Consider the following 72089-nt stretch of genomic DNA (forward strand, 5'->3'; position numbering starts at 1 on the left):
CAAACTCTTGGTTTCAGCTCAGGTTGTGATCTCACGGTGGTGTGGGACCCCGCGTTGGGCTCCCGGCTCAGCGCGGAGTCTGCTTAAGATTCTCTTTCCCTCTCCCTCTGACCCTCCCACTCCTACTCTCTTTCTCAAATAAATAAATAAATAAATCTTAAAAAAAAAAAAAAAAAAACGGTGGAAGATGTGAGTTCTGTCCGCCCAAGATGGAAATGCCACAATTTCAAGCCCAATACAGCTACACTGCTAATGCACTACTTGATTCAACCATTGCTGAATGATGTAACTCCTAGAACACATCTCCTTTAATGTGAGTGCAGCTTTTATTGGAAGGCATTGAGGTAGGGGGGACTTGCTAAACTAATATTGATTTGAATTATGTAATTTGCCACGCATTGTGCTAAGTGGCAGATATTCCCTAATCACCCAACCGTTCAGAATATTGCTATAAATATTATAAACCCATTTTGCAGATGAGAAAGCTGAAGCTTAGGTCGTAAGCAACTTTCACCAAGACCAAACAATGAGTTACAGGTAGAGCCAGGCAGGCCTGTCTAAATCCAGAGTTACTGTTCTTTTCCACTAGTCAAGGCTGCTCATCTTTCTTTTTGTTTGCATCAAGGCAAAATTATTGCCAAACTTCTCAAATGCATCACAATTTTCATCCATGATGAAGTAAAGTGTTTTCTCTACAAGAATGCCAGAAGTGTTGTATGTAGCACCTAACTAAGCTAGCTAAGTAACAAGAACAATTTTATGTTCCAGTATTGGCACCTACATTTAGAATTACAGCTGTGCTTCTGAATTGAATTGAATTACATAGAAATTGACTGGAATAGGGCTGACTTGCTAATTTTTGAATATAAAAAATTTGGAATTAAAGAATTAAACTTTTAATTTTATAAATTAAAGAAATTCTTTGAAGAGGAAATAAGAGGCAGGGCTGATATGTTTTCTTGAAAAAAAGAAAAAGCAAACACAGAAAGAAAGTCACCATTTCCAAACAGAGACCGAGCAGGGAATTAAATTTAAGCTCAAGGTCTTCAGTGATTCTTTCTAACTATAAGACCACTCTCCAGAGAATAATCTGGAGGGCTCTCCACTCAGAGCAAATCTCTTCGGAGACAGCTCTGCATCTTTCTGCTTAGCTTCTTCCCTTTCTAAAAATGTCTCAGCTTGTCTTTGAAATATTTGTGACATTAAAATGCAATTCTGTCTTTCCTCTTTCCTTTTCTCTGAACAGTAGTCCATAATTACTCCCTCTACCACCACCCAGAAAACCCTAGAATGTCTGCATGTATAATGTATCATGCATGTGCCCAACAGAATATGTTTTTTCTGTGTAGAGAAAGCCTTGAAAATCTGACAAAGTCTTCAAGTTTCTGTAACAGAATTTTAAGCACAGAATCTTTTTTTCTGCATTTAATATTGACCCCAGGCATCTTCTGTGGCTTTAAAGTCTACAAAATTATTATTCAATTTACATTCTTAGGGTTACATGAGTGCCAGTTCCTCTCAGGCATTGTGCTTGGCTTGTCCTGGGATACTTGAGTTGCCTTAACCCCATTTCTCTTGCAAACTTAGTCAAGACATATAAAGTTCAAGATTTTTATTGGCCTCTTGGAAGTTATGTTTCACAGGGTACCTCATCCCTGCTCTGGAGTTCTAGGGTTACATAGTCACCCGCATCATTGACAGAAGCAACTTAGCTTAGGATGTTATGCCACTTGGGAAAACTCCAGATAGAGGAGAATTTATCACAATAATAATATAGTATGAAGTTATTTGCAAAGAAATATATTACCAGATAAATACCCAGCATGGATAGCAGGGTGGATTAGTCCTGCATCCCATTTAAAGAAAGAAAACTACTTTGTAATAGGAAAATTATTTTTATATCTCTGATCTCACCTGCTGCATTTCCCTTCCATTCTGCTGATAATTTCATACACTTTTATGAAGAGCAATTCCAGACTCCATTATTGTTCCAAGCTCTGACATTCTCATAGAAAATGAAAAACTGCCGTAACCTTCCCTCCTGCTCATAAAGTCTTAGAAAAGGTGGATCAGACCACAGAATCTTCTGACTTAGGGTAAATTTTTTATTCTTTTACATAAATCCCCCAGGCAGGAATAAGGAAGAAGTATTTCAAACCCAATTCCAAATATTTCCCTTGGAATTGCTCCCTGAGAAGAATGGAGCAGCTGCCAATTAGCATATCTGTAGATCTCCTGAACGAACTCAGTAATATTTTCATTAATAAGTTGACTGAACAGTGCCCCAGCTGTCACCTGGGTACATACCCCAACAGGAGAATAAAAATAAATAAATAAATAAAAAGGGAAAGAAGGCCAAATGATTATTATTTCTTAAAATGCCTTTGTAAGGCATGGAGTCACAGAGCTAAAAGGGCCTGTAAAATCCAGTTGGTCTACCTTCGCTCTCTCTTCTTACAGGTGAAGGAACTAAGGCCCAAGGAGGTTAGGAGAGGTGTACGAGGTCCTGTGTGACATCGTGACAGAGCCCGCACTAGTGCTCAAGTATCTTGACCACTGATCTAGGTTTCTTCTCACACCGATAAAAGTAATCTCTAATATGCTATTCCATTATTTTCATGGTTTATAGATTTGACGTAGTGAGTTGTTTTTTCTCAAGAGCTTAGTTATGCCTGTTGATCACATATCATTGTTCTTTCAGATAGCCACTGAAACAACGGTAACGTCACTAAAATAGAAATGCCGTTGTCCCATTTCCTTTCTTTTTTTTTTTTCTTCATTTTTATCTAAAATGTGTTTATTGGGATGGTTTCCCACTCATCTTGATACGGGGGGCTTTTAGTGCTGCTTCTGTGTGAAGGAGCGTCCTTCTCGAAGCCTCGCTTTTCCTTCTTTCCTTCTGTAGGCTGGCAGCCGATGGTCAAGCAGCCACCACACAAAACTGCTAATGGGCCTGGCTCCTGACAGTGGTGGTTTTATAGGCTTGTGGGCGTTTCACATCCACCAAGTAGAAATTGGTGTACTGTACTAGGTACTTCTTCTTGTGTTTCCTCTTCTGTTCTGGAGTGAGGGGGGGAGGGGAGATCCGCTGTGAGAAGGGTGTTCTCTTGGGGAGGTCATCACTGCCAGAAAGAGAGGGGTCCCATTTTCTTGATGAGGAAATGCTGACATCACAATCATAAGGCTTAGTCTGTACTCTATCCCAAATTTGCCCACTAAGGAAATGAAATGACATATTGGACCATAATAGCAATAGTTTTCATTGCTTCGTGTTGCTCTCTGATTATCTCATGGAAGCAGCATGTTTCTTCTTTTATCATGTTTTCATTTTTGTGCGTTATCCTTGACCTGTAACAGGCATTCTTTTCCTATTAGAATAAATTGAATTCTTATACAAGACTTCCTTGCTGAGCAACAAAAATAAAGACTCCTATTCAAGAATGTTCAAAAGTCTTTTGAATGTATGAACATCAGAATAGATAGGAAGGGGCAGACACAGTGCCATGAAAGTCTTCAGGGTCGCCATGACAGTTCAGCAGCTTCTCCATCAAGCCTCACAGCAGCCCAATTTGGAGAGCCCATTTCAGATGAACGAGGGAAAAAATAAAACGAAGATGGCTAAATGAAAGAAAAACTAATTGAGACAAGTCATACTGTTTTACACTACCATTGAAAGCCTTTGCAAGGAAAAAGAAAGGGCTGGCAGCCAAATTAATGTATGATGCACCCCAACCTAAGTCAAAAATAACCTTTTACCCCCAGATATGTTCCATACCCAGAGTTGCCCAGGGCACATTGAGTGGCCATTGCTCCCTACCTCCAGAGAGCCTGTGACAAGAGGGAGAAGCCAACCAACCACAGTACTCTCCTGACTCTGTCAAGTACCCTCAAAAATAGTACCAGCTTTAAATACCGGTATTCCTGGAACATCTGAAACTCAGGTTGGGATCAAAATAGGCCATTACCAGAGGTGGCTCAGTTGGTGGAGCATGCAACTCTTGATCTCAGGGGTTTGAGTTCAAGCCCCATGTTGGGTGTGGAAATTACTTAAAAATAAAATCTTATTTAAAAAAACTTAAATGAATCAATCAATCAATCAATTTGCTCATACTAGAAGGAAACATCAATTTGGTCTCCAGGTTTAAAAGTAAAGGGGGTGGGGCACCTGGGCATCTCAGTTGGTTGAGTGTCCAACTCTTGGTTTCAGTGCAGTAGTGGTCTTGGGTGGGGGGTCATGAGGCTCTGCACTTAGCGTGGAGTCTGCTAGAGATTCTTTCCCCTTCTTTCTCCTTCTGCTCCTCCCCCCTGCCCACCCCACTTATGTGGGCTCTTTCTCTCTCTCTAAAATAAATGAATAAATAAAATCTTTTTTTAAAAAACAGAGGGGGTTATGTCAGGGAGTGTCTTAGCTCAGCCTGCTATAACAAAAATAGCTTGGACTGTGTGGCTTATAAACAGAAAATCGCTTCTCGAAGTCCTAAAGCCTGGAAGTCCAAGATCATGATGCCAGCAAGGGTCAGGTTCTGGTGAGACTCTTCCAGGATATGGACTGCTGACCTCTCCTTCTATCCTCACATGGCCAAGAGCAGAAAGGGGAAGCAATGACTCTTATAAGGGCGCTAAACTCCCTGTTCATAAGGGCTTCACCCTTGTGACCTCCTTGAATCCCAATTATTTCCCAAACGCTCCACCTCCTGATAATATCACATAGAGAGGGGGGTAGGGTTTCAACATATGAATTTGGGGGGAGTGTTCACTCAATTATGCCTATGTAATATGAAGATTAAAGTACTTCAAATGGACTTAACCTTCTTAGTCATAGTCACTTGAGTTCTTTGGGCAAAAGGGAAACCTCAGGAAATAAATTATTACTCTTTGGGAAGAAAATATACTATTTAGTATTTCTTTGGATTTCACTGTCTCATTCCATGCTGTTTACTTTAGTTTTATAACATGGCCAGACACATCCTTATTAGCCACTTCAATCTTATGAGACTTCAGACATTGCCCATCATCTGCTCCAATTGGAAATGCTCGTACTTGTACTTGTCAATGTAGACAGAACTCTGCCAATAAAAGCTTTTCCCTCTCCTTTATTTAATGCATTTGCACCTCTAGGATAGAAACTCTAAAGTATTCTATGAATACCATAGAAAAATAATAAAATTAAAATATGATATGGCTAATATCATATTATCAAAACCTAGAAAAAGGAAATACGTTGTACCAAATTTCAACCATTTTACCATGATCTGTATTTAAATTTTTAAAAAATGATATCTGTGAATTCTAGTAGTTTCCAAATTACCCTTTGATGACAGACTTCAGAGACTGAATCAATTGGATTTTAGTAGCAGTAGGGAGTGGGATGCTGTGTTAATAGGAACAGTAAAGTGGTCCCTTCCTTTAACAACATCCTCTCCTTTTAACTTCGTGCCAAATAAACACAACTCCTGGAACGAAGATTTAATAGGAAAAAAAGGGAAATTTTCCCAACAAATAATAACAGCAGCACTTAAAGCACACGAGGAATTAAGGTACATCTCTGCCACCAGATTAGTAATGAATAAATAGGGCCCACTAACTTTTACTGTGCTTGCAGTAAAACAGACCACACAGGACTTCTCTTGTGGAATCTGAAAGAAGTGCTTTAAAATCCTTACATGGCTTTGGCACCTGTAATGACTTAGGATGTTCAGGGATGTCTAAAGGAAAAGGAACTCAGCATTTTCTTATACATATGTTAAAAATAATTTCTTGACTGTTAGCTACTGTGACCCAGAGGACAGCTTCAGGCCCAAACACCAGGGGTATTATTCTCTACTCACTTATTATCCACATTAGCTTTTTTTTAATGTGACTCATCAATTACCCCTATATAAATTCATCCTCCAGCCCTGATGATTGATATAAGTGTTCCCCATCCATGATAACATAATTTACAGTACTAACTTCCCTTCATCTACAATTCTGCATAGGTTTTTTTTTGACTCGTACAAAGATCCCACATCACTTTAATTTTTCATATTGAATTCATTTCAAGAGCTGCACCCCGGGATCCCCTCACATGACATCTCATTTTCAGGACAATCTGTAAACACTATGGCAATCTGTAAGCCAACCTGATAGGAGGTTATGTTTGTAGAGACCCCAAGGAACTGCCAGTGCTGAAGGGAGAATCTTAGCATGTTACTGCCCCCACATTTGTGACAGCTCCTGCTAACGGCTGTGTTCTGAGGGATGCTGGGGTAGAGCTGACTCGGATTCAGTGAAAATCACTCTTGGGTAGAGGCTTGGATAGCTGTACAACCTTTAATTCTCCAGGAACAAGGCAGGGATCAGGATGGTTATACAGAAGCAGAAACACCCCACTTTCCCCTCCCCCACCCCCAAAACCCCACTAGCATGGTACTGTACTGTGTCCTGTGCTATGATGGAAATCTGACAGTAGAGAATTTACTGTGACAGACCCACAGATTCTGTGCATGGGCCACTTTTTTTCCCCCTATAGTTCCACTCAAAACCTGCTAGTTTTAAAAACAGCCATGTCTTTACAGATTGTAATCTGGACCTAGGACCTATGTCACGGGAAACCCCACTGAAATCACTGGGAAGCATGTATATATGACATATTTAAGTGGCCATGAAACAGTTAAACAGCAAAAGCCTGTCAAGGCAGCCAGTGAACAGCTTTTAACCAAAGGCTGCTGATGTCATGGGGGGGTCGTTGATAGAAAAACACAGGAAGCAACTATAAAGTAAATGACTTCTGAGTGGTGGGGGAGACAATTTTTTAACTAGTGCTCAGCCTGAAGTTTGTTCTATTTCTCACCCCTAAAAGCCAATAGAATCTTCAAAACCTCTGCATCACTACTACAAAGGAAAGATATTTTTATCTAGGCAGCTATGGAAGCACTCTACAATTAGCAAACGGGAAGCTAATCACATTTCCAGCATTAACATGAATCCATATAGTAAAAGATAGGAAGTAAATAGCTACAGCCATGAACATCAGTACATAAGGAGTTTGCACTTCAAATACTAAAACAAATACTAATACAACACTTTGCCGTGGCAGATTGAGAGACTAAGAATTCACAATGCATATATCAGCCCTGACACAGGTAGATTGTTTCTGTATTGGTCACTGTAAAATGGAATGCATCAACATGGGGCATGCATGGATCAATGGGACGCCCGGGGATCAACACACACACACACACACACACACACACACACACACACACACGGCTGGACCTGACCCAGGGCAGAGATGCTTTCCTAGCTCTGTCTGCTGCTTCTCATGGATTTGGTGACAATAAACCAAGAGATAACATAAAACTACAGTATCATTATTTCCAATTATAATAGGGTTTGTTTCATCTATAGCTGGGCTTACATTCATGATTTAGTAAGCACATCTAATTCATTCTATTATGAGCACTTAATTGTCCTTAATTATTGTAATCTTTACAAAGACTCTTTATAAATACTTTAAATAACTCCGTTTGATCATTTTTAAAGAGCGGAAACTCTACTAAAATGTCCCAAATTAGGTTTTCAATCAAGACCTTTATATCCAGGTAAGCATGTTAAACAAAACGATGTCTGTTCTAGGTCTAGCCCTGTGTGACTATATCTTATTTTATACCTTTATATGGAAGACATACTATTATTTAACATATTACAAATGGATAAGCTATGTTGTCTGACCAACCGGAATCTTCAAAATTGACTGTTTGAACTTAAAGAAATATGACATTATCTAAGCCTGTTGCTCTTACTCACCAATGAGAGCTGCTAAGTTACCAGTTGTAGAAACAGGGCCCAAATGCATAATTCAATTTCCTCTCCAACAGAAGGAAATCTTCTCTGAAAAGAAAATGCTTTCTCTACTTTTTAAAAACTTTTTATGTAGAAATATTATCAAACTTATACAAGTATTACAAAAATAGAACAAAGAACTTCTGTATTCACCTAGATTCAGTTTTATCACATTTGTTACCTTTCTACCTCCCTCCTTCTCTTTCTCTCCTGAACTATTTGACAAGGAGTTGCACATACCACACCCCTGTATCACAGTACAATTACAAAATCACAAAACTTAACATTGATGCAATACTATTTTCTAACATGGTAATCATATTTAAATTTCATCAATTTCCTCAATAAATCCTTGTAGCAAATTTTTCTTTGACCCAGGTCCTAATATGGGATCATAATTTGCATTTGGTTGCATGTCTCTTTGGTCTTCTCCAATCTGAAAGAGTTCGTTGGCCATTCTTCATCTTTCATGACACTGATACTTTTGAAGAGCACATACCACTTGTTATGTATATGGCCCCTACATGTGGATTTATAGGATGTGTCCTTGTGATCAAATTCAGATTATGCCCTTTCTTTATGCAAGAAGTCAAAGTGCATACTGACAACATAAGTGACATTTTCTTCTCAGTGTATCACATCAGGAGGCACACAGCACTGGTTAAGATGGTGCTACCCAAGTTTCTCCAATAATATGTTAAGAGTCTCCTCTGACTTTCTCCATTCATTTTCAGTTCAATAACAACTCCATCCCATTCTCCAAGGTGCGAAGAACACATTATTAAAAATATTTCTCCTATATCCAAACAGTAAATAAGTTGAAATCATCCTTTATGCTTTGATTAAAAATCATTCACGCTCACCAAGGAATTGTTGAAAAGGAAAAGCAAAGCTGGGGGCATCATGTTGCAGGATTTCAAGCTATACTACAAAGCTGTGATCACCAAGACAGCATGGTACTGGCACAAAAACAGACACATAGACCAATGGAACAGAATAGAGAACCCAGAAATGGACCCTCGGCTCTTTGGGTAACTAATCTTTAACAAAGCAGGAAAAAACATCCAATGGAAAAAAGACAGTCTCTTCAATAAATGGTGCTGGGGAAATTGGACAGCTATATGCAAAAGAATGAAACTTGACCACTCTCTCACACCATACACAAAGATAAACTCCAAATGGATGGAAGACCTCAATGTGAGACAGGAATCCACCAAAATCATGAAGGAGAACATACGCTGCAACCGCTTTGCTATCGGCCACAGCAACTTTTTTCATGACACATCTCCAAAGGCAAGAGAAACAAAAGATAAAATGAACTTGTGGGACTTCATCAAGATCAAAAGCTTCTGCACAGCCAAGGAAACCGTCAAAAAAACTAAGAGGCAGCCCACGGAATGGGAGAAGATATCTGCAAATGACACTACAGATAAGACTAGTATCCAAGATCTACAAAGAACTTCTCAAACTCAATACACGGGAAACAAATAATCAAATCAACAAATGGGCAGAAGATATGAACAGACATTTTTCCAATGAAGACACACAAATGGCTAACACACACATGAAAAAATGTTCAAAATCATTAGCCATCAGGGAAATTCAAATCAAAACCACATTGAGATACCACCTTATGCCAGTTAGAATGGCAAAAATTGACAAGGCAGGAAACAACAAATGTTGGAGAGGATGTGGAGAAAGGGGATCCCTCTTACACTGTTGGTGGGAATGCAAGTTGGTATAGCCACTTTGGAAAACAGTGTGGAGGTCCCTTAAAAAGTTAAAAATTGAGGTACCCTATGATCCAGCCATTGCACTACTGGGTATTTACCCCAAAGATACAGACGTAGTGAAGAGAAGGGCCATATGCACCCCAATGTTCATAGCAGCATTGTCCACAATAGCTAAATCGTGGAAGGAGCGAAGATGCCTTTCAACAGATGACTGGATTAAGAAGATGTGGTCCATATATACAATGGAATATTACTCAGCCATCAGAAAGAACGATTTCACAACATTTGCAGCAACATGGATGGGACTGGAGGAGATTATGCTAAGTGAAATAAGTCAAGCAGAGAAAGATAATTATCATATGGTTTCACTCATTTATGGAACATAAGAAATAGGAAGATCATTAGGAGAAGGAAGGGAAGAATGAAGGGGGGGTAAACAGAAGGGGGAATGAACCATGAGAGACTGTGGACTCTGGGAAACAAACTGAGGGCTTCAGAGGGGAGGGGGGTGGGGGAATGGGATAGGCCGGTGATTGGTATTAAGAAGGGCACATATTGCATGGTGCACTGGGTGTTATATGCAACTAATGAATCATCGAACTTTATATCGGAAACCGGGGATGTACTGCATGGTGACTAACATAATATAATAAAAAAACATGAAAAAAAAAAAACAACTAAGGATATACTGCATGGTGACTAATATAACATAATAAAAAATTATTAATAAAAAAATCATTCATGCTACGTACTGTTTTACCTGTATTTGTTTTAAAATCTTAAATTTACAATAGAGAATTGAAAAACTTTGCCTGGTGTTAAGAAAATTTCTGGCTTCAAAAAGCAAATAGAAGAGAAATTTAGGAGGAAGGAAGACTTCTCTTACCTCAGTCTTATTAAATGTCTGCCTAACTCTAATGTAAACATAATACTTTAGGGTCCTAAATATCAGGCTCTTAGTGAGAAAGAAAAATGGCATTAGTAGTCATTTCATTTCCACATTCCTTAATTCAGTTTTTATTTCTTCTTTATGTCTATCTTACTTTCCTTTCTATCCCTGTATTTCCATCATTCCTTCCTGCCTTGGATAATCATTCAAACTATTGTCTTTCTGTGCTCCAAACTCCTGATGGTTAGATGCCAGAAAGCAGAGATATTTCTCAAAAATCAGTGCCCTCTCTTTCTCCTTCACTTCTACCCTTGACCTGACATACAACCTTAGGAACTAGATAGTTGGATGGACACACACACACACGTCATCCAATTCATTATTTCACTATTCACCTAAATTTTTATACTCAAATTGATAAATGTGTATTTTCTGTTCCAATTTAGAAGATTCTAACATAGCAGGGTGTCCGTTGCCAGCTGGAAGACTTCCAGAGAATCAGCTGAGAATCTCTTCATTCCTTGTTACTGGGCAAGCCTATTAACTTTCCAACCTCCCTTTATTTGACCAACCCTACAAGGTCCAGAGAACTTTGGAATATTTGGGAGAGATCGAATGAAACAGAATATGTGAAGGCGCACTATAAAATATTAAAAAACTAAACAACCATAAACTATTGTTTTCATGATCCTTTTCAACAAAAGATTTTTCTTTGAGCTTGCTTAAAGCCCTGATTTAATATCCATGCTTATGCACTGGTTCTGAGGTATTAATTAAAAGGAAAAACGTGTCTCAATTGGAATGATAAAATTTCAAGATACAACAAGGACACTGAGTTTGCTCTATGTATATCCCGGGAGCCCTACAACTGAAAATGAGGATTTGGTTAGCTCAGTGATTCTATTTAAAGGAGGAGAAGAGAAAGAAGGAAATGGAGAAGAACAATTTATATATCTGTATCCGTTTATCTATCTTCATTTATATCCATACCTATATCTAACTCTCTCTCTCTCTCTCTCTCTCTCTATATATATATATATACACACACACATATATATACACATATATACATATACACACATACACACACACATATGTATATGTATATAGTGGGGGAGGAAGGGAAAGAAAGGGAGAGAGAGAGCATCTTGTTTACTAAATCTCTCTCAAAGAAGAAAGAGGAGGAGGAGAGGGGAAAAAGAGGAGAAAGAGAAAGTATAAGACCTGTAAGACTATCCCTCTGTCATACAGTTCTGACTAAAAACTCTGAGGACTTCTCATACAATGGACTCAACTCTACCACTACTTCAATAGTATACATGATGACCCAGTGTCTTTTGATGAATGTGAAGCATTAAGTTGCTTGTTTTTCTTCCCTAAAGAAAGAGCCAAATGCATTGCCTGGGCTTTGCTTTCCTTAATGCCACTATTGTGCAGGGATTCGCTCAGCAAGCTAGGGGAATAGCATGTGGATATTGAATACAAAGAGGCAGCCGGTTCCAAATGCAGCCTCTAAAAGAGGAGGCTGTCCCCGTACCCTGCGTGGGATAGAATGAAACTGTGTTTTGTCCAAAATTAAAAAGCCTGACCTGCGGGTCCTTCGAGGAGAAAAAGATTTCCTACGAAGGTGACATCTGGATTCTCTCTCTGCTTCTGCTACCGCTGCTGTTTTTACCACCATTTTCTATATTCCCATTTTTTCACTGCAACTGTCAAATTTGAAGTTTGAAAATATTTTATCCAGCCCTCTTGTACGAAATACTTTGGATGAGGGAGAAGCTTATGATTTCCCAAGCAGATATATTTTAAAAGGGCTAAAAGGCCCCACTATTTCTTCCAGAAATTTTAATAAGCATATAGAAGTAGCCAGCTGGCTAATCCTGGGAATATCCCTCCTCCCTGTTCATTTTATAGAAAGATCCTGTGGTCAGGAAATATAAAGCTTTCAACACATTGACCACAGCTAGGATTATAGCCTCATCTGGTAGAGCGTTTTCCCACTGTCTTTTTCTGGGTGTTGGCAATCTCCCGCCACCCTCTCACGGGTGTCCAAGTCACCTTCACCTTTCACTCACCGGGGAGAACTTCAAGACTGACTGCACTAATGAGGTACTCTGGAATTGAGACATTACATGGAAATCCATCAGTGTGATTAAACTTAGCATGCACACTGTGTGTGCTTGGTACTTTCAAAGAGCCTGGCTATTAAATGGCTTCATATTTTTATACCTTTTGGCACCCTCATAAAAGGACTTAAGGAAACAGAATTTTTCCTCCACTGCTACAGATGGACTAAGGCAAATCTATACGAAGAAGCTATAAAATAATTTGAAACCTCTCAGGTTCATTGACAAATCATTAGCTCTACAGAATATTTTTAAATGTATAAAAACATATATTAATAAGGTTACATGTGTAGGTAAAGGCAGACATGTGGTGGGAAACCTATTACATTGCAAATAAAGTAAAACCTCATTAATTCAGAGTCACTTAAATCAGAATTTCTGCCCTAACAAAGGTCTGGCTGAGAGAAGTTTGCCTTTACCATATCAATGGAGAAAAGACTTGCTGAACAAATTGCTAGTGTAAATAAAGATTATAGGGAGAGTATATAAACTGTTTAAGAGAATACACTGTTTTCAGTATCCTCCAGCACTTGGGGAGCACCCATTTACATACAAATAATTGAGAGTATAATTACAAGGCAATTTTATGTATTAATCAAAGTTAGGACTCTAAGGACTTCTAAAAGGAAGATTTAATTATTGCAGGTCCACTTCTTCTATATACTCAAAAGAGGTAATACTGCATCCTTTTAAAATATTCTATGGTTCAAACTTCTCACAAATGTACGCACATCTTTGTCCAGTTGATGTAAATTAGTAAACTATTAAAATATATATCATGCCATTATACATTCATATGCTAGTTTTATTGTTTTTGCATTTTAAGTACTATAAGAAAGTCTGTGTGCATTTCTGTGGTATGTATGGATATAGGCTTGCATTAAGTATGGCAGTATGGAATGACAGAAAGATCTTCAAACTTATGTGCTCTGCCACTTTCCTGCAAGGTGAGCTTGAAATTCTCAACCTGAGCTTAGGTTTCCTACCTGTAAAACCAAGAGAGGGGCTTTAGTACTGATCTTACATCTCGAACTTGTTGCAAGGATCCAATTAAATGTTGTTACTTAAATTAATGAAAATATTTCATAAAGTGAAATGCAAATATAGTTATTTTATCTACATAACGGATACTTATCTTTGATTTAGAAAGAAATGTTGATAGGCGTACCATAATAGAATATCCAGATATAAATTTCAAATTCATTATTACCTGAAAAATATACTATATGTCCTGGCTTGGGGCGAAACTATAGTAAAGGAAATTGAAGCAAACACCTACTCATCCTATTTACCACCTACAGTGCAGTATTAGGAATTGAAACCGTAGGTGTTTTAGCAATTTGTAGAAATCTTTTAGATTTTAAAAATCTGAGATTCCTTACGTAGGTAAGTGAAAATCTCCCAAGTGGACAGAATTTGGGACACACAAGATGGGCGAATCCCAAGAGCAGATAAAACAGCATACCCCAACCCAGAGTCTTTGCAGCCTGGTTCATCTACTGGAACTACTGGAATGTAGCCAAGACCTAGCACAATGTCTAGCACATAGGAGGCACTCAACAATAACCTGGTGTACGACGATGTCTCTTGGCCAGCTATCAGCTAATCCTAGAGAGATTCACAAATGCAGGATCGACATACCTGTCTTCAAGGACAAAAGACTACAGATTTTACAAGGTAAAAGACCAGATCTATCTTGTTACTGATGTATCCCCAAATCCTACAACTTAGTAACTGCGTAATGAGAATCTGTTAGATGAATTAGTAACTACTATACGCCATATTTTATGTAAGTTGATTAAGACATGGTCTTTACACCTGAAGTTTATAATATAAGGCGGCCAGAGAGAGATTTTTATAATGAGACAATGCGGTAAGTGGCATATTTTGAAGAAAGTGCTCTGGGAACATAAAGCATTGATTTGCTATCTTAGTTGTGTCCTAGAATCACCTGGGGATCTTTTGAAGCCATACCAGTGTCTCAGATCAAATACATTAGAGGATGGAGCTTGGACATTAGTATTTTTAAAAACTGTCTCTGGGTGACTTGAACGTGCAGCCAAGGTTGAGAACCATGGGGAGAGAAGTTAAAGAGTATAACAGGAGGTAAAGGAGTTAGGAAAGAAATTTTTCTCAGAGGAGGTGATATTTATACCAGGCCTGTTTGTCACTATGATCCATCAAGCCCAGAAAAATGCTAAGATTTCTTCTGCTTCCGAATTTCTAGCAGTGTCTCCTCTCCAGGGACTATGAAAACCAGGAACTCCCATACACTGCTTTTCCAGACAATGTGAAGTTCTAAATCCCAAGGACTAAAGGGGCAACAGAGGGTCTAAAAGTCCTAAATAGAATTTGCTAGAGAGTAAGACTCAATATCTCAATCTGCAACAAGGCTGAAAGAAAAGGGAGGACAGGGAACGGAACTTGAGATTCTCAAGTGGATGAATTGCCTGATGTTGCCTAACTTCTTCACTTTGGGAGTTCTTTATATGTGGTCATACTCAACGGTGTGTAGTTTTATGATTTAATGAGGGCTGGTATGATCTGAGAAGTCAAGGTATTAACTTTGTCATAAGTTTCAATGATGTTCACACTCAATGTTAACTTATACTCGCTCTTATTTAAAACTGAACAATGTCATCCACCATATTAGGAAGAAAAACAACGGAGTTCTTTATCTTATTATCCTGACCCTCCAATCCCAATTATGTTGGAGGAACAATTTTCACTCTCTTCTTACAATTAATGTCAAAATTTGCAATGCCAAAAGAACATCCATTATAAATGATCCGTTTTTCAAAATACTGTACTTCAGTCATATCGGATCAGAATATTTTTTAAGCCTCTTCTTCAAAACTGCTAAAATATATGAAGAAAAAAATCTAACAAATCTTATGTAGAATAAAAACCAAAGCCCTAAGACCTTCTATAGAGGAAAAATCACTTCGGAACTCATTGTGGAGCTACACGCATAAGGTTGGATAGGCCATTCCCTAAGCATCTGTAAAATGAAGTGTTGAGGTTGATGATGTTAGAAGAATCATTGCCATGCTAACATCCCATCCTACTTTAAATATAACATATTGACAACAGTTTCCAAAGGCATCCAAGGCAGGCAAGAAAATATCCTGAGGAAAGAAAAAGCCAAGCCTCCCTCTAGCATTTTCAACCTTTGTTTACTGATTTGAACATTAAAAAAGAAAAATCACTCAAAGTTTGACTCATCATCAACATCGTTGGACGAGTCTTTTATGTGTCACTCTAAGTATCTCAGCACCAAGGCAGTTCTACCCTGACCAGGTTATGAAGAATCTTGGAAGAATATATACATATATATATGTATGTATATATATATAACTTTTGATGAGTATAGGCAGCCCAAATGGACTTAACTGGTTGCAAGAAACTTTCCTACACACCTATTACTCATCTAAATGGAAGAGCTGTAGCCCCTGTGCCCTATTGCTCTGCATAAGTATGGCTGTGTGCGGATAAAGTGAAGGGGTTGCTAGGCAGTAGAAAGTAACATACAAAAGGTACAGATATCGTTATGTTTTAAGTCTCATCATGCTTATTCGAAGACTGTAAATCAATGAGTAAAAAGGATACTGAGTGGAATGACAGGACAGGAGTTCCGAAAGGCAGTCATAATCTTAAGCTCACCACCAATGGATCCAACAAGTGCGTTCAACTCACTTGTACGTTTACAGACCTAGCAGAGCCTGAAAGAATTCATGACCACTACTGCCTCTGTAAACTCAAAAAAAGGTGCTTCTGAGGGAGCATAAACTCCTCCCTTCATCCCTCTATATTTCATATGCCCTTCTCTCACATTAATGAGATTTTAGATATTACTTACAGGATCCCTAAAACCCTTGCTATGTGACCTTTGTGGCCAGGGGCTCAAGGACCCAAAGCTTTATCAAGGAACAAGTTGGACAGAAAAGGAATTTAACATGTGTTTGATCAACATCATGAATTAAATTATTAAACTAACCCAGGGTATGAATCATGGCAGGTCCAAAAGAGAATTAAAATCACTCAAATCTTCCCCATAGCTCGGAAGGGCCACAAAGGACCTAAGTGATTATAAGGTTAGAAATGACATTTTCAAGTTCCCATCTGGAGGCATGTTTGTTTCTTGCTGTGTAAGTTTGCTCCCGAGTTCTTCAATGGTCTGTTTTGAAAGGGTGAGACTGACTGAAACAAATGCCTCTGTCTTAAGGACTTAAAAAAAAATCACTGAAAACAATGTAGGGATATAAATGTCTGTGCCCACAGCCAAGATAAAAAATGCAAAGTCTGGGCCACCTTGCCTTTAATTTTCTAACTGCTGTTTTGTAAGGCTGTGTCATGCTTCTCAGTTCAAACACGCTTTGGCTCTTTATTATTCATGGACCTTTTTCTCAGTCAGTGGTGTTGAATAATAAAACAGCCCAGGATCAAATGGGCCAATTCTCCACGCCTGACACCAACTGCTACTGTTCGCTGGGCTCTGCCAAGCGTTGCCTCTGATAATGAGTGGGATTTGGTTAAACAGTAAATTAATGAATAATGAAATATCCAGGTTGATCAGTTAGAGAGCACGCTTGCTTTGCCCTGGGCTAAATGCTTGGGGCAGAAATTACTCTCAACCAGCACTTGCCTGGCTGCTGGTCTGGATAACTATTTTACAGCCTATTGCTTGACAGAATGCTGGGGAGGGGTGAAACCAGTGGGGGAGAGAAAAGGAAGAAGGACAGAGTTATTAACAGCAAAAAAAAAAAAAAAAAGACAGAGAGAGAGAGGAAGAATAACCTAGTTATCACCTTGTAGGTTTCTAAACTGCGTGTGTAAGAACAAAGTCACAAATATGATCTGCAGAAGTCGGAGTTCCAAAATTCCCAACACGTGTTTAACATCAAGGAGAAATGGTGAATGAAAACAGTCTTCTGTGTGTGCCTATGCACATATGTGATTAAATGTAGAACAATTCAACTACAAACTCATGTTTCTGTGTGTGCATAAGAGTGATGACATGCACAGAAGCCATCCAGTGTCCAGCGGACAGGAAAACTCTATTCTCATTTTAAAGTTTCATGCTCTCGTTCTTAAACACACACCCTTCTACAAATTTTAGAACATTAAAAATGTTTCCAAATGACCTCCACTTAAAAAAGTTTCCCTGCAGAGGTGCCTGGGTGGCTCAGTCGGTTAAGCATCACCCCTCAGCTCAGGTTATGATCCCAGGGTCCTGGGATCGAGCCTGTGTCAGGCTCTTTGCTCCACTGGGAGCCTGCTTCTCCCTCTCCCACTCCCCCTGCTTGTGTTCCCTCCTTCACCGTCTCTCTGTCAAATGAATAAATGGAATTTTTAAAAAAAATTTAAAAAGTTTCACTACAACAGAGATTCCTGGAGATACATATAATATATACAATATATAATAGTCCATATATAATTTGGTCTATAATATAGTCACTTTTCAACTTTAACTTCACTGGAGAGTTTTAAATCGTTATATAGGGGGCACCTGGGTGGCTTAGTCGGCTGAGCATCTGACTCTTGGTTTCACCTCAGGTCATGATCTCATGGGTTGTGGGATCAAATCCTCGCTCAGCAGGTAGTCTGCTTGAAAGATTCTCTCCCCCTGCCCCCTTTCCCCACTCCCCCCACGACCCCACTCACACTCTCTCTCTCAAAATAAATAAATTAATCTTTAAAAAAAAGTTATATAGTTTCATGCATGGATGTATAACAGGTTTGCTCATTCATATGGGGGCGTTCATATGTCCATTACAAGAAACCACCTTTGCATCACCAAAAGCCCACAACAGAGTGCCAAGAGGACAACACATACTAAGAAAACATGTTTTTTCACCCCTGACATCTGTTTGGGAGATAAATTTCTCTAATTATCCCTAAAATATCTTATTCTTTCAGAACTTTGAACCTTTCAAATGGCCTCAAGATTGGTGGATTTCACAGTTTTACACACCAAAAGCTGAAATACTTTTCAATCAATTAACATGTCAAGTTGTTTGGTTTTGACTTGATGATAGTTGTTCTTAGGTGGAAGAGAAAGAAGAGCCTTCACAAAAGTGGTGAGAGGGAGCATGTATTCAGGAACCTAATTTAACAGTCTTCACAACTGGAAGGAAACTCAATACAAGGCTGGAGAGAGGTAGACATTATTTTCTTTTTGTGGTAGAGTTGACAAACAATAGGATTATTTTTAAAAATTTTACACAGGCTAATAAACAAAGAAGCAATATGAATTACCTGTAATTTCAGTGTACGTAGTTACTATGCTCAATTCCTCAGGTCCTATTGAGCAGCAAGGCCTAGTGGCTGGTATTCCCCTGGTTTCATCCTGCAAAATAGTGTCATAGACAAAGTTTTTACCTCTCCACACTGGCAACCAAACCCCTCTCCCCAAGAAAAAATAAAATGCTCTAATTGTCTTTATTACTTTCAGACATTGGCCACCAAACACAGATGTTCACTATTGAGAATTAAAGGAAGGGTAAAAGGTCACAGGGACCCAGATCAGCTAGATCCTTCTTTGGATTATTTGGCCCCATTGTCTTGAATGGTCCTTATTTTTGAAAAAGAAAAGAATATTTAGATTGAACATAAAAGTGAATGAATCACTCAGTGGGCCCGTTTTGTTGGTAGGGCTCATGCCTGTGCCCCCTGCTTCCTAAAGCCAGCAAAAGGGAAAGTGTGTGAAACAATGCATTATAAAGAATAAAGCGTGGTTCTGCTTCAACCCTTAGAAGTTTCCTATCTTTAGGAATCTCTGGCCAAAAGAATTTGGTCTTGAAAACAAGAGCCCTAAAACCTAAGACATGAAAAAAAAAATCTTTCCAACACATGGGACTCTCATGGCAGAGAAAATTCACACTGGTAAATGTTTCACTGTGGCTGTTTTTCGTTTAGTCCGGGTCTTGGGGACTTCCCATATTGTGAAGTGTGTGTGTGTGTGTGTGTGTGTGTGTGTGTGTGTAAATAACCCTAACTACAATAACCCCTCCCCCCAAAAAAGGTCTGTCACCTAGTTTTCTGGTAAAATCATTTATAAAGGAAAATAACATATGCACAAAATTCATCCTGGTCCTACATTAATACCTTGATCTCAAAGTTAGTGCTGGCACCTCCTTTTTCTCTTTCTCTCTCTCTCTCTCTCTTTTTTTTTTTTTTTTTTTTTGTGAGGGCTGATGGAACACCGAGGTTTGGTTTGGTTTTATATTGTTTTCCTTGTCTTGACTGTAATTTTCCCAGCTCTTTTGTACAACCCTCCCAGGCCCTTTCCAAACCTTGAATGGTCGACATTTCAACAGTAAAAACCACTGCTGTGAGGAAGTTATCTAAAGTCCTATTTCCTTAGAAACTCAGATTATGGTCGCACTCAGTTTTCCCACTTGAACAGCCACGGGCCCTTCTGTAATCAGGTGTTCCCAAACGGTCCAGCCTCTAATTGTGCATCCGGATGCCAGGTTGCAGCGGCTCAGGACCCAATGGTTCACATGGAGAGCGCTAGAACTCATTGGGTTGACTCGATCCTCCTTCACTTCAGTGTCCCTAGTACCGGTCTGACCTGGGTCAAGTTTCCACCCCAGAAAAGACTCACATGCCCAATCCTCAGTCCCAAAGAAACTCCCCTTCCCACGTCTCTATACCCCACTGTTCTTGTGCCAGCTCCTTTTCTCTAGTCATTTGATAAATGTCCCTACAGGAAGGGACATTTGACTATTATAGAGGGCGGACTCTGACCTCCCCAAAATATTCGCATATATGCCCCGCCCATGTCCCCCCTTCAGTTAAGTATGTTGGCTAATGACATTCGACAGCCACATCCTACAAACGTTGGCTAATATATCCACTAACAGGCACGTCCAGAACGTTAACTGGTGGGCGAGTTACAGATGACTGCCGGAGTTGCCCTTCTCGCGGTCTGGGCAAGTCACGCTTTGCTAAGTCCATTGGCTATTGAACTGCTTTTCAAAAATTTTAAAAAGCATTTTTATGCAGAGGCCTCTCCCGGCAGCAGGTGTGACCCCTACTTGGGTCTGGACGCCTCTCGCCTGAGTCAGTTCCAGAAGGCGGCAGACCTTCGGAGAGAAGAGAAAAAGCGAAAGAAGCAGCGTGGGCAGAACCAATAAGGTTTCGAACAAGTGGGCAAAAAAAAAATCACTGCCAGACTTTGCTAGCTGGTGACCTGCGTGGAACGTATTGAACTTGTGTGACAAAACTGCTCCCTCGATCTGAGCATGAACACACACACACACACAAACACACACACGGACCACACTACAACCTTCTTCGTAAACTCGGCGCCTCAATCTCGAAGGAGCACAGCAGGCACCCTTCCCAGCGTGTGCCGCTCCCTGGGCAGTAGCGGGGGGGCTGGAGTTGTGCCCCCGGGGCGGCGCCACTGCGCCTGTGTCCGCGCGTGCGTGATTCTCGACTCCCTCCCCTGCAACCCGGAGAGCGTGCCTAGACTCGGGCAGCCGCGCGGTATGCGTGGGCTCGGCGGAGCCTGGCGCGGCGCACGCGTGCTACGTGCGTGCGCACGCAGACACCTTGCCTGGGTGTGAGTGTCACTGTTCTGGTGCCCAAGCTGAACCTTGCTGTCCGCGACTGCGTTCTGGAAACGTGCGGGAAAGGCGGTGGGAGTGTGTCAACTAGTGACCTGGGGGAGGGCAAGGAAGGGTCCAAGCAAGAAAGTGGACCTGAGGAGACGTTTGACTGACCTCATCCTAAAGAAGCGACGGGGTTATTTATGAGCCCTGATTTAAAAGTAGTGGCTGCTAGGGAAGTGAAAAAGGAGCTCACCCCAAGCTATGACAGAAGCTATAGTCTCAAGAATGCTGTTTATGACAATATAAATCAACGTGGAGCTGGTGATGGGAAATATGGAGAGCGTGAGTTTGGGATAGAAACAAGGAAACAAAGTCAAGAAGGAAAAATGAGTTTTCGCCCTCTTTTTCCACCCCACCCCCTCTCCCTCTGCCTCCTCGCATCTCCTTTCTTCCCCAGGAGTTTAGGATTCCAACCAGGAAGCTAGGGAGGGGTGAGCACACCCCATCCCGGGTCGAGTCTCTCCGAATCTTCCCCAAGTTTAAAGGAGGCTCGTTAGAGGACGAGGAAATACATGTAAATAAACAACTTGGAAGATTTATGGGAAGGAGTTCAATTTTATAGGACTGTATTTATAGAGCCAGCGCTGGCTCACTTATAAATAGATTAATGGGAAGCTAAAATTAATGGACTTGTGAGCTGCGCGTTTAATTTCTGAGGCTTCTACATGACAGACAACCACTCTGGAAGTCCAAGCATGCGTCCGGGAGTCCTGATCGCCCTCAGGAAGGGACACATCCCTTCGGGCCAGCATCTCTCTAGGGGCTCTAAGCTCTGTCTGCCCTGGGGTCTTAGGGGAGGGACCCCACGGGGCTGTTATTTGCAAACGGAGGAAAAGAATGTGGCCTCATAAAAAAATAATCGAGTCTTCCTCCAGGCATTATTTTTAATCAGGGCCCTTAAGCCGCTAATACCGCGGGCAGGCGGACTTAAGGGGGCACTGTAAACCGCTCAACCGGCTGGCTGCCTCCTGGCAGGCAGAGGAAGCAGCGACACTTCCTCCAAGGTTACCTAGGGTCCCTACGCAGGACTCTGGTCAGGATCGTCAGCCTAGCTGGTCTAGCTGTGGCTTTCCTTACTCCCTCCGCAGCCTGGTAAAACAGTAACAAAGGAATTGGGGAGCTATGACAAGGCCATTTTGTTAGGCAAGGCTGCCTCAGGCTTCCTACACCTTTCCTTCTCTTTCTAGTTCTTCTTTGCATGTCTTCCCCTAGTTCTTTTCTTACATTTGGGCCCCTCAGGATCCTGGGTTTTACCTAGTAAAGATGATTGTCTCAGATACTTGCCTTGTCAAATGGTGGTGGGAAGGGGGGTGGTCTGGAATTTACCTATGGGGTAATAGGTGACAGGTCTGTTTCTCCAGAGTTGGAGCTGACACTTATGTAGGAGAATTTGCCCTAAGAGATGGAAATTACTCACCGCCTCTTTTGTATGATCCTAGTGGTAACCAAGCCCTCACTCTCCAAAGAGCAAATGAAAAGGAAACTCAGTGTAATACAGTTGAGCCAGAGACAAATACATATACCTATTTTCATTATAGATAAATGGATTGCATGCCCTCTTAATCACATTTCCCTTGCAATTCTTTCCTTCCTTCTACTTCCCTTTTTTGGGGAGGGGCAGGGGAGTTCTATGATTTAGTCACTTATAGTTCTAACCATGATACCCTCCCCCCCTTTCTTTAGTTAATAAGGGAGCCAACAAGTGGAAAATCTCACATAAAGCAGATTCCATTGTCCCTTCTGTCTTTCCCTATAGGGAAGTCCGAGTGGGAATGATTCACCTGAAAAACAGAAAATTGATATGGGAGGCATATTATTAATTAACTGAGCACCAACTACATGCTACGTACTCTCATAATCTGGAGTTATCAAGATTCGACTTTGTTGATTATCCTTAAATGTACATACATGTTACTTTTTCTGCTTTTTATAATTAAACCAGGCAATATTTGGATGTTGGAAAGAACCCTAAGAGGCCCACATTTTACAGATAAAGGCCTTGAGGTCCAGAGAGAAACAGTGACTTGTCCCAACTGTGTAACATCTTGGATGACTTTACTTTCCTTGCCTCAGGGAAGACGCCCAAGCCTTGGGATGAAATACAGATTGAGAAGATGTTTGATCACTGTAGCCCATTAGGACTGGGCTGCAGCCCATTAACCCAAATGAGAAAAGCTCTGGCTTCTCTAGGCAGCCTCTCAGCCTAAGGTAAGAACCAACCTCCTAAGACAACTATGTCTTTTTCCTCCTCTAGGTCAAAGGAGCTGTTCCTCATTTGTTTATGGAGGGCCTTGCACAGCTGGTGAGGTCAGGGTTGGGTTCAATCCTGAAATAAGCCAGTTAACTCCTCCAGATCCCCAGGTGTGGGGTGCAGGAGCCCATACCTGGCCCTGTGAGCATCTCCTGCACCATTTCCTCCAAGGAACACCATGCCAGAATGCTATCCCATTAGCAGTGGGAGGGGAGCATCGTCTTTGACTTGGACTCAGAGCCCATTAGTTACTGGGACACAGAGTCTTTTAGTTACCTGGGAAGTAAATTTGACGCCTCATTTTGTTGAAGGGCAAAAATAAACCAAGAGATGCAGTTAACATGAGCTTTTATTGTAAATCTAGTTAGAAATAGGAGAGAAGAGTGTCAACTTGGAATTAAGAAAATAAAAAACACCTCCTAGTGAAAACAAAAGTGTCTGTTTTTCTAAGAAGCAAAATTTATTGTATTTATGCTGTAACAAAACATTGCCTGTGTTTTGGTGAGAGGAGGCAAAAAGGAAAAAATTCTTCTTTATACTTTTTTCTGTCTGTAGAATTAAACAATGTCCATATTCAAGAAACTGAAGATGAAAACACAACAAAAACACAACAGTCTTTTTATTTGTGTAAATTAGATCAACACTGGACAATAAACCAATTTCTACCCATTACCATAACAGCTTGTCTATAAAGAACGGAAAAATTCAGATAGGATTCTACCTAGGGTCAAGCGTTTTTTTTTTTTTTTTCTTGGTTTTTTTTTTTAACCACCCATTCACAGAGGTATAGATTCACAGATAAATAATCCCAAACTACTTGCCATATTTACACATTCCCATTAAATTAAGCATAAATAAATATATACAAACTTAACATGGATACCCTCCAGAACTCTTCTTCTGAAGAGTCAATAGTGATATTTCTCGATTGTGTGGCAAAAACAATGTTAGTGAATTAGAGACCAACTCAACAGTGGAGTCAATTTTGGCATTTAAAGAATAGTGTTCATTCCACTTTTTGAAAGAAAACAAAAATGAATTTTGATATTTTGATATTTCTTCTTACTCTTCTTTCTTGCTTTCTTGCTTTCTTTTCTTTTTTTCTTTCTTTCTCTTTTTAACCCCGATAATTTAACATATATTGGCACAGGAGGGGAAACACTGTTTGGGCTCTTGAGGCAACATCAGATGGTTTAAGGTTATTATTTCCTTTCCACATAATGTATTACGCATACAGGATATCAGATGTGATGACAAATTCTCTATAAACACTCTAAGTAGGAAGGAGTTGCCCTTTTAAGTAAGGCTTTGTACCAGAGGAACAGTGTGTAGATGAGTCCTGGGCTTCAGGTTTTCCATTCAACCAAAGTTTTCATAGGATATGAAATAATTGCTTGAGAGAAAGTGGTTTCCTTGGCCAAAGAAAATAAAACAGCCAGGTCTTTGAAAGCCTCTTCGGTTCTTTATGTGGGGGTGGAGAGAGCTAAGGATGTGAGCCAGAGAGAGAAGGAAAGAAAATGCAAGATAATTTTGGGGGTGGGGTGGTGAGAGAAAGTGACTTTCCTAATTTGAGGGAGAAATTAAAGATCATTTTGATGGTGGAAGCCTCTCCCAGAGAGCTTCCCCGCCTTTTTTTTCCCCCTCCCCCTGAGACCCATAATACCTGTAGGAGGAGGCAGGGTTGGACAGAGAATGGTCAGGAGACCTTTGGAACCTCCAAAAGGAACTTGCAAAGTGGAAAGTGTGAAGGCAGCGCTGCCACATCCTGACTCCTTTTTTCTATCTTTAGCTATTTTGGTTTGGGACTGAGCATTCGGGAGGGGGCACGCGGCATGGATAAAATGTCTAAAGAGTGCAGCGTGGAGGAAGAGCTGCAACTCACCTGTTTGGTTTGAAAACAAAGCTCAAAGGGGCTTGTTTTAAACGTTTCCCTTGACTTAAAAGGCAAACTCTTGCGTTAATCCTACTGTTTATTGATTTATGGGCCCAAGGAAACCAAATCTTTTAATAACTCAATTATCAGATAAACGTAGCGGGCCTGGCTAACGAAAGCAAAGGGGGTGGGGGTCGTACATAAAAGGAGAAGTGAGGGAGAGGGGGGAGGCAGTGGGCTCTCTCCACGCGGGGGGTGGGGCGGAGGAGGTGCGCAAGGAGCTCTACTTAGCGGGGGCGCGGGAGGAACACTCGAATGAAGGCGAAGGGCGATAAAGAGAGCCTGCATAGCCAAATAGGACAATTCGCATCCCATCATCCGCCTTTAGGAGCGTAAGGAGGGAGAGTTTTCGTCCTGCCAAAGCCCGGGGAAGCTTCCGATTCCCCGGACATTTCTAGGCCACTTGCCTCCGGGAGCTGGCGCCCGGAGCTGTAGCTCTTAGCAAAGGGCATAGGCAGCGCTGAGACCCCTCCCCGCCTGCAGCCCGCGTGGCGCCGCCCCATTACCTACTGGAGAATGGGGCTTTCTCGGTCGCCTTAGCCCTTAGGGTGAGACCGAGAGCGAAAAGGGCCCGCGCGGCCCGAGGCCCCTCCAGCGGCTGATTCTATGTCCTCAACACGACTGGGCGCGAGTGGCCCACACGCTCTCAGGACCTGCACAGTAAGAGCAAGGCGCGTCCATCGCGTCTCTCGCACGTCACACGCGTGGGGCGCGTTGCCCTGCAAGGAAAGGAGACGATGGTTTTCAGTGTGGTTTCTCCTGGCCTTTTCCAATCAGAACACATATAATGCAAGCGGCCAGGCCCTCCGACAAAGGCGCAGGCTTCTGAGCTGGGGAGAGATGGACTGTCTACACTCTCCATAAGGTTTAGTTCCCAGCCTTTGTATTTCACCTCGTCTAGGGCTGAACCTAGCACACCCAGAAGTCCTCAAAGGAGCTAGCAGTAGATGGGTTGGGGTGTGACATAACCGTTGCTTGGACCTTCCTGGTGACCTGAAACTGGCTCCCTAACTCCCTCCCATATAAAAGTGTCAACGCAAAGCTCTCAGCAGGTGCCTAAACCCCAATCCTCCAACCTCCCCCCAAAGCCAAAGCCCACGGGGCGGCAGAACTGAGAGTCTCAGTGGATCTTAGGTGTAAATCCAGCAGAACAGACATCTGGATCTTTATCTTTCAGGGATGTTGCAAAGATCCTAAGGTCTAGTCTGTACAAAAAGGTGCATGTATCAACACTAAGTTTAGAGACCACTGGGGGTGGATTTCCCCACTGCTTTGGGGAGGCTGGGGACAATGGATTCCAGATCTTATTTCATGATAATGCTCAGATGAAGCCCAAGAAAGGAGCAGGGCTGCCAGAATGAGAGACATTAAATGCAGGAAACTTTATCCACTGGGAATAGTCCCAGTGTATACAGACGGTAAAATTCAAAGCTGAAATACATCTCCTTTCACTTTGCATTCATTATTTTGCCATTATATGCCAAAACAAGTGCATGTCTGGGAGGGGGGAGTGTCTCATTCATAAAGCATCTTGTAAGAAAGCAATTGTTGCTGAAACACGGGAGCTTGCACCACCCTCCTCCCCACGACCACTCGAAAAGCTGCTTCTTTACAGGTTAGAACAGCAATCACCAAAGAGCCCAAGGAAATGGAATCTATTTCAAAGGCAGGGCAATATTGCTAAAATATTGGGCTCCAAGAACCCTTATTCTTCCCCCCCTAAAATTCATTTCTCAGCTCCCCCTCCCCTGAAATTCCGTGTTGAGGTATCTGTTAGCAACTAGACTCAAAGCTGCTTCAATCTCTTATTGGCCACCTTCTAAATTATTCCCTTTGAGCTTCTTTAAAGAAGTGCACCTGCAGAATTCTGACACACAGGCTTTGATTAAAAAGGGATCGGATTTTTTTTCTCTGTACCTTATAGATTGTGTAGGAAGCCCAAGTCCTCTTTGAAGAAGCTCATAAACCATGCGGGCAAAGCTTTGGAAAACAGAAGAGAATGAAATGGTACATACCCCTCCGAAGGAATTACATACTAATCAACGTATTCATATTGTGCTTTTGTTTTTACTATTGTTCTTAAAATTGGTAGATGACACAAATATAACAAATGCAAGATTCTCTGTATGCAGATGCTGGCAAGGCTGAGACTTAGTAACATTTCTGAAAGGAACTGATGATGAGTCTGAATCAACTTATTGATCCGGATTTTCCTCAGCCGCAGGAGCCTCTGCTCCACCTGCCGGCACGAGCGGCAGCCCCCGCCGGCACCACCACGGGCTTCCCTCCCCGCCCGCCCACCCACGCCCTCCCAAGGGTGCCAAGGGCCCAGGAGCTGGGCTCTGGTGAGTTAAGAATGCAGGGCAGGGCAGGGGTGAGGGTACTGAGGGGACTGAAACACAACGCAAAGGGGCTAACCACACTCATTTTCATCCCAGAAAATTCCCGTGACAGCTTGAGGGAGGGAGAGCAACGTAGAAAAGGGTGGCTGGGAGAGGGGTGAGGTGAGGTGGAAGGGTGAGGACTGGAAGGGAGTTTTCTAAAAAATATTAAAAATTAAAAAGTTCGTGCGTCTCAGTCAACCAACTCTCAAAGCACTGACACCAACAATGTTTCTCCGATTTTCTTCCAATAAGTTAGCGTTTTCTCATGTTTAGTCTTATGTTTATTTTCCAAAGGGGGAAAATCATGGTTTTCTTTTATTATCAGTATTACTAAGCTCGAAAGAACCGAAGTGGAAAATCCGGACGTTTGTCTCCAAGTGTATCTTGAAATAGACACTGAGAACCGATACTGTTGCTCCGTTGTATGCCTCAGGTTTTTTTTAAAGTTATTTAGCTCTTTTTTTAAAATTTGATTGTATGTGTATTCTACCTAATATAATTCTTCCAAAGCCAATCCAACATTTTAAAGCTAAAATTAAATTTTTTTTCTGTTTTCCTTTTGTATTTAAAACATTTTTCTTTTTTTTTTTTTTTAATTTTTCATTTCCTGTGTTTCTCCTCCTTGTCGCCAGTTTTACTACCTGGGCCTTCCCCAGACGTGTGCCTGTTAGTGGTGGTGTTGTTCAAGAACATCTTGTCCATGCCTTTGAGCGCCTCGGTGAGATAGTTCTGCAGTGCCGTGAGTGCGGCGCAAATGGCTGGGGCACCGAAGCCGTGCGTGATGAGGCTGAAGTGCGTGAGGCAGCTCTGGATCCCCGGCTCCAGGATGGGGCTAGGCCTGCTGTTCCCGATTGGCGTCCGGTCCTGCGCCAGCAGATCCGTAAATTCTTTACAGAGTTGCCTGCAAAGAGGTGGGAGAGGCATAAAAAAATCACTCTCAGCGTTGTTGTCATTGGCATTAGAAAGGAGACGCTCGCACAAGCCCAGAGGCACCCGGTCACCATAGAGCCGGAGAGCGAGGCTAATGTGGACGATTCCGCTCTGTTTCCCTTCCCGGCGCTCTCCCTTCTGGAGCAGCTGGGACTAGAAGGAAAGCGGGGGTGGGGAAGTTATGCACCCCTTCTATCCCAACGCCTTGCCTTTTTTCTCAAATCCAGTCTTTCCCCCTTATTCCAGGGCCGCTTAGACTCTGCTTGGGAAATCCGCTAGGCTTTAGCGTTTCGTTTTGAATATTCAGTAATTTTTGGCTTCTACCTGGCAGTTTTTGTAAAAACCCTTTCCCCCTTCTCTCCTCTGCCTTTCTAACCTCTTGGTGATCAGGCTCAAAAAGCCCTGAAAGATTTAGGCCCTTGAGCCACAAGCCTGTCCCTGACACAGAAGCAGATTGCCGGAGACTTGCATGGCCCAGGGCAAGCAACTGTTTATTCCAGGAGAGAATGCTGATTCCATTCAAAGCAAAAATCTGTTTACCTGCAGTATTTAGGAAGGAAGGTGTATTTTCCCCCCTTTTCCCTTTCTTTTAAGCAGAGGCTACTGAAAATCTTTGTACAACAGGACTGTTGCCAATATAAAAGGATTCCTACATTGTTTAAATAAAACCTACAGGTAGATGGTTAAGACACTGGGGAGCGTAGATTTTTATTTGTTGAAGGTTTTTATTTCCTCAAGGCAACTACAATTTAGAGAAATCTCTCAGCCTTAGAAATCCTGTGTGCCTAACTATGAATTGAGCTTATTTGAGAAATTTTTAATATAGGAGGTGGACAAGAGGGTTAATATAGGAGGGTTTTAGCCCGGAAGGTCCAATGGCTTGGCTCCGCTACCAGTCAGAGGAATGGCATCCCAAAGGCCATAGCCTTTCACAGACTGGCAGACTTCTGTCAGTCTGCTTCCACTGGTGGAGGGAGGGGTGATGGTAAGAAAGAAAAACTACAGAATTCCAGTCCCAGCCTGCCCCCACCCCTCCCCATGGCCTGACACTTGGGGACATGTGGGGCCTGGACACTAGGTAAACAAGGCAGGTACCTAGAGGTCATATGAGTGACGCTGGGGCATCCTTTGCCAGGGGTATTACTCCCAGGGGTATTACTCCCAGGAAGAGTAATGGCTGAGCAAGACAAAGAATACCTCCCCCACCCCCACCTGCCGCAGGTGAAAGGGTTTTGGTTTTAATGTCGGTGGGTAGAGAATCCTAACAGGCATCCTCTCTCTACCCTCCGTTCTACTGGTTTCTCCATTCGAAATGCACACGTACATCCTTAGAACCAGGAAGAGATAGGTAACCGTTCTATCTAAACAGGGCAGTTCTTAGGCCAGGGGTACCTTGGAATCACCTGCAGGGCTCAAAAGCACACATCCATGCCTCTGCCCCCACGATTCCAATTCAGGGAGCTTGGGGCTAGACCCACAAATAAAAATCTTGGAAAAGCTCCACAGATGATTCTGATACCCCAGGTTAAGAAGTGGTGACCTAAGTGAAGTCACAGGGTTTCAAGAGGTGATGGGGTGGGGGGAAATTACAAGCATTCCTTAGGGAAATGACAGCGCTTGTGGAATCCTATTACCTAATTTATACAATTTAGTTTTATTTTTTCCCCCAAAGTACATTTACTCTTTTATAAAGCACCAACACGTCCCCCACCACCAGACATCGAGGCAAGGGGCAAAGGGCAACAGATTTATTACATTGCTAGCTGGTGTATCAGAAGGAAACCTTCCAAAAAGAGGACGGGTGCCAGGTTTTGATCGTTGGAAGAGATGGTTAAAGTCTTTCCTTAAGTTTGTACTCATTACCAAAGTGCCAAAAAGGAAATTCTGAACTGGGGAGAACAAATGCTTAGAGTCAAACATTCTAAATCTTCAAAGCCCAAAGCAGGGTCTGTAAGCAATTAAAGTTCTGGGACATTAATATTTTTTGACCCTGCGGAAAGGGGCAATCAAATTCCAATCACGTCTCAAAAACATCTGGACAAATTTGAGCAAATGATTTTTCAGCCTTCCATATATTTCTTTAAATTACGCTGTCAACGGAACAAACCGCGTCCTCCAGCACTAAATAAATGAGCGCCGCTGTTTGGGCCGAGCCTGCGAGAGAAACGTGCGGGTGCACGCAGCACCGCCCACTGCAGGCCTGAGCCGGCCATAAAACACCAACAATATGACACTGAAGCCAAAGACAGGAGTAAATCAAATAAATAGAAAACCCACTGTAAAAGTTCAAATGAGCTCTAGACCTAAATTTAGCCAGAGATTTACTATTTTCCCCTCTGGAGTTGTAGTAAATTTTACGTCTGTGGAAGATGCCAAACAGCAACATTGGAAAGAGAATAATTAGAGCTGCGGGTAGAGATGGGTACACGTGGGTGACATATAGACACCCCGAGCGTGCATATGACAGGGAGATGTGAAATCAGGCAGAAATGTGCACCTAGGGATCCAGAGAAGAACTGGAACAAGGACCAACCCAGAAAAAGTCTGCCTGGTGTCCCCAGGGTTGGGGATAAGAACTGTAAAAAAGCCTGGATTCATATTAATAAAGCCACTCTCCCCCAGAAACTTGGTAATACAGGAGACCGAGAGAAACACAAAGCCCATAATCAACTTGGGTGGGGAGGAGGGGAGGAGAGAGAGAAGGGCAGCAGGGTGGAGCTGGGAGGGCTCCTAGCCAGCAATCCACACGCTGCAAAAGCTACTTCTACCACTGAGCTGCTTCCCTGCTCCACAAATGAGGTCTGCATTGCCGTTGCCCAACACTTCCTCCCCAAGCGGGGTAATGTGGTGACTCAGAAGGGTAGGAGTCAGGGAGGAGGGCTGAGGGTCTGGGACACTCACTTGGTAGCCAGGAGCATATTCTTTCGGGAGTGCAGGTCACTGGGGTCGGTGTGCTGCCGGTTCAAATACTCAGAAACAGCTTTAGCAGGAAACTCCGTTTCACAGATATACCCAAAATCTCGAGCTAAGTGAACAGCTTCCCCTGAAAAGACAGCAGCAGAGGTAATCATCAGCACCTAGTCTCTAATCATCCCAGGACAAGAGATCCTTCCTGGTCAACTGTTGTTATTTACAGAAGAGGCCAGCTGTTGGGGGCAAAAGCAAAGGTAGGACTGATGCCCAAATAAAAATGATTCTCAGGCCAAAAAGTTGATGGAAGAAACTTTGCTCCTGCTGCTCTTTCCAGCCTCTCCCTGATGATCCTTTTAACCAAGTCCTAACTAGACATCCCCTGAATAGCTTTGGGCCTCCTACATTCCATGCTTTCTCTTAAAGGAAACAGGCAGATATGTTCAGGAGCCACCTTATAATTGCACCTAGACAGGTGGCTGGATATTCGAGCCAGATTTCCCGCCCCCTTTTAAAAGCACCTGTTATACCTGCTTTAAAAATAATTTAAAAGTATTCCTATCTTTTGTATTATCTTTTGTATCTTCCTATAACTGCACTAGGAAGAACACCTCTTATTAATAACTAATTTATACAAACATAATTCCACGTGTGTACATGTCCACATATATTAAAGAACATATGTAAAACTTATATGGAATGAGTGTTTCTGTCCAGCAATGAAATATTTATTCTTTGTCAATTCCCTGATAGGTTCAGGTTTCTCCTAGAGGTTCCTGTCATCATCTTCCTACTTAAGGACTTTCTACTGCACAAGATGACACAGCAGCTATAGAAAGCCTGGACATCTGAGAGATTCCTCAGCTTATGCGGAAGCCCCTTTCAAACAAAGCATTATTACCCTTTAATGCACAGCCTTAGGTGTTCAAGGGAAGATACCAAACATGAAAAAGAGATATGTTGAATTATCCCATTGCTACGTTATTTTTAAGGAGCATGACTTACTTTTAATCATCATTATTATAGTAACAACAAAAGACTTCAGGCATGATGTTTGCAATGATCCAGACCCATAAGACTGAAAACTGTCAAACGAATACTGGAATTTCAGTAGTTTTCCTGTTTTGTCCCTTCTCCACCCAAATTCATGTCTTGGATAGAGATTACCTTGACTGCTTTTACAAAATAAGGACAGTGATATTAGCAATTCCCTGAAGGGCAAAAAGTAACACCCCCCCAACCCCCCCACCGCTGGGGCTGAGTCAACTGCTAATAAGTATGATCAGGAAATTTGGTGACTGCTGCCCCTGGAGGGTAAGTTTGGGCCAGGCAACTTTGCCTTAAAGATGGCAAAGTGCAATGACTATAAATATGATGACTTTATGGTTGCTGCTTGCATATTCTAAGATTTCTTCCAAAAACCAATTCCCCACAGGAGTGTCATAATATCACTTCCATAAAAATAGAAGAAAAAACCAAGACCAACATGTTAGACTCTAGAGAAAATTCTACAACTTCCTTCATTAGGACCATCTGGCTGTATTTCCTATCCCTTCCCCATCCCACAAATTAACTGCAGATCCTCTCGTTCTCAACTGTGTAGAAGATCCTGTTTATTACATACCATAAATATCATCCCCAACTCCAAAATGATGAGCAAATTAGAATGTGCTTGTTATAATTATGGGCCTTTAATTCACAATTGATGAATCTACAGTGAAGATCATATGTGACTCCCCTCCTTGTTTGCTCACCACCATCCTCGACCCCATTTTCTCCTAGGCCTCACTGGCTTCACTAAGCCATATTTCATTAATAATAAGTCCCAGGTAATCAGCAGGAGATAGGGCCCTGGGAGTGGCATGAGTTTTAAAATAACCATAGGGGTCATAATGAAATACTAGTTTCATAAACTGACAATGTACTTTCTACTGCCTACGATTCAGAGGTAGAACCTGGGAAGGAGAGAGGTATGGAATGTATTGCTGCTTCCAGAATTATTTTTGCGAGAGTTCATACAGAGGGTGTTTCACACACTGTGTACTGCACCTGGTGGCAGAAGTGACCCCTGCACTGCCTTAGAGTCAGGACCTGAGAACTCTTCAGAGCTTAGGGACCCTCGCACATGTCCCTTGGCCTCTCTACAATTGCCAACTCCCTCTAAGTAAAAGGACCTTTGAACTTCTCTCAGGCAGCCGCTTGACATCCAACTCATAAGGGCACAACAATCGCAGTGATTTCCAGTTAATCATGAAACGTGTAAAATGTCAGCCTTCAGCCAACGGTTAAACTCAGCCACTTCGTGAAATGGCCACATGTCTTGCTTACCTTCCACCAGGGAGGTGAGTAACGTGACATTTGCTGCTTTGCGCCTGCCCGCGGGTAAATTCAAACCGATTTTTTCTAGCCTTTCTCGCAAAGATCTCCCCCCATTTTTCGATTTGGCTCTGAAATTGCAAGAATTAACATTCTGATTAACCTCAGAGTGTTCCTGAAACAAAGTTTAGACTTAGCAATCTAAAGCCCAGTGGAGCTTGAAGAGGTTTTAACTTGAGGTTAGCACATTTTCCCCCTTTCCTTTTGGTTATTTGCTGATAGTTTGCTGAGGTTTGCTTAATTTCTGCATTACAGAGCATAAAAAAATTGAGTCATTTTCTTTTTTTTTTTTATCTCGTGAGAAAAAAATGATACCAGATGGGAATAATTAGGGTGTAGGTTATGGGTCCAGAAAAGGTAGAAGTTGCACATGCAACACACAAGCTCTTTCCTTGTAATGGAGCCAGTTAGGTGAACAGAAACTGGGCAAGCACGACCTTGCTGAAAAGAGAGAGAGAACTGGGTGGCTCAGAAAGAAGGCACTAACTAGCTGAAACAGGTGGGGTTTTCGAGGAAGGAAGGGGTCAAGAGTTGCTATAAAATGGAGTTGGGTTAAAAGGGGAAGGAAGACTGAAACATGAAACCAACATGATGATGGTAATCGCAATAGCAGTTAAACTAACACTTTAGGGAGTTTAGTTATGCGATAAGCACTGTATATTGATTATCTCACTTAATCTCACAGCAAGTTTTATACACACACGCTCAATGCCCAGGGGTGATTGAAAGAAATTTTCACACTCCAGGGCTCAAAAGACTCACTTCAGGAGAGCAGAGCAAGAGGATTCAAAGTGAGAAAAATCCATGAGCCACACCCTTACTTCCTCCCAAACTCTCCCTGTATGTGCCAAATTGTGGGCAAAAATACAAGAAAAAATCCAGTTACTCTGTCCTCTCTTGTGGTACTGTTCACACAGCCACTTTTAGGAAAGAAAGGGACTTTCAACTCCCCAAAGAGGCTAACTTGAGAAGTTCATCTCCTACAGTGTCACCTTCATATCAGAGACACTACCAAAGTGTCCTCCGTCCAGGCATTGGCAGAGATTCTGGGGGAAGGCTTTAAATCTGAAGATAAAAGCTATCTCTTCCTCATTTTCCACAAGGAGTCTATGGAATGTTTTCTTCCCATATTAGGGAGCACTTGAATGCCCCCAAGAAATAACTATTACTATTTCATTGTTATTATTGGTGGTGTTCTTGCTGAAGACAGGAGGTCGCAAGTCTAGCACGGAATTTTTCAAACTGTAGGGAACAACGCTTTGGTGGGTAGTCGCCAATTTCGTCGGCTGCCAACCATATTTTAAACCAAAACAGAAATATTACAGTACATTATTGGTACAAAGTTGGTTACTCCAGGAAACGTCTGTTTTAGTTTCACTCAGGCTAGAGAATGCCCTCGAAGTGTCCCCAGGATAGGAAGGAGCCAGGCACCAAGCACAGGACAGGGAAAAGGGAGGTTCCCAGGGCCGACAACAGCGGGAGAGGGAGGTGGCGCATGCTTGCGGCGCGTGGGTCCCCGGGCGGCGGCGTCTGCGCGCGCGGCCCCCAGCACGTGGCGGCCGTGGCTCCCCGCACGCGCAGCGCAGAGGCCGCGCTCTGGACGCCCGGTTGCTAGGCAACTGCGTCCGGCTATCTGTTGGTTTCCAGGAGAGCCCTCTTCTTTCACCCCGTAATAACTGGTTTGGGGGTTTTACCTTCTGAGGACGCCGCCGAGGAGAGACGCATTGAGGCATTCGGGGGGCGAAAGCCGTCTCTGAACTTCCCCCACAGTTACTTTGTACTTTGAAGTGGAACTGAGCAGAGACAAACGGCCCGGGACCGAGCAAAATACCTCGCCGGTGTTGACGGACATGCCTCCCAGGAAGCCATCTTTATTCATCATCAGAGAAGTCACAGATTTGGGAGGAACCGGAACTAGAGAGAAAAAAAATATGCCATAAAGGTGACCGGGTTTCGATCCTGGTGACCGGCTGATAGAATGTGTCGGTGCGTGCGCAGGGGCGAGGCCACAGGACAGGCGCCAAGTGGAAAGCTGGAGGAGGAAGTGTTTGTTCCAGTGGGGCTGCGGTGCGTTCAGAGCACTGTGTACAAACAAACGGAAAAGCCATCACTCCTCTGGAAACTTACTCCATGTGTGTAGACCTATGAGTGTCGCTTGCCACAGTCCCGCTCACTATACAAATCAAGAAAACACGCAGCCTAGAGTTTGGATTGCACTGTGAAACCCAGCAAATCCTGTTCCATCATGTGCTCCCTTGTGACCTGAGACATCTCAGCGAGCCTCTCTGAATCTTAGTTTCCTCATCTGTCTCCTGAAGATAATAATCCCATTTGGTGCTGAAGCCTGAAAGTGATTATACAATCGATATAAAATGGTAATGCCGGTGTCCTTTGTGGGAACCCCTCTCCCCTTTCCTATTGGACCCAAATCTGTGGTCATCGCTGGAGAGCACCGGAGAGTGGATCCTATCAGAGACACTGTGCTCAAGAACAGCCAAGTAATACCATTAAGCTTGGGTTCAAAGAAGCTGCTCATTTCTCTAAAGTGGATCTCATTCTTTCCTACATCATAACGATACATTCATTTAAAAATGAACCCAAATGCTCCTCTCCAGTGAAAGCAATTCCACAGTGACATGAATTTTGTTTACAAATTAACTAAAGCACCGGCTGGCGATTGTTTGGAGCAGTTATGATTTACAACAGGTGCCCTGATCAATCAACCAATCACTCTAATTCATGTGAGCGGAGGTCTTGCCTTGCCCCAGTTGTTTCATTTCGGCAAGTAATTGATAACAAACCGCACTCAAGGTATGTTTTATGCAGAAGTTAATAAGAGCTGACAGCTGGTTGCCACTGCTACCCAGGCGCATTCAGTCTCTCCAGCCTGTATTTCTGTTTAATTGTGTTTCAGTGTCATCTGCACCTCAGGAAGAGGCGGGGCTCAGTAGAACCAGAAGGCTGGGAATGAGGAACAATGACTGGTCAACCTCCCAATTCGCTGGCAGTCTTACTCCCTGGGAGTTCTATACTGCTGAAGCCCATTTTCTTTCTGCAGGCTCTAGAAGCCACAGGGCAAGTGACTTTTCCTGACTTGCCTTACACCTTAGCTTCTTCCAGTGGGATATGAAGCCCCCAAATCTTCAAACAGCATTTGTTGATCACCAGTCCGGGGGATTTATTGAATCATGCATCTGGCATGAAAAAGGAGGTTTCAGTTTCTCCTCTTTAATAAATACAATGTATCATCCTATAATCTTGATAGGGGAGAGATATGCTCATTTTCCACCATCTAGAGCCTAGAGCACTATCAAACAAGTTGCATAACCTCTCTTGTATAGAACAGACTAACCAACACTGAGTATTTTTGTTATAGCTTATTCTCTCTGCTTCAGATTCTGGCATTCAGACCTCCATGATTGTTTAGAGGCTGATGAAAGTCAGGTAGGTCCCAAATTTCTTATTAATTAGGGATTGCATTTGGCCCTTTACAAACACCTTCTGTAAAAGGATTTTCCTAGGAGAATGGATGGGGGTCCTCGAGCATTCCCTTTTGCTACTCCTTAGTAGACATTTTAGTATTTCTGGATCTGTCTACAGAGTCCAAAGCTTTGTCTCAGGGCAGGTGAATGATGTTAGGTAACAGAGTGGATCTTCTGCACTGCTGTAGTGGTGGTGGGAGCTACAGAGGGTGCTTTCTTCTTTCTGATTCCCCTCATCATATTCTTATCAGGGAAGATGCTTCCCATTTGAGAGTGAACCAATGAAAAGTCAAAGTGTGAGTATTAATTAAATTTGAATAAAATATGGAGTTAAAGTTATTTAAAAGACAGTGATTTGGGTGGGAACACCCTGTCATTTAATTCCCTTACACAACATCCACATCTATTTTGATATGTCTTATTCATAATACTCTCAATTTTTGTATTTCAGATTCATATTCAGAAGTCTAAGCAAGAAATTAATGATCATGGGAATTAGCATCAGATAACCTTGGAGAAACTTTTCCCCAAAATATAGATAATGGCTTTTTGTAATTTTAACATGGTGAGAACTATAGAAATTAATTGCACAAAAATCTCATCTTCGACACTCAGCAATGTTTTTATATTTAATATTTAAATTTTATATTTAATACTATTAAATATTCTTTAGAAAGAATATTTAAACAAAAACCCCATTAAGCTGAAAATAGTAAATTCAGTTCCTATTTCCCATATCGGACAACCAAATATCTCTTTAGGATTATAATTTATCTGCTTCTCAGAGTCCCAGTTGCCAAATCTCTCGAAAAGCCAGGCCTTTAGACACACTTTATAACCTGCCCTCTAATTTCACTATTGTTAATTGCCTGATTTACCTGACAAGAGCCATTTCCTATGGGGAATGTATATTGTTCCCTCCCCTGGGCTGTACCTTTCCACAAATGCATTATCACCTAAACATCACCAGTCCAGTTAGCTTCTGTCAGCACACTGCTGTCTTCTTTTGTTGTTGTTGTTTCCCCCCCAAAGATGCAAACTATTTGAACAGACACGCTTCAGGTTATATTACCATTTTCTTAATTTAAGTATAAATCGTCTCCTACCCTCTACTCTCCCATCGTCAGGTTCTAACCCTCTCCTACTCTGGCCTTAAACCTGGTATCTTAGACTAGACCCTACCTATTTCTTGTCCTAACTTTCCTTAAAATCCCTAGCACTGTTATCTACCTTCCCCTCCACTCTCACACCTGCTTAGCTCAGCTGATTAACCCCATATTTTATTCTCTTTGTCTTTTCCCTTCTGCTTTCCTCCAGCTTATCAATAAACCCAGAGAGCAACAGGGCCCGGTTGATTTGTTAGTAATTATAAGCACACTGTTCCTGCTCATGGAACCCAGAGATGACTAAGATAGGTTTAAAGCGACAGCAGGAAATGGTAAGGAAATGGAGCATAGCAAAACTCAGCGTGAAGCTTTCAGTTCTTTACATGTTTACAATTTTCTGTGCATACATTAAAACCTTTTTTTTTTCCTATTCAGTTCTCAGTTGCTTATCATGACCAACTTCTGGATGTAGCATTCACAAAACTTGCTCCCCTCTTTTTTTTCTTGCATTATTTTGAGGAGAAGAAAAAAGGTTTAAAACCGATCAATATTTCATTACAGTGACTGGAGTTTTATTTAAGAGAGAGGAAGGAAGACTGATTAAAGAAAATATTATTCATTAGTGGACTACAGAGAGCCAACGTGTTAATAAAGTAGCTCTTAATCTGTGTTCTTTAAACTTAAGTATAAAATCGGAGCCTTGAGATCTTTGTGTTTGACTGCAAACAGACTCTCTGTGGCTCTGATCTGCTGGTGAGCAAGAAGGGAAGAAATGAACCCATTTAATAGATTCAAGGGTAAGTCCCTCTGAAAGATACTCGGACTTAAATATGTAAGCTACGCCAGGAAGCCACCAAGAGGTTGAACAGTGCTTGAAATAACTACTTCTCACCAGCAGAACACCCCCTTCCTTTATACTTGCATTGTTTCTCATCTATCTGAGGGCTAAATATTATTTCACATGGATATACAGCACATCTATAAATGTGAGCACCAAAACCTGGAAAGAAAAATAAAAGGATTCACACACACACACACGCACACGCACACGCACACACACGCAAAGCTGGAATATAAAGAACTACAAACATCCAGGGTTAGCATCCTTTAGGGGCAACATCTAAGAGTCTGGAAACTGAATTGGGTCCCATCACTTACTCTGTGTGTGGGACCTTGAGAAAGTCATTTATCTTCTCTCTGTCTCAGTTTTCTCACTGGGAGTGGGGGTGGGAGCTGGAGAAGAGTGTCTAACCTTTCCAACTTCGAAATTCTGTGAACTCTGATTACTCCCTGGGTGGCTGGAATGTATCTCAGAGTCTCGAGTTGAATAAATACCTATTGGGATTCAAGTCAGCCCTGGAAATGTGAACCTCTTCCTTTGTGGGGAAATTCATACCCTTTCAGAGGCTATGACATACTCTTGGTGCTTTTTACCTTCTAGGTCAGCAGGAAGAATCCCAACATTGTAATTGAAATTGGCTATTTCTTCATAGCCCCCCCCCCCAAAGAAAATCCACACTAATCAGTGTTTATATGGGGAAGGGGCCAGAACTAACGGAAAAAAAAGTAGGAGAGAACTAAGGTTGAACTGAAACTAACCAAACAGGATATCCCTAAGACCAATGAAAATGCCCCACAGTCACATTTGAACCTTGGACTCCAGCCACGCTAGCCTTTCCAAGAAATCCCAGCATATTTTCTGCTCTCTAAGGTGTCAAACCGATTGCATATTAGCCTATGATTGCACCAAAAACTTTTTCTTAAAGCCTAGGTGAGCCCCTTTTTTAGTTAGGCTATAGGATGGTGGCAGTGATCATTTATATTAGTTGGGCACCAACCCACCCCCTCCCCAGCTCAGATTCCTAATCTTAATGGAACTGAGAGTTAAGAATGATTTTTTAATGTCTCGTTGGATTTTTAGACTGTTAATGTACCGAATCCTTCTCATTATTACTTTATTGATTGCTCATTGACCAGCCCCCTTCAAATCGTATTAACCACCCTCTGCCGGTTTAGATTAGGAGAGTTTAAAAAGCACCTTTCATTACTCCCTCCACTCCTGCCTTGGAGTTGAGACTCCGCATCTTAATGGGAGCTCTAATGGGGCAGCTAAGAGGAGAGGGGCCACGGTCCCTGCCGACTGCATTAATAGCTCAAAGGGGGCCAATACAGAAAATTAGCCGTAAACGAGCTCTGGAGATCTTCAAATGAAAGAGCCATTTATCACGCTGGCTACCTTCACTCCACTCGTTTGCTCTCTCTACTGGGAACAACTCATTTCCTCTTAACTAAATTACTTCAGAAATGTCAGCTAAGCCCGGATAGCAAACATAACAAGAGAGCTAGCCTATAATCTATGGGGTGATATCAACACGGGTGAAAAATTGGACTGGTTAAATTTTAGGAGGGAGTCCTTCCATAATTAGAGAGAGAGGCATAGAGACATATATCCTTTATGCCCAAGTCTTCTGGCTTCAGTATACGTAATGGCAGAGACATCCGAACCTAGATCAGTGGCTGCACTTTTATTAATGAGGTAGACACTTTAAAATCTCTCTACAAAAAATAAAAATTTAAAAAATCTCTCTAAAAGCCCATTAGAAAATAAATTAAACAACCAAGTCCCTTGCCAGTTGTTGAAATTTAGAAAATTTAGTTCAGAAACTTTCTCACCTCCTTTTTTATGAAATTAATCTCTGGGAGATATCCCTTATAAGGGGAGGGGTGGGGACAAAGATGAGAGACCAGAGGGTCAGGAAGGAGCAAGTGAATCCATACCTTCATTTTAAGTGGTTCATAATTATCTAGAACAGTAAATCAACCACTTATTCCTATTTTGCCCATGACTCTCTAAAGATAAACATATATTAGGATCTTTTCTTCATGTAATAAAGCAAATCCCTGAAACATTAAATAATGGCGTTAACCTAACACTTCGTATTCATACTTTACCCCCAAATCAATAAAGTGACTGGGGTGCCACTTAGTTGTTTAAAGCTGCACAATTTTAAAAAAGGCTTTCAGAGCCAGAAAAAGTACTCTGTGTTTTCAAAACAGAACCAGCAACTTTAGTCAATATTCTCCTTTTCTTATTACTGGAGATACCCTTCTACATAGATAATCACATTTTGCTGACAAACATATACAAGCCCTGAAACCAAAGCATCCCACATCTAAGAATATTTTGAGCTCCGTTTTGTTAGGCAAGCTAAATTCCAAATATTTTTATTGGCCTGTCTATTAATAACATTTCTGATTGGTCATCTGTTGGGCATGCCCCATTGACAGCCCAAATGTTGTTTCTAGGATACAGAGCCCTGAGATAAGGGGTTCTAGCCTTCCGTGAAAAGGGAGGAGGACTGAAACAAAAAAGCCAATGGAGAAGTGCCTCCCCACCCTCCTCTAGTCACCCCCATCAACCAGCAATTAACCAAAAGAGAAGACCCCAGAGGAAAAGGTGAAAGTGAGCTGTCAGCACAGTTGCAAATCAAAGCACCAAGCCTGGGTGTCTGAGCGAAACCAAAACCTGGCATTAAAAACTGAAATGATACTATCTAAAGAAGAGAGGGAAAGATGTTTGGAGCAACACTTAAATAGTTTTGCCCCAAATCTTACTATTCTTTTTCAGGATATTACATTCCAAAGCCAGATGGCATTATTCCAAGTACAGCTCCCCCCCTCCCACCCTTCAACTCTCAAAGCCACTTTTTCTGTCTCTGTAAAAGAAGATAATTTAGCATACCTCACCCTATTTGGAATTCTGACTTCACGACCCTTCTACTGTAACGGCTTGACTTTGGGTTACTTTCCAAAGCACTTTTTCTTTAATTGTTTTTGTGAGTGTCATGTGGCTCAAATTAATCATAAATGACTGAAGCTAGGGATTGTTGACACCAAATATAAGGACAGGCCTTTTCCAGAATCGATAAGAAAGGGTTACAGTAGTTAAAACTGTATTTCCAAATACCAGTTCTTTCGATAATTAAAAATTGCACTGTTTACACATTCAGGCTCCTAAATTGGTGGCATGTGAGTGACATTCGGGCCTTTCGACAGCCACACTAATCGCCAGGCATTCTCTCAGTGACTGTCAGAAGAGAGGGGGAAAAATTAAGCAGCTGCAATATGCCCGAAATGAGTTATTGTAATTACATTTAATTAGTTTAATTAGTTAATTATTTTGCTTACAGCTGTACAAGAGACTGCAAACATTTGTTAATATCACATGCCCTTTAACAGTATGGGGTGATTCCACAGTCACACTAAATCATGAATGCATATGTAGAAAGATTTAGAAATGTGCATAGGCTGTCTCAACTTCTTAGGATGTGCATATTTAGCAACACATTTGACACAATTTTTAAAAAAATAATAAGAAACAACTCATAAAACACAGAGAACTAGAAACAGAATTACCACACACACACACACACACACACACACACACACAAATCAAATACAAAAACAAGAAGAGGAACTATCTCAACAACTTAGGGTTTAGCTCAGCAAACTCCAGTTATCCATGAAATAATTATAGCACATTTTTGAAAGCAGTGTTTCCTAGTCAGTTTCATACATGATGGTAGTTCAATTATTTAAGATGTATCTAGAATTGCTACTAAAAGTACCATGAGAAAAATGTCAACAGTCTCTGTCCCTTTGTCTCTTATCTGGGTTTCTGCCTTTGGTTGCCCCCACCCCCAAATTTCCTTCTTCCCGACATGCCTTTTTCATCTAGAGAGCCCCTATCCTATGACTGTGAACAAACATTTCTGTCTTATAAAATAACCAATTCCCCCAAAGTGAAAACTCATAAAGACATTACTGCACAGGAAAACTTTGCTTACTTTTGGGAGGAATAATCCATACCTTTTTTTATGACAGACTGGTCCAATAGATTCATGCCGCTGTTATTGGCATCTTCAACTGACTGTGAATATAAAAACATCACTATTCAAATTGACTGGATATTAAAGAATTGCACACATAAATCATGTCACTCCAAACTGGAGTTTCTGTTATTTCCATTTATATTAATTCACAAAGGGAGGTTTTATTATTATCATTATTACCTCCAAATCAACATAGAAATGAAATTCGCCCAAATTATAAATTCTTCCAATGGAAGCAGAGGAAAAAGGAAACTGTGAGAGACATCTGGGATGCAGTATTGGTTTAGTTATTATATTAAACATAGATGTTACACAGACGTATAAAGTTTTATATTATTTGCTCTTATGAATTGTGAAAATTTGGCAATAGCTGAAAGATTTTCACCAATATTAGTAAGAATAATTTCTGTTTTCAATTCTATCCCAGCGCATCTTAACCCTAGAGTCATTTTACAAATACATAATAGTTTACATTATGGGATTTTAATTAAAGTCTGAGCAATTTGGAATGGAATGCAAACAGCAACACATAGGAACACGTTTGCAAGCTGGCAGGACTGCACACCCGTGCAGTCCATACACGTCCTTGTGTGCTCTGAATTTCTCGCTGCATGATAATCCCTGAGAGGAACCTGCACAATTTGCTCCCTCTCCCTATCCTGCTGCTGCTACTTCCCAGCAAAGAAGCACACCTGTTAGGATGGCAGTAACTACAGACACACAGATACAGAGACTCAGATCCTCCCAGTCAGCAAACAGGTAATGGCAAAGAGCATTCAGCTTCTGTGCCACAGTCTTATCCTAAAGAAGGAAAGTTTCAACCCTGAGTGTTGGCAGCACTTCTGAGGGGAAATGGCTGTTGGAATGAGTTTCTTACTGTCAGGATGTACAGAACAGAGTTCTGGTTGTGCATCCCAGAGCATCCAAAAACACTGTATTCCCTCCCCACCCCCCAATGAAAAATAAATGCTAGGTCTTTCTGAAATGTACTGCTGCTTTCCCTGATTCTTAGAAACCCAAGTTTGGACCAATTTGTCACCCACTCTACAGAGAAGTAAAAAGCAAAGGGCTTGAGAGTGAGGTGGTGTTTTCACAGCACCTTCCACCCACTCACACTGCATCCCCAGACAGGGCGTGTGTTCATCACAAGGAAGAGACTGTCTACCCCAAACAAGCAGCACATTAGAAATGAGATGATCTAATCACGAAGGGAGCATGTTAATTTGTTTCTTTTCGTTTTTAATAGTCACTCTTCGGTTGTCAGAAAGGTGAGGAAAATTGTTATTCTCCGTAAGAACCGTTTTCCATGTTGCAATATGCCATGTACACATTAAGAAATAGTAAATGCTTCTTTGAAAAATACTTCATACAACTTGCTCGAAACTCCTCAGGAGACCCCACCACGCACACGCGCGCGCGCACGCACAGACACACACGAGATTCACTTCTTGCTGTGCTCACGTGTCTACAATGCGAGGTGTCCACTCAAGACGAAAATAATCGCCTGCGTCTGTGGGCGGGCAGGCCAAGGATCTCAGGGGCCAGGACCCGGGCGCCCCCATACCTCACCCTCACGTCGATACGTAAATATGTATATACGCCTCATCAGCGACGTGGGGTAGTTGTGGTAGTTAATGAGAAGGCTCTTGTCTGATTTTCTATCTAATTACGGCCGCCTGCTGGGTTTTTGTACAGGATATTCACGCAGCATGCTGGCGCTTAATCGTCACAGGGAGGATCGTAAAGATTTAATTAGGACTGCATGCGGAAGCGCAGAAAAACAACTCAGACTCGTAATTACTAGACTTCTTTAGTTAAAAGTGATACCAGGGGTTGCTTTAAGACACTAGGGTGTGTTTGTGTGTGTGTGTGTGTGTGTGTGTGTGTGTGCGCGTGTGTGTGGTGGATTTGACAACATCCTTCTATGATTATACTCAGGGGTAGTAGAGGTGAGAGAGACTAGAGAGCAAAGATTGGAAGAAGAGGTGTTCACGACAACTAACTCCAAACTAGGTGTCATCTCACTCCATCTTTCTTTCTGATGCTGCTTTTCTGAGTTTTTAACACTGCATCCCCCCCAACACACATACACACAATGGGTGAAATGTAGCACGCCCAGAACCCAAACAGCGATTTGCTGGTTTAATAGCCCCTGTGAGTAAATTGAAATAGAAATTGACAGGGTTTTATAGTTTCATTTAAAAAATATTAGAAGCATTTGGTTAATTAGCTCCCCTCCTTCTCTTCTCTCACGGTCGGGGCGGTGGCCCTCCCGCGTGTGTGTCTGGGTCACCCCACATACCCCCATACCAACCCTCGGCCAGGTGAGTACCCCTCGCTATAAGGCCCACAGGCCCAGCAGCGCCCTGGGGATCTGTCTGGTCCGCGGCTGGGAGGGAGAGGGGGGTAAGGATCCGGAACACAAAATAGGTTCTTGAGATCGAACAAGTGACTGAGGTCCAGGCCGAGGCACTCTCTGGTCCCTTTTTAAAGACTGGTCGGGCGTAGCCAACCCAATCCGTAGCTGCAGGAAACGGTCAGATCCCGACAGGCTGGTGTAACTTCAGCTTTCCCCACCTCGCCCCCGTGTGCTCCAGATCCCTAACTCGGAAGTGGATCTGCCGGGATGGGGCAGATGAGGGACAGACTCTGCACTGAGGCTCTGGTCCTAAGTACATCTCCCCTGTCTTTCTTTGTCACCTGCCCGGTGTCGCGCCAAGCACACCCAGGCCTCCGGGAAGTCGGTCATCTCCGCGGAAGCAGAGATCGTCCCCGCTCCCTGGGATGGGCGTGGGGTGTCTCCCCCCAACCCCTTGCACTGAGGGTCGTCCAGACGAAGTCCCGCGAGGCACCCCACCTCGCCAGAGGAGCGGCTGCGAAGCTTCTGGGGGAGGAACAGGGCGGAGGTGTGTGGGCGGGGAGCATGCGTGGGCCGGGGCCTGCACTTTCCTCTGGGCTCTTTGCACCTCGCGGTCCGTGTTCCGACGCAACAACTCAGCCTGCCGCGCGACGCTTTGACGAGGCTGTTCTCCCCAGTACACACTGAACAGGTCCTGTTCTCTCGCGTCCTTTGCATGTGGCCAAACACTCAAAACCGCTCCCAATTATATCTTTAAAAACTAAACTAAACCTAAACTAAACTGAAACCAAAGAAATCTATTCTCTCTTTTGAGAGAATTCCTGGGTTCAGTTGACTGAGTCACTCTCCGCCTGCAGAGTGGTGGTGACGCGGCCAGTGTGTTGGCATTGCCAACAGCAGTGGTGATGAGTTGATCCACTTTCATTATCTAGCACTTTGAGCGTACTCAGAAAGGTTAATTTAAGGACTTACGCCCCCCCCAACACACACATTACCCCAATACATTTTTTAAAAAGCTATTAAATATTTCCTTCTTGTATCGTATTCCGAAAGGAGCAATCCCTCCAGACAGGGATAATCACGCTTGATTAAACCAACAAAACTATCATTCTTATTACTACGGGTAAATCCAGCCACAAATCAGGTGATTCCAGCATTTTTGGAAATAATAAATAACTGAATTTCCTCTAAAACAATAAACCATCATAGACTACACACAGCATTTTATGCTGTCACCACATTTTAACTGTTCAAAATACATTTTTTTTTCCAAGTAAGGTAAAAGAGAAGGACTCAAGTACTCTTTTTTCTTCCCCATTTCATTTTTCTTTGCTTTAGGGGTATGTCTAAAATGATGCATTATATATACAACTATGCCAATGAGACTGAAGTGTCAAATACCTTTCAACCATATTTATCTTTTCTGCAGACTATTTAAATTAGGGAGCAAAAGGAGACCTGCTCAGAATCACCCAGACAGTTTTTAGAAATCATTTCTTTGATGTTTCTTTGTTTAGTTTAACCAAGTATTCTCAACCAAATCAGGCTCTATTGTGTAGGTTGCAGATGGGTTAGGGAGTGGGTGGGGGAAGTGTTTTGAGCCTTTTGTTTTAAGAAACAAACACGTGATGCCTCTTTAACTGGGATAGTGGCTTTGGGGAGAGGAGAGTATTAACGGAGGGGGAGGACTGAGGAGGGATGTGGAGAATATTGCTCCACAGTCATTTAATGGATCAAAAGGTGAAAACAATCTCTAAAATGGTATGTGTCCTCTTGGACTCCCAAGCAGAATTATGGCTTTCTGGGTCTCTCCCCACAATTATTCCATTTCTCAGGAGATGACTCTGGAACTCACTGATCTTGAAAAAGGGCTCAGCAGCTTATGAGACATTCAGAGTAGGACCTGGTTTGGACAATCATAGCACATGTTTTTCTTCCCATGTGCATTGTCACGCTTAACATCCAGCAGGGACCTCTGGAGTCCAAAAGGACCCTGCGCCTTACTGCTTAAGCTCCAGGCTCTAGGCAGCCCAGTCTTTCACCTGCCTTGTCAGGAGGCTAGGCCCACTATGGGACATGCATGGGGAATGGGTTGGGAAGGGTACCCTTGCCTGCTAGCACAAAGTACAAGAGAACAGGAAGTAGCTAAGGCAAGACCAAAATAAATAAATAAATAAATAAATAAATAAATAAATAAATAAATAAATCTAGTCTTAATTCTGATGATACTAAACTACCAACACACACACACACACACACACACACACACACACACACACACATTTTTCTCCTTCATGATTTCATTTCTAGTAGTTCCAGCTTTCGTAATTGGACCTCCAGAAATCGCCACTACACAGCCATACATGTATGACACAGAAACAGTTACATATGTGGTGTCCAGCTATTCCTGTTCTAAAGATGGAAACTACCTCCCCCAAAGGATACAGAGCTGCCCCTCCCCCACCCCTCCCATCTCCCGGGGCATTCACTATTTATTTATTTATTGTCCTTTTCATTTGTTTGTTTGTGGTTACCTGGACGTCTTCCATTCCGGGATGGCCGAGGCCGTGCAGCGAGAGGCTGTCACCCATGCCCGCGTCCAGGCCGTGGTGCGCCGAATGCAGCAGCACGTCTGGCCGGCGGACCGAGTGGTAGTCCCTCCGGGGGTCGAGGCCCGAGAGCTGGGGCAAGGCTGCTCGAGGCTGGGGCAGGAGAGAGCCGGCTTCCGAACCCACTTCTTGCCGCTGCCGTTGCCCCCAGGGATGCTGCTGGGGCTGGTGCAGTGGGTTCAGGGAGTAGGGGTCGTTGACGTGGGAGTAGGGATCCTGGCTCTGATGGTAGGGGAGCGGCTGGTAGGGAGGCGGGAAGTAGGGCGGCTGGAAGTCTGACGACGGGGTGTGGGACAGCGGCGGAGCGCTGGAGTAAGGTCCTTGGGATACCGAGCCCAGCTGGGAGAGCCTGGAGCTGTGGCTCGGGACGCCATCGTGCCGGTCCTGGGAGCGGAGAGAAGGAGAGAGAGAGAGAAACAGAGTGACAGAGAGAGGCAGAGAGAGAGCAAGAGAGAAAGGGAGAGAGAAAGAAAGAAAGAAAAAAAAATACAAGCGACTAATGGAGAAGCCCAGCTTCCGTATATTCTTCCCAGGACATGGGAAGCAAGAGTCTGAAACTTATACTCCCAAGTTGACTCAGAGGGCACATGATTTCAGCAATTCCAAACGCCAGGCTTTGGGGGGAAAATGGGAGAATCACCACCCACTTAACCAACACTGAGCCTTGTGTTGGGAGTGCATATCGGGCAAAAGGGGTGAGGGTAAAGTAACTATATATGGGGAGAGATTCTAAATTCCCTAGTTAAAAATATAGGAGGCTTACACAGAGTAGTTCCTCTTCTGGGTGTTTTAAACTATTTTTGCTAACTCTTTCAGAGGTCCAAAGCATGACAAATATAACTTCATACTTTTCTGGTGCCTCTCCTCCTTTTCAAAACCAACTTCTGCCTCCACTGGCAGTGCAGCCAGCTGACCAGGAGCTCCCCACACAAACCCGATAATTCCAGGAGCTCTGAGGAATCTGCTTGATCTGAGTTCCCAGTCACCCCTCCCTCCCCAAGAGGAATTAAATCGTTTAAATAGTGTTTGATTGAAATGAATCTCATTTGAAATCACATCCTGAACCCACGTTAAATTAAGTTGAATTGTGGTTCCAAGGAGTTATTTCTAAGGTTGCTTTTCTGTATCTAATGCTATTATACTCCAGGTGTGAAAATGAAGGACCTGGGGTTGGGAGGGAAGAGCAAGAAAAAGCCCAGACAACTTACTGTTGGTTCTATCTGGAGTGGCAAACTAAGTAGATGGAAAAGGGGGAGGTGTGTGTGAGAGGAGTGTTTAAGTTTCTCCCTCTCCTCTGTGGAAATGCCTTAGTAAAGTCCCTATGGTTCTTTTTGGAGAAAATAGTCACCTAAATTTCCAAACTGCAATGGCAAATAAAAAGTTTTTCTCTGCGGCCTCCCCCCTCCCCAGCTGACTCATGGAGCTCAGACGGAGAACACACAATGCAGAGAGAAGCAGCTGCAGCCTCGTCCAATTATGGTGCTAAATTACCAAGCCAAAGGCGCTCAAAGGAAGACAGAGACAGAGAGAGTGAGACATACTCAACAGAGACGGCGAGACAGAGAGACAGTGAGAGGAGGGAGCATGCAATTCTGGTACAACGTGAATCCAAACTCACCATGGATGAATAGGTGTGGACTAACATCTGGAAAAAAAAGCCTGGTTACTGCTCAAAATCAAACAATGATTAAAAAAAAAAAATCAAGGAGTCCAGCAGAGAAACGAGCTGGACACAGGAGCCGAGCTTGAGGGGTTTCCAGGACAAGCCATCAAAAAAAAAAAAAAAAAAAATCCACCCCCACCCCCAAACAAGATTGGCGATGCCTGTCACACACAGACAGAGCTGTTCATCGGTCTCTTGCTGTCTTTTTGGCCTCTTTTCTTCTGCCGCTCTTCGGGGCTCCAGATGCAGTCCTCTTCCACCCGAAGCTGGGCTCAGACTGCTCGGGCGCCCCTTCCTCCCTCCGCTTGCCTACACCGCCTCATAATAATTGATATTCATGACTATTAATATTACACGAGTACTTTAAAGGGAGAATGGAGGACAAATGGAGCGTGAAGCAGCAGCGAGCGCAGAGCTCCCCTACTATTGTAAATGACGTTCATTCAGTGGAGAATTACTAGATGTAATCAGACGAGGGGGCTGGCAAAGGCAGACTGGGGAAAAAGTTTAGCAGGAAAGAGGCAGAACTTCAATTAACTGAGCCGGGGACACGCGTAAAGCAGCCCCTGCTCCTTTGGACAAGGCAGTGAAGGAGAGCATCGCTGGGGGCTTGTACAGAACGTAGGTGTCCTTGTTCCTGGAGAGGGACTTTCCTAATGGGAAGAACTGATCGCCTTAGGTGCTTTGTGTGCAGATTAAAAAACAAAATAAAAAGGCCTTGCCTCATCATTTGGAAAGGAGAGAAAAGTAAACCGGTGGGCCTGGTTGTTTACAGGGACGTTTAGAGACTTGCATTGAATATTGGAGATTATGCTTACTTATTAAAGGACAGAGGCGAGATGGGGGCTTTTCATTCCTTGTGTAGCCTTTCCCTCCTTATACTGCTCATACAATCTGTGATTTTTACCTCAATTTAAAATATATGCAATCAATCTTCAAGTACACTAAACTTATCCTTTCCAGGCAAAGCCAGGGGCAACAGAAAACCTTTTTGGATGTTTCAGGAACCCGTTCTACTGGCCTGACTGCCATTTCTGTTAAAGTTCAACCTTCCTCCCGACTTAAAAAGGTTCCTTCCACAGGGCTGCGGGTTCTCCTATATTTTTGAGCAGAAATTTAGGCAAATAGGGATACCTGCAATATTCTCTCTCCTCTCCCTCCCTCTCTCTCTCTCTCTCTCACCCCTCTCCCCTGTCTTCCTCTCTTCCCCCCTCCCTCCCATTTTATTCTCCTCTCTCTACCCCTCTTCCACTCCACCCCTCCCTCTTCCTCTCTCCCTCCGTCCTTTCTGCTCTCCCTCCCTCCTTTCCCTTTTAGCCAGTTTACTTTTCATAAGCAAAGAACAAGTTTTATCCTGCTTACTTTTGGGAACCCACTGAAATCCCTCTATGTATATTCCGAGCAATTTACACACCGTGCCCCCGTCTCCGCCCGTGTCATGCCCACTTCGGGCGCTCACATTCTTTAGGATAGTTCTAGAGACTTCGACTTTACCATTATCCTGCCTGTTAAAGAAAGAAAAGGAGGCCGAACCGAAACAAACCCCACTAGGCGGAGGCACGGCTCTTCGTTACAGTCCATACACAGCCACAAAGAGGAGAGGAAAACCCTACTAATCATTCCGCAGAAAGACGACTGTCGATCTCTTTCTCTCTCTGTCTCGGTGTCTCTGTCTCTCTCTGACACACACACACACACACACACACACACACACACAGAGACACACCCCAAAATTAGGATTCCGGGCTGGCCGGAGCTGGGGGCACTGGGCTGCTTGCGGGACGCGGCGGCGGAGCCTCGGAGCCCCGGTCCGCCCGCTAAGACTGGGCCGGCGGCGTCAGTCGGAGCTTACCGGCCGCTTCTGTGCGCGGCCCATTATCCGCAAGGCGGCTCCCTGCCGGGCTTTCCGGAGTCGTCCCGGAGCGGAGGGGTCGCATTTTCTCCCCCACTGGTTTGGGGGAGCCTCTGTGCGTCCCACCGCGACCGTTTGGTACGACCGATCGAGCGCTCTTGGCGCTCCTCGCCCAGCACTTTGCTTCCCGTCCTCCCTCCTCTCGCCAACTTTGCCGCTTTACAGTCTCCGTCGCCCGGCTCGCTGGCTTCGACCTTCCCGCTGCCTTAACTGTGCGGCGCCTTTCCTCGAAGCTTTTCTCTCTGTCCTCCCTCCCTCGACGTCTCCTGCAGCCTTCGCTTCCCTCTTTCCCTGGCACCTAAGTCCGGGTCTGCGAGGCCATTCCGCTCCGAGCGAAGTTCCGTGGGCCTCCGCCGCCGTCCCCTCCCCGTCCCGCCGCGTGCCCCGCCCGGACGCCCGCCTCGCCCGCGAGCCCCCGGAGCCGCCCCGCCGCCGCAGCAGTCGGCTCCCCAGACCGAGAAGGGCGGCGGCGAGCGCGGCCACGGCCCCGGCGAGCTGCAGGCAACTTCTCCAGCCCGAGGAAGAGTTGCGCTAACCCCAGCGTTGGAGAGGAGTGCGCACAGAACACGGGCAGAGCATTGAGTTAAAAATGCCTAAACATGGGGGTGGTTGGACGCACTGACCCTCGAAAAAGCAAAACACAAGAAAAAAGAGGAAAAAAATAAAAGATCTGTTAGGGCTTCTTGGCTTGTTCTCTATCTACACCCATCTAGCCGTCTATCTACCTCCCTCCTTCTAATTTTCCGTCCTCTACTTGGATCCGCTTGTTATTGATTGCAGAAATATTATTGAAAATAAAAATTAAAAGCCCGAGTCTCTTACGAATGAGGCTTGAAAATCTAATTCTCTTCCATACTTAGAACGAGGAGAGCCTCTGCCTTTATCAGTCTCTATTTTCTCTGCCCACATTCAGTAGCCTCACATTCCCCATCAGAACCTTAAGGGGGGGGGGCAAGGAAGAGAGAAAGAAAAATAAAAGAAAGAGAGAGAGAGAGAGAGAGAGAGAGAGAGAGAGAGAGAGAGAAATCTCCTAACTTAAAGTAGCCAGATTTCAACCTTAAAGTTCTTTTTCCGAACAGCGAAGTCTCCCCCCAGCCAGCTTTTCTAAAAGTTAGAGAAAGCTGAGAAAACCGGCCGGAAATCTACGACTAAATAGCTGAAAAATATCTATCAGTTGGGGTGTCAAGAAGCTCAAATTCTCTATCTGCGAAGCTCTAAGATGCATCTGGGGGTGTCCGCTCACCTCATAGATATCTTCGTACTTGACATTCTCCACGAGCTTCCAGAGCATGATGGCAGCCTGGTCTCTAGGAGGTGAGTGCATTCATGTGAGGAGCAGATGTCTGGCTTCTCAGGACTCCGCTGTCTGTAATGATCCATCTATAATTGGAAATGGGGGATACACACCAAATCCGACGCTCCTCTCCCATCGCAACTTATATCTGTTGTCTCAAACAATAGGCTGGAGAAGTAAGCCTCAGCAGAGAGAAAAACATTATTACACACACAGGAGTTAGATGCAACCCACAGACATATATATTATAAAAATCATAAACACGGATTTACACCCAGACACCCACATTGAGTTATATAAGCACCCCGTGGGTCACGCAGAGTCTACAGGCTCTAAACATGCATTTAAAGGAGAGATAGTCGTTCAGTGTGATTAATATAAATATACACATTTAAAAACCTCTATATGGAAAATGATGAATCATTGTAGCCACTGACTAAAGTCTTTACAATTCATAATGAGAAACCAGGGGGCCAACGGTCCCCCATTTTCTATGTAGATTTTAAAAGGGGGACCATTACTGAGTTTTTTAGACACAAAAGCTCCTATTCATGTGTGTTCAGCAGGAAGGTATTTTGAAAGCTGGATTTGGGGATTTTTTAGGGCAATCTCTCTGTATTTGATGTCTACAAACTTTTTTTTTTTTAACTGTACCTCTGTCAGTGTGTAACAACAACAAAAAAAGCCAGCTCACCACAGTGACAGTTTCTAATATTTTTCGGTCATTTTGCTCTACACATTTGGAAACTTAAATACCGTATGAACACCTTAGCCTGTCTTGTTTGTCATTTTAAGGGTTGTTTGTGTGCATTTCCAACGAATTCCTTGTGCCTTGGCCAGAGTCTCCATATTATGAAGTTTTTTTTTTTTCCCAATGTTGGGAGCAACACACACACACATTCACACGCTGTTAATTCCGAGCCTTCTTTGCGGAGGCATAGAACATTCTGTTTGCATCTGTTGTCTATAACTTTTAAGTGATTTTAATCATGGACAGTCAAGAAATGTTCACCTGAACCTTTGGAAGATTTAAGCAGAATGTTCTTCAAAGAGATAGTAAAAAAATATTTTAGTATGCATGGATTTTGTTTTTGCTTTGAATGTATTTTTTTCCTTAGTGAGGTGAATTGTGTAGTTTTTTTTTTCCCAAAAAGGAACACATAAACAACAATAACAAAGTTAACCAAACCTTGAAAATGGGCCCCCTTTAAGGCATAGGGTTTCCGAATTTCATCATGAAGTGAATACTCACCTCATTCCTCTTTTTCCCACCCCCTCTATTTTTCTACTCCCTTTCAGGGTACGGAAGGATTCCCACAGCCAGAAGGGAAATCCAGTGGAGGATATCTGCCCCTGGGGCAGAAAATAAACGACAGGAGGGAATGAGGAAGGACCGGGGCAATTTGGGGTGGAAGTTATTAAACCTGATAAGAGTGAATCTGCAAAGGGCGATTGTCTGTAAATCTCACGACTGCTGAGCACTGCCTTGTGCGCGCGGGGACCGATGCTCTTCCAGGAGAGGGCTCCGGACAACCGCGGTGGACCCGATAAAAACCAAGGAGAAGCTTCATATAGTGCAGAACGAACAATTCTGCAGGCTTTTAATTTGATTTCTTAACGATAAGTCCAGTGAAAGGAACACAAAAACGGTGCTTCAGAAAGAACTTCAGGAATAAACCCTCTTTTCTTCATTTCCAGTTGTAATTTTCATGTTTTGTCTCTCCTTTTCTCCCTCCCTCCTACCCTTCTCTCTCCCTCCTTCCTTTCTTCCTTCCATCCTGTTATCCTTCCTTCTTCTTTTCCTCTACTTTAAATATTAACACCTTAAACCATACAAAATCTATACAGATTTCCCACTGGGAGCATGAGCAAAGATTTCTTCTTTGCCCCCAGAGCTGGTCTGGACATGGGAAAGCATTCTTTCTAATTTCATTGTGTGGTAGGACTTGAAACGGGTTTTACCATTCCTTCCCACCCTTTCCAGAATTAAAATCAGTCCCAGATCAATATTTTGCAAGACAAATATTATAGACTTGGAAATTCAGATGGTAGACACACATTTATTAATGAGAATAATCGTCTTCTTCCTTTCAAGTCAATAACTCCATTATCTTTTTAAATCTAAAGATCACTCCTACCCAAATAAAAAGCATTTGAAAAAAATCTTAATTTTTTTCCTCTAAAATTTTTTAAATCTTTCTGGTATATCATTGATTAGTCTAAAGTAAATAAACTCTAAATCTTAAAACAAGAAAAAAACCCATGAAGATACTTTTATATGTAAAACTATTTAAAATGTATTATTAGCATAGCTATTTTATAGCTTTGTATATGTATAATTTCAAAATTTGCATATGTAATTTTATTTTTTGCTAATATTAGGTATTTTTAAGATTAGAAACATCTTGAAATATTTGGTTAAAATTTATATAAATTCTTTTGGAAAACTGAAAAAAACCCAAATCTGGTTTTTTTTAAGAACGAAGCATAAACTTAAAAATATATACACATATATAAAGAGATATGCAAAGAAATACGTAATCATAATTAAAACCCGCGTCAATTTTTCAACATGGGCATTATTCAAAAAAATCCTAGAAATTGCAAGGGAAATCTTTCCTTAGGAGGCCGACGCTCAAGTCATCGAACGGGCAACAGCGCCCTCTGTCGGGACTTCATGCAAGCAGATCCTGCACAGCCGCTCGATTTATTTTTTAGCGATTTATTTCCATTCTTGAAAACCTGTTATCGTTAACAGCGTTTTAAAAGTTCAATTGTCATTATATCTACTAATAACGACGAATTTTTGAAACGATTGTTTCAAGATATAAAAGTTCAAAAGTCTCAAAAAATGTACAAATAAAAGCTCAGTCTCTACTGAGAAAATTTTCCTTACTTGAGCCAGCTTTGCTTTGCTCTTAAGTTTCTGCGGCATTTCGCTTTAACCTCCAATCACGTGATGTAGGAAAAGATCCCGGGAGGACTTAACAAATGCAAAACAAAGCAAACATAAAGGCGAAACAAACTCTGGTTTGAAAAGGAAGATAAACGAGTAAAATAGGCATTTTCATCATTTCACTTTTCGTTTCGTCCTGCCTTATGCCTGTATTTCTATTTCAGGGCACGCACACAGTCTCCTACGTAAAAAGCTTGCTGGAGACATTCAAGATAGTTATAGTCGCATTTCCCCCTTTCACTTACATTTATTTCAATTTATAAGAGCAGAGAGGAGAGTTAATAATGCCCTCCTGTTCTCGGTCTCAAAGGGAGGGAGTATCTTCTGATAAACGTAGGCGACAGTTCATTGAAAGCTAACGCACCTAGGATAGCGCCCTCTGCTGGTGGTTTTCGGAGTAGGTTTATAACATAAAAAAATGTTACTGAAAAATACCACTATATTAAATCAAGATCAACTGCTAGCACTCTATGTCTCCTTTTTTCTAAAAGTCTAATTATGAATTAACTAATTTTCTCAGACTTCCTTCCCTCCCCTATTCTTCACCTTGGCACCTATGATTTCAGGTTCATAAACTATCTCCCTTTGCAGCTGCCTGATGGACTAACCTTCTCTTTTACACATTACACGGGCCACCCGCGTTTCCCGCCCCCACCTTTTTTTTTTTTAATCATCCATTAACACAAGAATAATAAAATGGAAAAAGCTAAGACATAGAATTACGATTATTGTGCCAAGTCAAGACCCTGACCCTTCTCAGTCTATGTGCCAGGGCCTGTCGTAAGCTCCCAGTTAGAAAACGGGGGTGGGAATACCAAGTTGGGTCTTCTATGTGCTGAGCACTTTTCCCACAGCACCATGATGCTGTCTTCTTTGTTCCTCCCTTCCTTATGAAATTAAGACGATGGTATTTCTGGATTAAGTTTTTCCAGGGTTGTTTTTGTCCTGGATTTACAAACAGACAAAGGAGGAGAGAAAAGGGAGCATTGACTTACTCTGCCACGTGTAGATTCCACTCCCACCTCTCACCCATCAGAACCATTATTCTCCACCACGTTGATTAATAAGACATGACATTGCACTTTTTCTTGGTGACAGCCTGGCTCTATTTTTCTAACATGTTTCTATCTTGAAGCTTTCTCATGACCACGTTTTTTTGAGAATCTTGATCATATATATACACACACACACACACACACACACATATATACATATATATATTTAAATATTTTATTTATGTATTTGACAGAGAGAGAGAACAAGCAGGCAGAGTGGCAGGCAGAAGGAGAGGGAGAAACAGACTCCCCACTAAGTAAGGAGCCCAATGCAGGACTCGATCCCAGGACCCTGGGATCATTACCTGAGCCGAAAGCAGATACTTAACCAACTGAGCCACCTGGACACCCCCTGATCATATATTTTTATCATCAATTTGGAAAAATTACTGTCAAATGTGTGAGAACACAATTCAAACACCTGCCCTTGGATTTATAGGTCTTTGCTAGTGCATAAGTTTCAGTGGTCTGGGTCCTCCAAAATAGGAGGACCTAATACTTCCACAAGAACGTTTAAAAAAATTAAACAGGATGAAATTATCTCTTCGTGACTATAGAGTGACTATTGACTCTTTGTGATTATGTAGAGTGAGGCAAACATTGGAAAGGAAATAGCATTTATTATTTTAACTGCAATATTAAAACAGTTGTGCACTTGTGAATTTGTAAAGTGATATTTAGTTGAAATCACTTGTAAGAACGAAAATCACTGTGACTGTAGAAACTCCTACTTTCTCTTGGACTTTTGAGGAGCAGTAGTAATTTTATCACATATTTTAGATGTTCTGAAGTCTTTAGTCTTTTCTGTTTAATTGTGGGCATATGAAGTTGCCAAGGGAACAATTTTCAAGTTTCTATCTCCTGGAGATAAAGAGGTTAAGAAATGGAAGATGGGGGATTGGAGTAAATGACGCAAACAGCCACAGCACAGTTGTTCCCAATACCAAGGGATATTTCATAAACAAAATGTGAGAGGTGCGCGCTTTCCCTGGCGTGACTAATGCGGAAGGACAGGTATTTCCATCATTGTGGACATTTTCCATATTATTGCTTTAAGAAGGAGCAATCTCAAAGGGTGAGAACACTAAACAATTTGGTTTCAAAATGCAACCAATAGACCAATACAGATCTGTGAGTAAAAATTTGCAAATAAAGACGTGGAAAGATGTAGAGCAGAAATATAACCTTTAAAGCATGAATAAACACATACAATGTATAACATCAGGGCTGAAATGTCTCTTAAGTACAAGGGACATTTGGGAGAAATTAACATTACCGTGGAACTACTTGCTAAAATTCACATTTATGCATTTTGATAAAAATAGAAAATGATATTTGTTTTATGACTTTTTCTTCCCTTAACATGTTTCTTCCACTTATCAGATATGTCACCATGGGATGTCCTTTGACCTTTCCAGATCTTAGTTTTCTTATCTATAAAATGAAGCAAATTTACTGGATGAGAGCCAATTTTCTTCCTTAGAAATGGACTTTATGAGATTTATGAAAGCATCAAATAGTAATTAAAGAAAAGTTTAAAATGCAAGTGTTCCTTTTTGAACACGTTACAGCAAAATCTCAACTATCCGGGACTCTCTGGGGGAGAGTTTGAGAGAATTGACCCTGATATTTAATAAATACTAATCACACACACACACACACACACACACACACACACACACACACAGAGTTTTTAGGAGTATCATCTGAGAAGAAAGCAAACAGAGAAAGGATAAGAATACAGCTCTAGGAAGAGGATGTAATTTTAATAGCACCTAATTGGCACTTTGAAAGAGGTCAAGCATCTACGTCTGGAAGAATTACATCCTAATGCACTAAAAGAGTTTGTGGTTTTGATCTTGAAATTATGGTCAGTAACCTTTGATAAAATATGCAAAAGGAAAACAATGGCTAATAGCAGAGGCTGGAAGACACTTCATTTTTCAGAAAGAGAGGAAACGGTGGGTACTAGAAACCACAGGTAGGGACTCGTGCTATTGTTTAGCCAGAAAAATGACAGTTTAGGCTGTCAGAGTGGTTAGCCACGTACTCTGTAAAGGAAAGAGGAAATCCCTAGAAACCAACAAAGATTCAGGAAGAACACATTGTTCAGTGCATTCCCACTGCCTTTCTTTACAGGTTTACTAGACTAAGTATCAGGGACATACTGTTTCTGGAGCTCACAGAGACATGTCAAGAATTTCTCATTGGCTCCCCTATCTGAGTCGAGTGATGCCGTGGTATTTGGAAGCAGTCTGTCTTTTGACTACGGATGTGAGCTTTTGGAGTGGGACTGATGTGTGTGAATTCCAGATCTGCCACTTACTCTCTTGGATAGCAGGACAATTATTTAACCTCCCTCAGCCTCAATTTCCTTATGTGAAATGTTTGAAACATATTTTCGTATATGAGACTTATTAATTATATGAAACATGCACACAGCAGTAACCATTGCAAGGGGGTTGTCATGATGATGAAATGAGATAATACATATAAAATATGTGTCATGGCCTCCAGCTTAAAGAAACCACTTGGTATGTTATATCTACTGTGACCATCACAGATTTACAGCTATTTGAATAATTCTCTCCCAAAGTGATTGATTGATTAATGGAAACCAATTTGAGTCAGTAGTTTCAATAGTTTCCGTGGGACTTTGTCCTTAGTCTTATCCCAATATATTTTTTTAAAAATTGGTGAATCAGAAGACTAAATAGAAGATGTGTTCTTTATTTTTCAGGTGTTAAACATTTGGGAGAACAGTCAATACACTAGATTATGGGATAAGGAATTACAACATTTCAACAGGATAATACTCTGGAACAAATCCCCAAATCTGTAATTTTAACAAACACAAAAGTAACAAAAACGTAAGTGTGAAGGGGAGCATCAGAGACTGACAGAGGAAGATAATAGAATACCTACAGTTGGGGCACCTGGGTGGCTCAGTCGGTTAAGTGTCTGACCCTTGATCTTAGCTCAGGTCATGATCTCAGTGTTGTGAGATCGAGCCCCGCATCAGGCTCCGCTCTGGGCACCGGGCATGGAGCCTGCTTGCCATTCTCTTTCTTCTTCTGCCCCACCTAAAAAAAAAACAAAAAACAAAAACACAACCAAACTACCGTTTTCCGTTCCTCAGGGTCTTCATGCTGTCTGGAGCACAGTGATCACGTCAGCGTTCTATCTGACAACTTACTGAGACTGGTAAACACAGAGAGTGAGTGACCTCCCAGGTTCCATTAGTAAAGTCTCTTTCTTTCTTTCTTTCTTTCTTTCTTTCTTTCTTTCTTTCTTTCTTTCTTTCTTTCTTTCACAGAGATAGAGACAGCCAGCGAGAGAGGGAACACAAGCAGGGGGAGTGGGAGAGGAAGAAGCAGGCTCATAGCGGAGGAGCCTGATGTGGGGCTCGATCCCATAACGCCGGGATCACGCCCTGAGCCGAAGGCAGACACTTAACCGCTGTGCCACCCAGGCGCCCCCCATTAGTAAAGTTCTTGTGTTCAGTTCTGGAGAAATCCCAATCCCATAGTCCCATATGCTGGACAAACTGCATTTTGGGCACTGTGTTCAACTCGAGTAGCCTGCTTTGAGACTGTCATTGTTAAACCAAAAGGTCTCTAAAAGAAAGCAGTCGGATATTTAAAAGTCTTGGAAGCCACACCAAAGGACAAAGAGTTGAGAAAACTGGGATAGTCATCCTAGACCGGAGAAAAAGTAGGGATCTGAACTCTGTCTTCCAATATCTGGGCTTGGTCTTGGGGAAGAAGGAGTGGAGGGAGAGAAAAGTTGCTGTTGGTTTTGTTCATTGTTATGTAGCCAGCATACAGCAAAGTGGCTGGCCCACATGTGCTCAACACATTTTAGGTGAAATAATTCTCTTCCTCTAAGGATACAGAACAAAGATCAGTAGAGGGATGTTACCCCAGGAGGTTGATTTAACTCTGTGTGAGAAAAAAACATTTTTCGAAAAACTGGACCAAGTAGCTTTGATTTTGCAGAACTGCCTGTCCCTATAGGATTCGAACAGAGCCTGGATGACGTCTGTCAGGGATACAGGAGCGCTGGGCAGGAGGTCTGCCTGCGTAAGGCTGGGCGGGAGGTCCTTTCCAAGGCCACCATATAGTGATTCTAGTCCAGCTGCTCAGCTTGATGATGCGTTTCGAGTTTGGCAGATTAATGCTTGTAAAGGACTGGCAGTGAGAGGTATACGTGGAAGATCCATTATTTCTGCATCTGCATAAGTCTTATCTGATTGGGGAATTGTACACATTCACTGAGCCCATGTTTCCATGTACTGCGTATGTTATCTGATTTCTATTAGTAGAAATAACATCACAGTAATTATACTCAATAGCCTTATTGGTCTGTCAGTCTCTGATTGTTTTGCTTCCATCATTATCACTTTTTCCCCATATTTAATAGAATTTCTGTGGGTGGTTTTATAGAATGAAAAAAAGGAAATTTATTTATTTAGAGTATGGATGAAGGGCCTTTTAGAAATTCGTTTGCAATCATTTTTAGAAACATTTGTTTGATCCCTAAAAGAAATAAATCCTTTGTAGAAGATTTATCCAATGATCCCACTCCAAGTCAGACTCCCTTTGAGCAATTTTCAAAAATCTTTAAGGTATTACAGGTTTGTTGCTCTGAACAATGTATGGTAAATTTTATTTCTGGGTTCTTTTTTTTTTTAAAGATGTTATTTATTTATTCGACAGAGATAGAGACAGCCAGCGAGAGAGGGAACACAAGCAGGGGGAGTGGGAGAGGAAGAAGCAGGCTCATAGCAGAGGAGCCTGATGCGGGGCTCAATCCCACAACCCCGGGATCACGCCCTGAGCTGAAGGCAGACGCTTAACGACTGCGCCACCCAGGCGCCCCTCTCTGGGTTCTTTTGTATAAGCAAATCATTTTGCTCTCCATATTACAGTAACACTGAGTCATCTTAACTCACAGAAAGATATATTAAGAGAATAAATAATTTAAAAACAACAATAAAACCAAAAAATCTTTAGGTGATTTCATAAGCGCACAACAAATAGAAAAGCAATCCTTTCCAAAACTTGCCTTAACTGCAGAGGAACGTGAAGCTTCTTTATAAAACTTTCACTGGTCCTTATAAAGAAATTATGAAGTATGTTCTTTTCCTGTTGTATTGTAAAATATTTTTATTAACTCCAGCATTATGACTTAAACAAAGAGTAAAAAAAAAAAAATGCTTTAAAACCTGGGGAGCCTGAGTGGCTCAGCCCTTAAGCGTCTGCCTTCGGCTCAGGATGGACTCCATCCATCCCAGGGTCCTGGGATCAAGCCCCACATTGGGTTCCCTGCTCGGTGGGAAGCCTGCTTCTCCCTCTCACACTCCCCTTGCTTGTGTTCCCTCTCTTGCTGTCTCTCTCTGTCACATTTAAAAAAAAAATGTTTTAAGACCTAATTAAGAACGGGCAGGTTTAATTTTATTTATTTATTTATTTACTTACTTATTTATTATTTTGAGAGAAGAGAGCGCATGTTGGGGGGAGGTCAAAAGCAGAGGGAGAAGCTGACTCCCTGCAGATTGGTGAGCCCGATGTGGGGCTTGATCCCAGGACTCTGAGATCATGACCTGAGTGAAGGCAGATGCTTAGCTGACTGGGCCACCCAGGTGCCCCAAGAATGGGCAGTTTTTAGTCCTCTGATTTCCTTCAGAATTTTGGTCAATATGTGAAATATGGACTTTTCATTATGAAAAGTACCTGAAAGCTTCCAGGGAATTGAAATGCTGACTCAAGTGAGGTCATATTTGCAGCTTCCAAAGCCATTTGATGACTTTCTGGGGCTCATCCTTTCAAAAAAAAATATGTATTCAGTGCCTATTGTCTTTGCAATGCATTAAGTAGATATGAAGATAAAGCAGAGAAGGAAATGGCTTAGAACGTTTTGCTGTCTTAGTAAAGAAAATGAATTATTATGGGATGGGGAGTTTGTGATCTCGACTATGAAACTACACACATCTAGTGGTATTTTGTTTCGAAGTTAAAGTTTTTAAGGAACTTAGCATGTTCTACCTAGTATTTAGGCGTCCTATTTTTGACAAATTTTACTTTTTTGCTTAAGAGTTTTGTTTTATCGTAAATAAAAATCATGATCAGTGATTAGTAAATAAAATGTATGTGTGTGTATGTGTATGTGGGGAGGGGTCTATTTGTTCTCTCTCAGGTGCTAAGATCCCAGACTCTTCCCTATCTTTAATTTTTTAAAGATTTTATTTATTTATTTATTTGACAGAGAGAGAGAGAGCACAAGCAAGGAGGAAGTGGCAGGCAGAGGGAGAAGCAGACTCCCCGCTGAACAGGGAGCCCAACTTGGGACTCCATCCCAGGACCCCAGGATCATGACCCAAGCCAAAGGCAGACACTTAACAGACTGAGCCACCCAGGTGCCCCTCTTCCATTTCTTAACAGGAGAAACTTCCATATTCTGCCAGTGGGGACTTTGTTCCATAAAGTTTCATCCTGAGTGTCCCCAGGTCTTGATTTACGCACTCACTAGTGGAAACCTATCTTTAGGGCCACATCTGTATCACGTGACTTCATAGCTTTTAGCCCTTGATGCTTCTGAAACAAAGAGCACTGGATTGTGTAATGATAAGGGGGCAAGTCTTCATCTGGACACTAATGTATCCTCTGGCTTTGGCAGGTCTTCTTCCCTCCCTGGGTCTCAGCATCCAGGAATGAGATTCTGTGAGTGAGTGTGCTGGCATGTTGAATGACAGCTCATGGAACCAGCTGGAAGGGGCCGCAACTAGTCAGATACTTGGAGATGCTAAAAAGGGTCTGTTTCAGGACTTACAGCTTTACCAGGCAGACACACTTCTGATTTTCACAAATCTGTAAAAGTCTGACCATTATTTATTCTTAACCTGGTCTCTTGGGGCAATGGCTTTTTTTTTTTTTTTTAAATCAGTGAGCTTGATGTTATTTTTGCAAATACCTTTCATTTCAGACCTAGTTATGAGGACAGTGCCAGAAAATAAGAAACACAATTTTAGAGAATGTGATGATAATGCAAAGTGGCCTCTTCCCCAAGTGACTCCAAAGAACAAACTGACTTCGGCTACAGAGACAAGAGGTCTAAGGCCTTCCTCGCCATATTGATCGATCTACAGGGTAGGACCCTACCAGCTCTAGCCTTTTGGAATTAGGGTGTCTCAAAAATTTTCCCTGACCATTATTTGGTGAGTTCAGTTATTGTTTCCAGCCAATGCTTGTTTTTTTTCTTCAAAAGAAGAAGGGAATCCGTGCTTTTGGAAAGAGTATTAATAAATTATAGTAACGCCAGCTTACATTTGAGAATAAATGCAGTTTTTCCTCTGTGAAATGGTCACATTACAGACACTTCAATTAAATTAGCAATTTGTGGATTTAACTGGGCAGAAAGACTCAAAGGATAACTGTCATTAACTTTGCCCTTTACATTTATTTTCTTTAGACCGATTAGATTCTTGTATTTGACAGCTAATAATAATAATGCTTCAATTTTTGTTATGAGCTCTTCCACTCTTAAATTTCTTCACTGTGATCAAAGCACAGCCTCCCTCTTTCTAGTAACCTAGTATTGCTCAATAGTAGCTGCCACCGATTGAAAGCTCACTGTGTCCTATGCCTTAAGCTAAGCACACTAAGCACTTGAGCTAACTTAATTTACTCTTCGCAAGCCCTATGAAAAAGGCATTATTACTCCAGATGAGGAAACCAAAGCCCAAAGAGATTTAGCAACCTTCCCAAACTGTCATCAAATGGGTAAATGACAGAAATAGGCTTTGAGTCCCACTTTGACTTCAGAACTGTCCCTCTAGCCTGACAGCTAGTCTATGGGTGTTCATTGAGGCCAGAGTCAGCTTTTCTCTGGCTTCCAGGGGCCAGTGGTGTAGACGATGGCAATACTAGGTCATGTGTATTAGAGACAGAAAAGAGAAAAGGAGAAGAATAAAAAGAGGAGTAAAAAGGAATCGAAGGGAGGAAAGAAAAGAAAGATGAATGGAGAAAGAGAGAAAATGAACAGGAAGAAAAGAAAACAGATACAGCATATGGTAGGCTTTTGGCTTTCTGTCCAGGCAGTGAGCCCAATGTGGGGGTGACCTTCAACCCTAGGAGACATTTGAAAACAACTGTAGACATTTTCTTTCTTTCTTTTTTTAAAAAATATTTTATTTATCATTTATTTGAGCTAGACAGCATGAGTGGGAGGGGCAGAGGGAAAGGGAGAATCCTAAGCAGACTCCATGCTGAGTGAGGAGCCCTAGCTGGGGCTCGATCCCAGGACCCTGAGATCATGACCTAAGCCAAAACCAAGAGTCGAACACTTAACTGACTGAGCCACCCAGGGACCCCATCTGGAGACATTTTATAATTGTCATAATTTGGGGTGTGGGGGTGCTGCTGCTCTAGTGGGTAGAGACCAGGAACGCTGCTAAACATTAAATAACACATAGGACAGGCGCCTGGGGGCTCAGTCGGTTAAGCATCGGACTCTTGGTTTCCACTCAGGACATGATCTTGGGGTCGTTAGATGGAGCCCCGAGTTGGGCTCTGCACTAAGCACTCAGCGCTCAGTGTGGAGTCCTCCCTTTCCCTCCCTCTGCCCCTCCCTGAGCTCGCTGGTGCGCTCTCTCACTCACTCTTAAATAAATAAATAAATAAATAAAATATTTAACCCCCGCCCACAATACCCAGGACAGCTTCCAGAACAAAGAATTAGGAAACTGTCAATAGTGCTGAGGTTGAGAAACCCTGGTCTAGGGTTTGATGGTCCAACCATTAAGATGGGACAATTTAGAATAACTAATTCTCTAAGAGATCTTACATCATCATCCTCAAACAAGTCTGGGGTACACAAAAACATGAGAGAAGCCTTAGTACTGTTACTCTCTTCCTTCCCCTGAAGGTCTGAGAGAGAAAAGAAGTTCTATAATGTAGTTTTGGAGTGATACATTTTATATCCTTACTATAAATTGAATCTATATAATTTTTTTAATATAAATTGCAATTCAACTAAATGCCGGCAACGCTAAGGAGGCAGAACTGGGTTGAACAATGTTCTAACTGTTCTGCGAGGGGACTTTGAAGCCTCCAGTTAGAACTGGGAGGAACGTAAGGAACCACGATGCCAGGCCCATCATTTTACAGAGGAGGAAGTTAGGGCTCAGAAAGGTGAGGTCGTAAGTGGCTGGGCTGGGACGAAACTCCAGCTCTTCTACCTCCCAATTCTGAGTTCTTCCCCTCCACCAAATTTGCTCCTGCAATTCACTGCTAACATACACCATGGAAACACTTAGGCATCTGCCCTTGCGATTCCTCAGGTCTGTTAGTTAAAAGCACACAAGGACACAAGCACACCCCTAACACACACACATGAACATTGACAGACTCTCTTGAAAGTTTTGTCGATGGTTGATAAAATATTGGCTCTTTCCTCTGAGAAATGGAATAAGGATGAAGTACTAGACTGTTTTTTTTTTTTTTAAAGATTTTATTTATTTATTTGACAGCGATAGAGACAGCCAGCGAGAGAGGGAACACAAGCAGGGGGAGTGGGAGAGGAAGAAGCAGGCTCATAGCGGAAGAGCCTGATGTGGGGCTCGATCCCAGAACGCCAGGATCACGCCCTGAGCCGAAGGCAGCCGCCTAACCGCTGTGCCACCCAGGTGCCCCAGTACTAGACTGTTTTTGATTGAGCCAGATTATAGCTTTGAGATGATGGTTGTTTGTGAACTTTTTAGGGAAAGCGTTATTTATATATTTCAGAGACAGAATGCACGAGTCAGGCGTGGGGGGAGGGAGGGGCAGAGGGACAGGGGAGGCAGACTCCCTGCTGAGTGGGGAGCCCAATGCGGGGCTCAATCTCACCTCCCTGAGATCATGCCCTGAGCTGAAGTCGGACGTTTAACCGACTGAGCCGCCTAGGTGCCCTGGGAGTTTGTGAAGAACTGACAAAAATATTACTAAGTCGCTGCTGCTCGTCATTTAATGTAGTTTTCAAATGAGTATAACGTCCTCATGATGTAGCTTAACCGTGGGAGACTGGAGCTCAAAAATTAAAGTCAAATACGTGCACCGATACACAGACATTTGTTCGCTGCCTGTTACTTGTGTCCAGCACTCGGAGGTAGTGATGACGATGGCTAACGCTTCCCGGGGGCTTCTCTGTGCCAGGCCAGGTTCTAGGGATATGTGTCACACGTGTTATCTCACCTCCTGCACTGGCCTCTGTACAATCTGGAGATGAGGAGGCATTGCAGTAGGATTCCTCTGTCCTTTGGGAATGTGTATTTTATTAGGGAAATGAGGCTGAAATCCACTTATATATGGAAATGCTTGACTCATTCTAAAAGGAACATGGATAGGAAGGAAAGACAGTACTAGTCAGGACATGATTTTAATCAAAGAGAATTCCTAGGAAAAGGTGGGTGTACAGCTAGACCTAAGGGAAGCAGGGGAGAAAGAAAAACACAGAAACACAGGAGGAATAGGTGCTCGGCATTGTGAAAATTAGAACAAAAAACCAAAAAAACAAAACCAACAAAACAACCCTCCGGACGGCAACTGAGAAACCATGCTAACGGTATTGGAATGTGCATTTAATGGGCTGATATTTTTTATGGCTATATTTGAAGGTGGAATTCTTTTTTTTTTTTTTAATGATTTTTTATTATATTATGTTAGTCACCATACAGTACATCCCCGGTTTCCGATGTAAGGCTCGATGATTCATTAGTTGTGTATAACACCCAGTGCACCATGCAATATGTGCCCTCCTTTTGAAGGTGGAATTCTTAAGCTAATGAAATGACTCAAGGTGAATTGGATTCAACTTGACCCCCTCTGAACTTGGGACCTGAAGCCTTTGTGTGCAAGGCCAGAGGGAAGCCGGCCAGAGCTAGGGAGGGTTTTTTTTTTCTTTTTTTTAAGATTTTATTTATTTGACAGAGAGAGATACACACAGCAAGAGAGGGAACACAAGTACGGGAGTGGAAGAGGGAGAAGCAAGCTTCCCGCTGAGCAAGGTGCCTGATGTGGGGCTCGATCCCAGGACCCTGGGAAGGCAGATGCTTAACTGACTGAGCCACCCAAGCACTCCTAGGGAGGGGTTCTGAGCAGAGAGACTGCAGATCTTCAGGGATGTGGAAATAAATGGAATTTTCTTAACAGGATTGTGCTATGGAGACAGTCCATACCTCCAAAGTGCATCTAATAATTTGTTTCTTCATCTAGGCAACAATCTCACTCTGTGAGAGTAAAAAAGAAAAAAAACCCCACACAATTCAATTTTCTCAGTGACCAGAAATGTGCATAGGATGATGGCATAATTGGCTCCCTGATGTAGCCAAATATTTTTGGTCTGCAGAGTAACTCACTCAAATATTACGTATAGTGAATTGATTAAAAAAAAAAAAGAGCAGCAATCACACCACCTTTGTTTTAATAACACTACCTAATTAGTCTAAAACAATATTCTAGAAAAATTGTAACAAAATACTAAAGCCTAGATATGAAATTTCATTATGTGGTTCATTAAAAAGATGTTAAAATACACATTCTACTAATTTACCATAATAATTGGGGGAGAAGGCTACCTAAACTTGACCTAATACAAGAGAGGTCTGGTTATCATCTTGTTCTGTAGAGAAAACAGGAAGAATGGCAAGGTTAAGGGACAATTCTGGGCCCATGCAGTCAGTGAAAAGCACCACTTGTGTCATTAGGGAGGAGACCATTCTGTTTTGAAAGCAAATCTGGCTCTATTTTTACTTACTGATCTATGTTTGCTTTTACCTCTTTGATTTTTTTTCCCAGTGGTTCTCATTTGCCCCATTCCCTGGATCATTACTCATGTAATCTTTAAAAGGAAGTTATTAGAAGCTGTTGACATTCCCTGTCCACAGGATTTGAAGTCAGGAATAAATTATATGAAAAATCATATTTAAAAAGTTCTGTATAAAGGGGATTTATAATTAAAATCAGACATTCCAGATTAGTCCCTGATAGAAAATGAAAGGAATAAAATGAATGAAATATGGTGAAGGACGATAAATAACAAATGCTGATAAAGAAAACATGTTTCTTCTCATTTCCATGTAGCTTGGGTTTCACGAGGAATGAAAATTCACATGGCTCCAAAAATTTGCATTTTGGCATACTTTGCTATTAGACAATGGGAAAAAATACAGCTTTCATGCTCGATGCAAATAATAGCAGTATTATACTTGGGTATTCATGGGAAAAAGAGACAGAAAATTAATTTTAACAAATGCTTTAAGGTTTTCTTAAAATATTTTGATCTGAGTGAGAAGCCTAACCCAATTTCAGGAATTGGTTCAGAAATAACACAGTGAACAATATTGTGTCTTTCTAATTCTGAAACATTGGATGGGAACTAAATTTTCCCTTCAACTTCCTGGATTCTGGGTCTACGTATTTTTATACAAAGAAATAGTGAGAACGTAATTGGTAGGACACAAAGGGTGGAGCACACTATGGAAACTCAGAAACCCATATGTGAACGTGAGCAAGAAAACATACTTGGCATTCTTTTTGTAGCACTCACCCCTCTCTGGTAAATGATCTAGTTCTTTTTTTTTTTTTTTTTAAAGATGTTATTTATTTATTTGACAGAGAGAGAGACAGCCAGCGAGAGAGGGAACACAAGCAGGGGGAGTGGGAGAGGAAGAAGCAGGCTCATAGCGGAGGAGCCTGATGTGGGGCTCGATCCCAGAACGCTGGGATCACGCCCTGAGCCGAAGGCAGACGCTTAACCGCTGTGCCACCCAGGCGCCCCCCAAATGATCTAGTTCTTAAAGCAAATAAGGTAGTTGAACTCAGTACTCGTGATATAATTTCACATGGTTCATCATGCAGTTACGACAGAGAGGCAAGGGAAGCATGGAAAAGAAGTCATTTTGCTTGAAAGGATTTGGCATATTACAAGAAATAAAAGAATGACATTAGATTCAGTTTATGCATTTTTGGCAAGAATAGCACAGAAATTATGTGTTCTTATTGCATCATATGAGAAAGCAAATGATGTCAATCTGTGCTATGGCTTGTGATACTAATGTTGATCGTTTGGCTCTAATGCTGTCTGCCGGATGTCTCCGCTGCAGTCACTCTTTTTCCCGTATGAGGAGGGAACACTGGACAGAATTTAGAAGCATATTACAAAATAATTGCTAATATCGTAAAAGAAAGACAGAGGACCTGTTCCATATTCAAATAGATTAAAGAGATATGACAACAATGCAGGGCGAGATCTGACACTTTCTTTTAGTATAAAAGATGTTGTTGGTGTAATTGGCAAAATCTAAATAAGGTGTAGATTTTATTTTTATTTTTTTTAAAGATTTTATTTATTTATTTGACAGACAGGCAGCGAGAGAGAGAACACAAGCAGGGGGAGTGGTGGGAGAGGGAGAAGCAGACTTCCCGCTAAGCAGGGAGCCTGATGTGGGGCTCAATCTCGGGACACTGGGATCGTGACCCGAGCTGAAGGCAGATGCTTAAGGACTGAGCCACCCAGGCACCCCAGGGTGTAGATTTTAAATAGTATTCTATCAGTACTCAGTTCCTGATTTTGAGAATTGTGTTGTGGCTATATAAAATAATGTCTTTGAATTTAGGAAATAGACACTGAAGTATTTAAGGATAAAACATTATGTCTGGGGGCGCCTGGGTCGGCTCAGGGCGTGATCCCGGCGTTCTGGGATCGAGCCCCACATCAGGCTCCTCCGCTATGAGCCTGCTTCTTCCTCTCCCACTCCCCCTGCTTGTGTTCCCTCTCTCGCTGGCAGTCTCTATCTCTGTCAAATAAATAAATAAAATCTTTAAAAAAAAACCCAAAACATTATGTCTGCGATTTATTCTTAAAAGGATTTATATATGTATATATATATAAAGCACATGAGGCACGATGCTGTTTTTTTTTTTTTAAAGATTTTATTTATTTATCCGACAGAGATAGAGACAGCCAGCGAGAGAGGGAACACAAGCAGGGGGAGTGGGAGAGGAAGAAGCAGGCTCATAGCGGAGGAACCTGATGTGGGGCTCGATACCAGAACACCGGGATCACGCCCTGAGCCGAAGGCAGACGCTTAATGACTGTGCCCCCCAGGCGCCCCCCCCCTTTTTAAAGAATGATGTTAATATTTGAAAAATATGAGTTAAGTGTATATTAACACATTCTTCAGCAATCTATAAGGCAGGAAAATAAGGCCCAGTTTTGGTAGCTGGCCCTTGTTTTGATTTCTTGCCTAATTGTAGGAAAAATACGGAGACATCTTGTTCTTTACCTCAACGATCACTCTCACTATTTTGAACTGTGGTCTGTTCCCATTTGTAAAGGCTTTCTCAGACTTTCAAATGCAGTTATTTTGTAGCCTTGGTGAGCTCAGTTCTACTAGGAATAAACCTTGCTGAAAGGCTATCTTTCCCAGGCTCAGCTGATCATAGAGTCTACGTGATAGTGAACTGTCAGTGCCGTGTGGTGTGACACTTCAGGAAGGGTGCTCAAAGATAGCAGACTTTCAGCCAAGGAGGGCGCATTTAACCTTTTCTCTCCCTCTCATTCCTCTTGCCTGCAATGTGGGTATGATGGCAGCCATCTTGGACCATGAATTGAATCTTAAAGATGGAAGCCAGGGCTCAGATGGTGGAAGTGAAGGATGGAGGGAGCCTGGCCATTGATGACTGGAGTTACTGCACCAACTGTGGACTGGCCTCCTCTGAATTTCTTCAAGTTTGGAATGCCTTA

At 42.3% G+C, this 72089-nt stretch overlaps 1 protein-coding gene across 3 annotated transcripts; it reads right to left on the minus strand.

Annotated features, from left to right (window-relative positions):
- Positions 1–24219: 24219 nt before the first annotated feature.
- Positions 24220–53488, minus strand: TFAP2B (transcription factor AP-2 beta). Of its 3 annotated transcripts, XM_087857035.1 has the most exons (9): positions 53244–53488; positions 50044–50070; positions 48351–48809; positions 43435–43495; positions 35672–35891; positions 33930–34048; positions 31593–31734; positions 28403–28662; positions 24220–27357 (listed from the first exon to the last, which is right to left on the minus strand). In XM_087857035.1, the coding sequence occupies exons 1-9, from the start codon at positions 53322–53324 to the stop codon at positions 27296–27298; spliced, it is 1431 nt and encodes a 476-aa protein (XP_087713161.1). In that variant the 5' UTR covers positions 53325–53488; the 3' UTR covers positions 24220–27295. The 3 variants fall into 3 exon arrangements, with proteins under 3 accessions (XP_087713161.1, XP_045658115.1, XP_045658128.1); XM_045802159.2 differs by lacking the exons at positions 24220–27357; positions 50044–50070 and having other exon boundaries at positions 28335–28662; positions 53244–53480; XM_045802172.2 differs by lacking the exons at positions 24220–27357; positions 50044–50070; positions 53244–53488 and adding an exon at positions 49189–50037 and having other exon boundaries at positions 28335–28662.
- Positions 53489–72089: the final 18601 nt, after the last annotated feature.

This window comes from Ursus americanus, chromosome 29 (genome assembly GCF_024610735.1).
Source record: "Ursus americanus isolate L20-20 chromosome 29, mUrsAme1.1.p, whole genome shotgun sequence".
Lineage (NCBI taxonomy): Eukaryota > Metazoa > Chordata > Mammalia > Carnivora > Ursidae > Ursus > Ursus americanus.

Coding starts and splice junctions, on each gene's coding strand:
- TFAP2B (XM_087857035.1), bottom strand. CDS start 53,324: ATGCACTCACCTCCTAGAGACCAGGCTGCCATCATGCTCTGGAAGCTC. Junction 43,496..48,350: donor CCGGAATGGAAGACGTCCAG/GTAACCACAAAC, acceptor TTATATTCACAG/TCAGTTGAAGATGCCAATAA. Junction 31,735..33,929: donor ACTCACCTCCCTGGTGGAAG/GTAAGCAAGACA, acceptor CTGTCTTTTCAG/GGGAAGCTGTTCACTTAGCT.